Genomic DNA, 66,872 nt, shown 5'->3' on the forward strand with positions numbered 1-66,872 from the left:
TACAAATAGTAATAATTAATGAAAACAATAATACGGGTTAGTTTCAAAGATAATGATTAATTTATGTCATAATGCTCATTTCACAGCATGGCTTGCATCATCTTGTATACATATACGTTTCTGCAAATTTGTTGTCTTCGTGGTATTTGATACTAAATGGCAGTAGCAGGCCATCTGAATTGATGACAGCCCTGTCAATCTACAGACGTCTGTGCAGCAATGTAGAAAAACGTCTTTCTTTGAAATACAAAATACATTGAATGTATCGATTTCACATAAATCTGTTTGAGATATTAAAGTGCACTACATATATTTTGGGCGTTGGTTCATTTCAGTATTAAAGTACTGGTCAAGTTATGAGATTGGCAGATCAAATGCTTAAACTATATTATTTTCCGTGCCTTATCTTTTGAGGACAGTAATAAAATACAATTAAAAACTTATTTTTGATGTTATCCGTTTGATTTTGTCAAGAATACTTTTAACTTCAAGTTCTCCCACAATAACATTTTGTAATTTTAAGCAAATTTACGAACGGATAACTTTACAAAGGAGAAATATCTTAAACATGAAAGGACAAATGCAATTAGAATTTATTTTCTTTGTTGAAAATCAGACTTCAGTTATTTTTCCTTTTAACATTGATAAATGCATGCATGGGAATAGTATTTCTAGAATTTTATGAGGCCTGAATAAAAGAAAATACAATGTATTTATGAAAAAATTGATGAAAAAAATTGTCAGGTCTTATACCGGGCCCCAAGACCATAAACTGAGAAAAGACTAAAGTCAAAAATTTGAATTTTAATATCTTAAGTTTCATTCAATGTATTAGCTTAAAAATTTGCAATTGTGCAAAACATTTCAATTCAAACATATGATGAAAATTTTATTATATTATCAGAATTATTTCTAAAGTTATATCGATTTGAAATTTTGACTTAAGTCTGTTCTGTTTATGGTCTTGGGGTACTCATTATGATACAAGGGTAGCATTTGAACTAATATAGAACTGTTAGGTTATTACACTTTGATCACCTTGATTCGTAGACCTTCATCAGTTCTGGAAGGTTACTTTGTAGATTGGTAACCTTTATTTAAGCTTTTCCTACAGAAGAAGACGCGGCGGAGGCACTTCAAATAATCTTACCGTATCATGTCATGGACAGAAAACACCCTCACATTCATCCTCTTGTAAAATATTCAATATCATCATTCCGTGTAAAGGATTTATCACATATTTTAATTTTAACACAAAATTAAGGAAGTGTTGGATTATATTATAATTACAAAGTATAGGGGATGAAATATTTTTGTTATTCTGAGAGTTATCCTTTCTTGAAGTGTCGAGAGTTGAAATAGGTTGTGACATTTGCCTCGTTATTGCATTCAGCGATGTTACATAGGTTAATTCTCCAAAGCCATACAGTTAATTTTTAATTGTATATGATTTAGAGGAAAAACAAAAATGAGAGCAGCATTTTATTCTATCTTGACAATTTTATTTCATTGCATAGAACGACATAGTTTAAAATCAAAACTTGCACATGCGCAATATTTCATCAAATCAAGCAGATTATACTAAGTGATTCAGTCATCCTCGTGTAGAAAAATAAACAATACTTCGTATCATTATATTATAGAAAAACGAAAAATGAAAACAAGAAAAATCATGAATATCACAGTTGGGACATGGGATTTTATTACAAAAGGACATCTGAATGGCTAGCCATGTAATGAAAACCGATTGCTATGACACAGAAAAAAAATGGATCACGTTATTTCACGTACAACGACGCTATAGTTTAATTAAGGGAAGTTTAATTTAGAACATGCACACAGCATTTTTGCTAAACCATCAGATTGGCGTTTTTATCAGCCATGACAGTTAAGTAAATGTTAGAAAGGCTATGTGTTTTCCTTATGACTTAACATGTACATTATAAATCATAAAAATCATTTTAGATAAAGAATATAGCTAACAAAACTAGAACAAAACCATTCAGCACGGAGAAATTGGCCACAGTGGAAGAATTCTGTGGATCAGAACTCGGGGATTTCTGATTTATTCCATTAATGTTACTGGTATATATAATTCTGTGATTCAGAGGCTGGATTGGCCGGAAGTCGTCTGCTAAATCTTTATCCGGTTCCGTGGGATAGTTCTGTTTCACATCATGGCGGAAAATTTCAAGCTGCAATGTAAAGGTGTATTTTATTACTGTTTTACCTTTTTTTAATATTGCGTGAAATTATCACTTAATCAGGTCCCAGGCCTAAAATGCTGTTTTTATTTATATGAATATCAATCATATCAAACAATAGTATGAAAGCTTTTAAATAAGTAATTAGGCCTCTGGAACTTACATTTAATAATAATTTCCTTAAAATTTTCAATTATTTTTGCTAAATTAATCCACAACTGATTTTTGTAGTTTAATAATGTCTCTAATTCTAGGATAAACTTCAAAACCACGCTGATAATTTTCTTTCTATTACATATTCGGGGAGGAATGTTTTATTTAGATGTCGAGACCTTGGTGATTAAGTTTTGTCTAGATGATTCCACGCACCTGTCTCCTAGAGACTTTGATTGTCTCTTTAAACAATGTCCAGATGACGGTTTCATAACAGGGAGGAGTGGTCAGGCTGCCTAGATATCGGTAGTACGTACTGAGGTCAGAGGGGAGGAGGGAACGCAGGGGGATAGCAGATATCTCCACGTGGTCGTCTATAATATGGAATAATATAACATAAAAAAAAAATCAGTGATTGGTATTGAAGGACGGAACAGACTAATACATTACATTAAGTTCCTACAATAAGTATTTCTATCAAATTCATATCAATTGTTCACATAAAGGTAAAAGTTTTCCTTAATTTTTGTCTTAAATTCCTTAATTTTACTTAAGGTATCAAGTGCTTGATGGTAAAGATCCTACCTTTATGGGCAATCTCTTTGAAATGGGAAATGATCTTCTCAAACTGTGGATTCTCCTCTCCGATCTGTAAATTGTTCACATTTTTTAGGGTTAAATAGTTTAGCGCAGGTATCAAAGTATTTATAGCACGGAAAGAACTCAATGTATACAAAAACGTACCACTTTGCTGTGTTGATAGTAGAAAAGAAAAAGATTATGTAGTTAACATGTAAAAATTCAAATGTTAGAAGGATATAGGAAAGGTAAATATACCGAATAGTTATTTATTTCCTGTTTCGTAAAAAAATACAAATCATGAACAGAGCAAAAAAGCACGGACCCCTAGAAACACCAGAGATTGAATCAATTGCCTAGAAGGAGAAAGTATCCTTTGTTGACCGGACACACCCCCTTGAGCCCCCTGTATTGATCAAAGTTCTCCGTATTCAAAATTGGTATAAATACAATGGTCTACCCCTAGGTAGGAAACGTCATTCAAATTACAGTGTAAGTACGACCCAACGACAAGTTGTATTTGCAAACGCGTCATTTTTACGATCATACATTCTGCGAAAAACAAAATTGTTGAAAGACCTCTAACACTATTTTATTTGTCAGTAGCCTTCATTGGTAAAAAAAAAAATGGTCATACTCCGAACATGATCTAACATACCGAATTAATTGTAAGACGTGGAAATATACGTAAATATTGGAACTAACTGAGTCATCCCATTTATAATGAAAGAGTAATATGTTTTCTTTTGCTACAGAGTGTTGAAAATAAGCACCAAGTGCTCTAGTACTCTAATTTATGATAAATTGGTTTTGAAATTGCTATTTTTAAGTGTTATTTATTCAAATAATGTGGTGAATATTAACATTATGTGGTGGATGATTACAGCTTGTAGTATATTATAGATGCTGAAAAGGTAAGGTAAACTTTGTAAGTATGTGGATAAAGTTTGCCTTACCTTTTAATTATAATTAAGATACTAATAGATTTAATAGATAAAGACAAAATGATGCAGAAATTGCATTGTAAATGTGCTGCATTTTATGTGTAGAGGAGTTTCGTAGTCAGCTTTAAGGTAAATATAAAATATTTATAGGTTATGTTGGAAACTCATATAGTTGAGTACTGAGTAGTTGACATCATTAAAATGTAATAAATATTCAATTTGTTGAAATTTGGCAGGTTGTTGTAGCGAGAGGTAGAGATATATTCGGCTGAAGTTATAATTATTAAGACTGGGTGTTGGACATATATAGATATATACATACCTCAAAAAAGAATCCAAGAACTTTCAGTCCGTTGGCTTTGTCCATGGCCTGAGAAACATCGGTGTAGTGTGTAGAATGGTGGACAATATGCATCTAAAATGGCAGAAAAGATATAAGTATTATTGATTAATACTCAATGTAGGTGTAAAATTAGGACACGGGTAACAGAAAAGTTAAGTGTTGGAAGTGCTTTGTTCTGTACTGTACACGTACCTATTGTCACCGGCGAGGTACCTACCTTCGCCGCACATATTGTCCTCCATCGGTACACATTAAAACCGCTACAATATGTGCCGAGACAAGCCTTATTTCCACCGGCAGATTGAGGGGGGAGATGTGGGGGTACATGTACAATACGTGCCACAAACATTTGCCCATTTTTTTGCCAAAAATATGTTTCGAAAAATCATTTTACTGGGGTTCTATAGAGAGAGCGAGAGAAAGAGAGGGAGAGAGAATGTCCAATGAAGGTAGACATACCGAGAGGGACAGTTTGTGTAATTTAGTCTTTGGTGTCGATATGTGCCAATGGACATAATCCATAATCACAGTGAGGGTAGTTGCATTTGTCGCCGATGACAATATTTAGCTTTGTACTTTAGCAGTGTTTAAGTTAGAGTAATTTTCTAAGGGTTCAACTCGTGCCCTACATGTGTTCTCATGTGGGTTAAAGGGTTAAAAACGTGGGTTTTTTTTTAATTCTTTGAATCAGTCCGCTATGATGTGAGCTATTACCTCCATTGGATAGCGTCTGGTGTCCAGGGCGTGTTCTGATCCCCTATCGTCTGTAGCTCCCCAGTGGAAGTGGAACTGAGCCACCTTAAAATCCTCAGACAAACCGCCTCCTCTTAACAGGGGCTGGGCACCCAACAGGTCTACTTGGACTGAATTCAAACATAATTATGTTTAAAATAGATTAAAAATGTCAAGAAAAAAGTTAAATATATCATTATTACATTACAATTTCTCTTATAATTCGACAAATGTTGCCTGTTTATATTTTATTGAAAAAGGACATGTTTATGCAAGTTTTTCTTTGTCTGACATTTGATTATACGCTACTTCTGTGTGCTACTTAACTATAAGTATTACATGTATAGATTTGTATTTTACATGTGAAAGGAAACCTTTAATTTGACTGCGTATCTTACTTGTATGTCCGTTGTTTGTTAGACTCATGTTGACATTCTGGATTTGGTCGTACCCTTCCATCTCAAACTCTGTTAACTTCCGGTCCACAAACACTTTGTGAGTCTCTATATGGACGGGGGACTGATTGTCTCCCCCGCACGTGGGATACACCGCGTGCCAATGACTTGGGCCTGTAATGTATTCATAATTATGTTAATGTGACAAGAACTAATCAAAATTTACTCAAAGTTTAAAAGAACCCATCTGACATAATGATAATACATGCGTTAGCTTCTTTAAAAGTTTTGTAAAGCCATGTGACCAGACGTCAAACTTTGAAACAGACTTTCATGATAATTTATGTTCTCGTACCTCTAAGATTCATTCAGAAAATAATAAATACCACTACAAACAATAACGATCATTCATAGGAGGTATTTTTCATACTTTGATTAAAGTTAATTAAATTCCAACAATATTACAGGTATTATACACGTATGTAAGGTTACACATTTTTATGTCCTCGTATCGAGGATTCGGAGGTATATAGTTTTTGCCCTGTCCGTCCGTCTGTCTGGTTTTTTTGTTTGTTTGTTTGTTTGTTGGTTTTTTTGTTTTTCCGCAAAAACTTTAACATTGCCCATAACATCTGATTGGTTGGAGCTATAACTTTCATATTTTCACATGTGCATTCCTTGTGACAAGACCTTTCTTTGGGTATCATCATTATCTGACCTTTTGTCCTTGCCCTTGGAGTTTTACTCAGGTTTGCAAAATTTTACCGAACTTTAACCTTGGCCATAACTTTTGAACAATTAGTGCTAGGGCTTTCATACTTTACATGCGCAATCCTTCTGACAAAACCTTCCTGTAGATACCAACAACTTTACCCTTTGACCTTGACCTAGGAGTTTGACCTACTTTTGGAAAACTTTCACCCTGCCCATAACTTTTGAACAGGTGGTGTTAGGGCTTTCATATTTATCATGTCTATTTCTCGTGAGAAGCCCTTCCTTTGGATAACAACAATTGTAATCCATTGACCTTGACCTTGGAGTTTGACCTACTTTTGAAAAACTTAAACCTTGGCCATAACTTCTGAACAATTGGTGCTACCCCTAACAAAAAATACTATAGTTAACTATAGTTTACTATAGTTAACTATAGTTAACCATAGTGATAACTTTGACACTAAGAAAACTATAGTTAACTATAGTGATAACTTTGACATTTTGATTTACTATATAATAGTGATCACTATGACACTATAGTGATAACTTTGACACTTTGATTTACTATAGTGATCACTATGACACCATAGTGATCACTATGAAAACTTGGAAATACTATAGTGATCACTATGAAAACTTTGATTTACTATAGTGATAACTATGACACTATAGTGATCACTTTGAAAACTTTGATTTACTATAGTGATCACTTTGAGACTTTGATTTACTATAGTTAACTATAATAAACTATAGTTAACTATAGTAAACTATAGCTAACTATAGTAAACTACAGTTAACTATAGTATTTTTTTTTTGTTAGGGACGGCTTTCGTATTTCACATGTGTATTTCTTGTGAGAAGGCCTTTCCTTGGGCACCATTAATTTGGACTATTTTACCTTGACTTTGACGTTTGACTTTTGAAAAAGACTTTAACCTTTTCCATATCTATTCAATAGTTGCTGCTAGGGCTTTCATATTTCACAGGTATATTCCTCGGGACAAGACCTTACTTTGGGTACCAACATATTTGATTTGCATTTGAAAAATTTCATTTGCTATAAATTGCCATATGGGGACATCAGTGTTTCACAAACACATCTTGTTTTTTCTAATGAGAATCCTTAATAAAAACAATCTCTCTCTCTCTTTCTTTCTCTGCATACTTACCATGATCTCCTTCATAGCTCCACTCGTTCCCTGAAAGAAAGTAACAAAAACATTAATTTACATATACATATCATCATTTGAAACCTTTTTATAGCATTTCACACCGATACTAAATTATAGACATTTAAGTCACCCAGTCCAGTTCCTTGTGTCAATCACGACATGCATTCATGTAAAATCCTTGATTATATTTAGTAACCACAAAAATTGATTGATTTCGACTTGTCTGTCGGACTGAAATTTATCTCTCAAGATGGGGATTTGGAACATTTTAGCTCACATTCAAAACATCGATAGAAACCCTCTTTGTATAAAGTTAAATCTGCATGTATTTATATGCATTGCTTAACATGGCTTGACTACTACAATCTAAGTCTTGGGCAGCAATAATCGTCTTCCAATGTTTTTATTTTTTTGTTTTCATTTCATTTTATTTTATTTTTTATGAAGACACTATCCCTTTTCAACTCCAAAGATACAGGAATTGAACACTAAATAAAATAGTGCATTCTTCCCTTGCCAAAATGAGAATCAACAAAAATAAATAATAAATATACTGTACATATATTAATCCGCAGTGGAATAACAAACAAAAAGACTGGTACCGACTGACAGTGGTGTCCATTTCGTGTTAACCCTCGTATACAAAAGACTGCCAAAAACAACAAACCTACAGCAAATTCTAAACTGCGAATTCAGCGTAAAAAAAAATAGCGCAATAAATATTGTTTTGCAATCCTTTCAATCAAAAAAAAAATGAATAAATGAATGAATAAATAAATAAAAAAAATAAATTGAGATAGTCTTTGATAAAGGCTAGGATGAACATAACAGATGAATTTTCTTACCATGGTGATGATGATGAAGGTGATGACCAATGCTTATAACACTGCCCGCATTGGTGAGAACCACCCAACACGAAACCATAAAAACAAAGTCTAGACAATGGCGAAAATCAATGGACAATTGCATCCTGAGGTTGCAAATATTCCAAAAATAATCCACTGTTCCCTCCCCGAATAGCGAGATCACTAAGACAAATGTGAAATAAAGGGATTGTGATGTCACAGACAATACAGAGATCTGCATGTACTAAAGAATACCAATGAAAAAAATCTAAATGTCCCTAAATAGATGACAACTAGTCAGGGCATAACCTGTTCACACAGAGGCTGAGCAGGCTTAATAAAAGCTGAATCTTCAATTTGTTTGTTGGTATCATGATTATAAATTTTTATGGTTTGTGGGTTTGAATTAATAAAGAAATGCTAATAGAGTCACGTTCAATTTTGAATTAAAAATTCTACATAGAATGATCAAAAGCCTACAAATCAGATAAATTTAGGTAGCAAAACTAAAAACACTGCATATTTCTTTTCTTTAATTAGTTAAGGTTAATTAATAATTATTAAATGCACAATCATTAACTAAACCATGCACTTTTTTCAGTATCAGAAAATGCATCAAAAAATGATTCAACTTTTTAAAATGGAAGTTCTCAGCTTCGCCAAGATATGAAAATTAAGGAAAAATAAAGAATGAAATAATAATAATAAACGGTATAGATATCAAACAACAACAACTAAAGAAACACTGGAAGTATTCTGGCCAGAGGTGACCTTAGATTCCGCGTGAGGAATGTGTTACCTGAGCAGACAGGTGTTCTGACACCTTGTTCAACAGAAAAAGATGTAATAACAAATGATTGAAATCATCAACAAAGATTATCAGGCCTGATTAGTACATTTCAGTATGTCCTTGTAAACTGTTCCGATACCTGTGTGATGCTTATCAAAGGCAGGTTTTTATTTACTTTAAAAACCATGTGGCCTATTTGTGTAAACCGTATAAATTCATATTTCAAACGAAAATGAAAAACTGGAAAACGATTTCCAGACGAAAGGAAAGATAAGAAATCTATAGGCAATATTACAGTAACATCGATTGTTAAATCATTAAAATAAATCTACAATGCTTTCTGTCGTCATGTGGTATACCGACATAAAATGTCCTTGTTCAGGATTTCGGTGAACTATAGGATGGTTAAAACAATTAAAACGCGCCTTTGTATTGTTAAATTCCATAGAAGCTAATGTAGACTGCATGTACACAAGTAACATATTTTTTCTACCGTCAATAAACATTTAGATAAGGTCAACAAAACTTCATGCAATGAAACTATAACGATATTTTTTTCAGTTTCAGTGCGGATTTAGGGCGCTCTGAATATTAAGGAATTTTTGATAGAGTGTATGCTATTAAAATCACATTAATTTCAATTATTGCGAACCTCTGTTGTTATTTATAACTCCTCTAGGGAAAGGGCTAAAATATATACCGTCCCTGCTGTCAAACCCCATTCTCTTTTGAGAAGGAAATATTGTTGAGATAAATAACTTCTTTAAAGTTTGCCTCCACCCCAGCCCGGCCATCTCCACTAGAAATACTGGATCCTCCCCAGCAGTATATGTATTATGATACGTCGCCATTCTTGTTTAATTTATTCATTTCTGCTATAATTTTGTTATTCAATAACCTATATATACTAAACATACATGTGTATATAGTTCGGTACGGTTTTTGCTATAAATAAATTCAATGCTTAAATATTTTAGGAAGTAAATTAGCCCCTTAGTTCGCATAAGTAAAAATAATAAACAGCATGTGAAAGTAATTAATTAAATAATTCTATAAATATAGTGTATTTTGTATTTTCAGACCTCTACAATAATTCTGGTTTCATTTAAAAATGAGATGCCCTACATGTTAACGAGAGTGCAAAATAGCCTTGTGATAAGCAGCACTCCGGTATTTATGAGACAATATCTCCGCAGGCTAATTACTATTACAAACTTTAAGTTAATTGACTTTATTAACATACAAGTATGAACAGATGGCAAAATCTTTTAAATACTTTTTATGGAAAAGTAAAATTTATAAAATAAATAAATAAATAAAATAAAAATGTATAGAATTGTTTAAAGTAGAGAAGAAAGTGCTTAATTGCATTTTTTTAAAAAAATTTAAGCCTCCTTAAATTAATAATCAGGAAATCTAAAAGATTCAGATGAAGTGTAGTAATTCATATTTATTTCAGAGAGGACATTTATTTCAGTTAGCTAAATTTTGAAGAAAATGGCTTTTGATCTGAAGGATCCATATTTAACATTTTTATTTTGCATTCTAAAGTGATGAAACAGTAAAAGATACTAAAGACACAAAACACTTTCTTACCAGCTCCAGCGGCCGTGAGGTCAAAGTTCCAACCGAGACAATGTAAGAGAATCAATATCAGGTACATATCGACAGATTTAAGATCAAACGTACAAATTTTAGAAATCCAGACATCGCCCCTATATATATGGTGAAAGCAGATGGACACTTGACTCTGATCGCCATACCGATTGAAGTAGGGGTCATCGACGTCAGAATACCAAACATAATCAAACGCTAAATCCCTAGATCGGAAAACCGACAAGCGCAAAGAACAAAAAAGTCAAGGAAAGATTGTCAAATGATTGATTGTGGTAAGAAATGGGAAAAATAAACAAAGGCTGATGATGTAAGAGTGCACGTGTGCATATACAAGGATTTGTTGCAAAGATAATTATGACCTTAATGGAATGGCGTACTTGTACTCTTGTGCGCTGTTGATTTTATTAATAATGGACAGTTAAAACTAATATCCGACTTTCCCCCTCATCATTACATTTTATATTCTAGTATCTAAATAAGAGACAAAGTTGGAAAAAGATTTAAAACAATTTTTTTGAGAACATTTTTTTTTCATCTTTTATTTCACTTTATTCCACAAAATGTTTATAACAAATACTGTACATTATTAATAAAATAATATTATCGTGTTCTGCTTCTCCAAATAATTTACAATTGTGAAATAAAAGGAAGAAGGGAGAGGCGTTCAGTCTGAATCAGCATTGCACAGGATTTGAAAGAAGAAAGAATTATTAAAAAAAAAAAAAAAAAAAAAAAGATGGCAGGGGTATGGACAAGATATTTTTTAAGCTGTTGCATTTTTTGATATGTGGGAAAATGGAAATAACCTTAAGTTTATCCTTCATAAATGACAAAATATTTACATGAAAAAGAGTGAAGATAACGAACAGTGATATTGCATTCGTTGTACATGTACTGAGGTAAAATTTTATTTTTTCTCTCGGTTCATTATTATTATAGGGTGATTTCAAAGAACCATAATAAAGTTCGACCAAAGCATATATGACTGTCGTCATGAGAAAAGGGCCCTTATCTTTTGACGTCACAATGCGCAGAAAACGACGTCAAAGTCGCGGTAGTGTAAACACGGAAGTAGTTTCTGTCGACTACGTTTTGTGAACACGAAATAAAATTGGATTTCCAGGTGTTACAAGAAAATTATTAAATCATATGAAATGTAAAAATGAATGAATGAAATATGATGCGGAAAGTTTTAATAAATAAAATAATTACACACTAGTTCATGCATTTGTTAATTATTCTGTTTAAGCATATATCACATAATTAAGCTAAACGCGACATTGAACGCATTGTTAATTACGACGATTTATGGCGAACGCATTGTTAATTACGACGATTTATGGCGATGTGTATATATGATGCGTGGCTAAAGATACGGTATATGTGTTTTCTGAGCAATTTGCAAGTTTAAATTTGACTCATATTCAGTAGACTAAGTCTTAATATTAAATGGTATTCTACATACACGTATATTTTTTTCAGAGAGAGAGAGAGAGAGAGAGAGATCAATGCACATATACATAAAAAGAAATACCTTCGTGTAAAATGTACGAGGGCTGTTCCGAAATTATTGGGACGTTTACTTTTACTCCATAAAGGACAGAGATAAATTCATGAAAATTCGTCAACATTTCATAAAGAACGAATAAAACAAATGTGCAAAATTTCTTATTTATAGGATAATTAGACAAGTTCCCGTGAAATTATAAGCATGCATATGTCTATCTGGAGCTACGTCATTTTAACGTCGAGTCAGCCGGAAATGTTTTCGCATTTGTGAAACGATCGGGAAGCGTTTACTCTTCTTTCTCTGTTATCACATATAAAATTCTAAAAGTCAAATGTCTCTTTTCTTAAACGATTCTTTAACAACAAAAAAAATAAAATAAAATGTGTGCTCTTGCTACTCCAGTGTAAAATAAATTACATGACGTGTTATATACAGGTTGACTAGTGCATCGTGCAGTACCGATTTATGCAACGCGGATCAACGTTATTTAGTCCGTAATAATTGATGGTCATCCGAAGCTTTTGTTTTTACTCTGGTTGAATTATATGTAAGAAAAAAAATATATACCAATGAAAAAATAGAACCTTTAGACATGGTTTTTTTTTCTCATTGTTATTGTTTTAGCAGGTCGTTTAGTCTGGAAAAGAATTAGCGCTACACAAAATTTTATGCATGTCCGCTGCGCCGCCTTGACGTCAAAATCCATTTTGTCGTCGTTCTCAGATTTCTATGTCGCGCTTGAATTTATTTATGATCTCCGTATTTCTGAACGAAATTCTAATAAACTTGCACAAAATGAAGTCAAAATAAAATTGAAAAATTATATACATAAATTGAATTATTATCGCTCTTACTGTGTGTCCACCGGGAGTTTGAACGTTGGTGTTACATATTTTCAATAACTCATTTCGTGACTGCGCCGGGTACCCCTACCATTGATACATTAATATACATGTACCATTGAAAAGAAGAAATAAAATATTTGTTAAATATTTTTTGCTTTTATGAATTCTTAGTGTTTGTTAAACGTATATCAAATTTTCACTGAAAGACGTTCATTACAAAGAAGAATATACACAATGTCTCAATAATTTCCAAACAGCCCTCGTATTAAGTCATTTTAATTTTGATTCCTAGTTAATCATATCGATATGCGCAGTTAGACCACCTCAGGGAGAAGCGTCGATATCCAAATGTGTGTTTGGGGGAGAAGGGGGGGGGGGCAGAGATCATTGAAAAGCAAAGAAAAAAAAAGAAAAAATGAATGCGAATGAAAAAGCATGAATCGGTAAAAGTTCAATCTAAAAAAGAGAACCTATCTTTTTTTGGGGGGAGGGGGGGGGGGGGTATAGATACTGGTATCATGGGAGATTCGAACCTCCTACTAAAACAACGAATGAGAGAGGGGGGTCAAACGACCATTATATATATATAATTCTTTGCTAAATTAACATCAAGAGAATATGCTAAAGGGAAAAACGGAAGAGGGGGATGCCACGGAAATTTTGCAAAAAATAAATTGTGAAAAAAAAAAACATTTTGAAATGATCATATATAAATACATTTTTAAAAAGTAGTGTCTGATACAAAATGCTATCGTATGAATTTTCTTAAATTGTTCCGATAAAAGCTGACTTGAAATTTATTGCAATATGTTTAAGAAATAAATGCAGCTAATGTGGACTTTTTCCAAAAGCATTATGATCAATGCTGAAGAAAATAACAATTACATCGACGGTGATATTAGGATTAAAATATTTATGAAACAGAAGAAACAACAGATTAAACAATAGATTAGGCTGTCAAGAAATTACAAACGTCTGATAAATGTTGAAATGGCGACATCTTTTGAGAATAAATCACTGATAGATTAGTAACAAGTGTTTATGGGTGTCATATTCAAATGTTAAGAAAATGTTCAAAAATATCAACAACAAGTCGTAAGACAACAAAAACAATCAAGAAATCTTCATTTTGAGAAAGATGAAAAGAAATTAACACTGATGATGTTTCGAGCGAACTGCTGAATTCATGTACATTTGTATGTAATAAATTAGTCACATTTCGTGTGGAAATCTTGGACGTCGAGTCCCAGCTCTGATATCTCGATGCCCGGATATCTCAACATTTTTTTGAAAGTTCCGTTGATGTCGGGATACTGAAGGAAGAGGATTAAACAAGCACATACATCTTTCTGATTTTAAAGAAAAAAAATATTGTTATTTCAGTGGTGTGGTTACAGGCAAAAATAAGAGTCATGTTCTTTAATTTCGAGATTTTGACAAATTGTTATTTTTTGAAACAATAACTAGGAAGAAATGGTTTGTATAATTTATCTTTAGATTTCAAGACAAAATCAGATACTAAGTCGCCTATGAAGGTCAAGTTAGAGTGGTAGAGTTACAAACATTCAATGGGATATTACTAAACCGAATCGCCTCATATACAAAAAAGTATAAACATGTGTGTTGGACGTAATATTTAATTCTTGTTTAAGAATATAATTTTATGTACATTTCATCGCACCGAAATATATGAAAGCTAAGGTGTCAGGTTAGCTGATACCACAGAGGAAGATGATCAGAGGACCTTAATTATGTTAAAATACATATATTCAAGCAGGACCGTAGCTACAGTTTCAAAAGTTGGGGGGGGGGGGCTTCCTCCAAAAATATGACAAGCAAAAAAAAAAAATAAATACCTACACTGACTCAAGAGTGTGGTGTTGGGGGGGGGGACTTCTTAAAATAATCTGACAAGCAGAAAAAAAGGAAAACCTTATCTGTAAAAATCTTAGAATTTGCCAGTGCTCCACATTACAACAAAAATCAAAATTGGGGGGGGGGGGGGGCACCTATAAAAGGAAAATTTGCTATAGCAAATTACTATACTCAGAAAAAGTTGGGGCAGGCCCCCTCTGCCCCCCCCCCCCTTCATTCTAAGGGCTGTTAAGTCTCGCAAGATACTCGGTTTCAATTTCTAATAGATTTCATAAAAAATGTAATGCAACCGTATTTCATTTCGCTCAGAAAAGTCTGTTTAGTATGAGTATATATTTGAGCAGTACAAGCATCTCTTTGATCAAATTATACAATATATACGTAAACGATAATGTTTGATTGGTTGTGTTGGTTTAAATTAACGGCCCTTTTAAGAAATGATGAACGATAATTGATGTGTTCAAGTGATAAAGCAGTAGCGTCGAGGGCACAGCTGCCTCAAAATAAAACAAAAGTATAGAAATATTTATAACCGCTTTTGATTAAGTGTGATTTACTTAAAAAAGTAAGAAGTTGACAAAAAATTTAAACTTTCATGTACTGAATAAACGTTCCTAAAGCAATCCTTGACATCATTATGTGCCTCTGTGAAAATATATTTTTTTTTTTATATCGGGATCGATGTCCTCTTTTGCGAGGGGATGCCCCGCTTTAATTGAACGAGGTGCCCCTCTGGGAAATCTATATAGATTTTTTTAAATATATATCTTAATATTACAAGTACTTTATATCTTTTATAAAATGAGCTAGAGTATTAATTATAAAAAAAATACACTGTTGGGAATTCAACAAGAATTAATTTTTCGATTGAATAGAAACCGTTCCTAGATCCTGTCTAGACCCCCACTCCTCCCTTTACAAGACTACTAAATCTGCTCTAATACAGTATGAAAATAGTATGCGACTTCCCACATGAATAATCACATAATAGTTGTTTGGAAAAAAAAAATAAATTCTCAAGTTTATATGTGTCAAAACGATAAAGGTTATTTTAAAAAATGTAGTTTTAAAGAATGTTTGACGCATGCGACGTCATTACGTATTCAGTAAATAACGTCAACGTTGTTTTGAAACGGCCTCACTAAAATGCTCATAAAATACTAAAAACGTGAGATATTTTAAAAATTGATGTATATTGGTATTCAGAAAGAGTCAGGCTATCAAAATTTATCAAAAAGTCAATTTGTGAAATTTTGACCTTAAGGGCCCTTTTCTCATGACGGCAGTCATATCTGTACATAACTTTTAACTTATTAATCACAACCAACGTTTTACTTGAATTTGTTAAATAAACAAGTTATTATAAACTTTTTTGTGCGGAATGGATGCAATTCAATTTTTCCAATCAATATTCCTATTTGCTCATTTAGTAATAGAAAAGTACTTGACAGACAATTGAATTTTTCCTTCTTAAGAAGTGCTGATTTTTAACATTGTAAAACTCAAACCCCTATTTCATGAGAAAAAAAAGGGAAATCAAGTAAATTAAAGTTCAGTTAGTCTACCACGTTATAGCACTAGTACTACATGAAGAGAAATAATCGTGTAAAAAAGGATCCTTATATTTTCAGCAATGAAATATTGTAATTATACAATTAGACAATTTAAGGTTCGTTGAGCCTTTGATAAATGACTATCATTGCTTAATGAAATTGTCAAGTAAAAGGGCCATTTTTGTCAAAATTTTCCCAGCAAGGAATATTGAAATGGCGTGCATTTTTACTATAAAATACATGTATTTCTTTTGGATTATCATCAGGGTTAAAGCAATGTTTTTATAAGATTAAACAGAAGGATGGTGAACCTCAAGCGTCCAGAACATCAAGATGATGTCACGTGTGGACTATTCACTTTTTTTAAAACAAACCTGAACTATTTTCTTTATACATACATCACATTGTCCAAAATGTAAAAATCATGGACCATTTCATGTTAAGTACATTAAAATCAGCTACTAAAAGCTTGTTAAACTCTCTAAAGGACAAGGTACAGTGACAGCAAGATTTGGCCCCTCGTTTGATAGAAAATCAAAACACAGTTTAAATATTAATATTATAAATTTACATCTAGTGACATAAAATGTGGAATGTGTATATCAGATGAGATAGAGGACGAATTTCACTTTGTATTAAAATGTCCTCGATATAAAGAACTAAGAATTAAATATATCAAGAGTTATTATTTTAAAAAAAACCCATCAGTTTTTAAATTAGTACAGTTACTGAGTTCCACAAATACTAAAGAGCTATGTAACCTAGGTAAATATCTGTATTTTTCTTATCAATTAAGAAATGATGTTTTAAATGTCTACAATAAGAAATGATAATACATTAAATGCTATTGTTTATGTAATTGCCACATGTATATTGTATAGCATATACTACACTTATCCTGTGCAAATCTTATGTATAAATATTTATGTACATATTTTGTATACCTATGAGATGTAATGTCTCTGGTTCAAATAAAACATAAAACATAAAATGTTACTTGTTTTTAAAATAGCATTTATTTTAATATGAGGTGTTAAATGGCCATTAGAGAATAACAAATTAGATCTTTATGCCATACTATAAGTTTTGTTTAAAAAAAAATGCGTTTATTCATGAATGCGCTAATTAGTCTATGAGAAAGATGCGCTAAATTTTGAGTGCTCTAAGTTTACAGTATAACTGAATTCAGACAAACAAATACAGTAGTTTTATCAGATAACATTTAGATAGTGTTGCTTTCTATAATTTAATTTGTCAATCAAGAATAATAATTTTCCAGATGCATCATACAGTTTATACAGATTAACAACAGTAAACTTACAGAATGTTACTTTGAACTTTTTTAGTTTCTAGAGCGGTTAAAACATTGATTTTGAAAAAAGGAGAGAGAGAGAAACATTACGCTATTATTCTAAAAATCCTTCGGAAATACAGAGAAATAAGCAAGTGAAGTAAAAATGAAAGATGAATTTCATCATTTGAAGGATCGAAATAAAACAAATTCCTATAAAAGAAAAAAAATGATAATCAAACCTGCCGCTGCAGAATACGAGGCGAGACATAAGAGCGCTATGGCTACCAGAGTCCTGGCAAAAGACATATTTCTTGGTTCCCTAACGGTGCTACCAAAAATTCGGATCTGATGTGAGAAAACAGGTACCCGGCCCTATATATATAGATACATGCCGAGCTAAATTTAGAGCTTATATTTAAATTCATACTTTGCTGCTGGCAAAATTATCAATTTTGGAGAATCATTTGTATGCTTGTGGCTGACCTTTTACTCCAGTGACCTAAAGATGACATACCTGTATTTGGAAGATGTAGGGTATTCAGATAGTTATATGTACAATGTATAAATACAATGCATTTCAGTGGTATCAAAACTTATTTACTGTTAGTCAGAGAAGACACACCGAATCGTAAAACTTCAAAGAAGTCGCGACATATTCAAATATTCTATAATTCATCTATAGTTGTTTTCCCCGCCTGTCAGTAACAAAGCTTTCCCTTTTGTTTGAGAAGAACTTAACTTGTGACATATTATGTCATTTTTATTTTTTCAGAAGTTGGCCTGGTCGAACAACATTCTTCAGATTAATTTATTACTGTTAGAAATTGAAAACTTCTTCGAATGAACGATCGATATAATGTAAAACCCAAAAAGGAATTATTGTTATTTTCAAGAGTTTATTTCTCACTCTTGAAAACATAAGGGATGTGTTTTGTAATTTTTTTCCCCAAAACTGTGAACCTACCTAAACGAATCCGCAAAATAGCCAACTTTAACTTTTTTCTTTTCATTCTTGTATCAAATATTCGTATATCAAATATCAGTAGCGGATCCAGAAACTTCAAAACGGAATGGGTGCTGAGAAAGGATAGTTTTTCTTGAAAAACGAAAACAAAAACTCGAAATTACTTTTTCGGGAGGTATATGTAGGGGAGGCGGTTGGGGTGGGCTATGGGGGTTAGAGGAGGTTTAGGCAATTTTTTTTTTTTTTTTTTTTTTTTTTTGTATCAACACGTTACGTGTGAACTAAATTTAGAGTATATACAAGTTAAACAGCGTGTACAAGCAAAAAGGGAGAAAAAAGAGAAAAAAAACCTCAAAGGGAGGGAATATACTTTTAAGCGTGACTTAATGTCCGTTGTTTATGGTTTCTGTATTTGAAAAAGTCTACCAAATTATAACAGAAATTTGTTCATAACTCTCTTTGAAAGTTAAATTGTACTAACTCGAAAATATAATTTACAGTGTCTAAAAAATTAATCATTATAACTAATGACACAGCATATCGATAGAAATCAAATCTGCACAGCTCTAGACGTATGTACCATCCAGTAATTACAAAAGATAGTAGTGGGTGGGGTTATTTATTTCTTTTTAAAAAATAAACCACAAAGAATTCTCACATGCATTCAAAGCAGCTGATGCACATAAGTAACCGCAGATAAATGGCCCCGTGATGATCATACGTAAACAAGGGACAAAATTCTTACGTAAATCACTAATGTACTCTTAAGTTCTGCAGAATAATACACACAAATTCTTTTTACCCATTAAACAAAATGAACGTTTTGACAGAGGATAAGTACGGTTTTCGGGGACTAATTGCATTACCAAAAAAAAAAAAAGAAAAATAATAATAAACTAAAATTAATGTATATGTTAAGAACATGTAGCTGCTGACATTTTAGTTTTGGATCATCCAACCAAATTTCGATCATCTTTATTTTCCATCTGCAATGCCCATATTAAAAGATTGAAAAGTTCATGATTTGTACATATCATCATGCGCGGATCCATGGTATGGGGTTATCTGAAAGGTCCCGAATATTCTGGAGTTAGAAAATTTATACAGTAACATAACAGGAAAAAATGATTTTGGACCCAATTGAAAACACGGATTCCTAGTAAAATGAGAAATAAGGAGTCATGTATAAATGAAGGAAAGCGACCCCCCCCCCCACACACACACACACACACACGAGGTATACGATCTTGCAATTCAATTTTTGAACGTCAATAGTTATTTCTGCTTATAAATTCATTCAACAGCTAATAACAAGACTGAAGTAAAATGTTGTGAATGATCAGATTCTATCGCGGATATGACGGGTTAAATATCAACCCATGATCTCTGGGTTGACTGTCCATAATAATTTTGAGGTTACATTAATATACATTAAAAATTCATAGCTGAATGATTCATACATCAGGTGACGCTGTTTTCTTTTTTATCGTAGACAAATCAATAACCTAATGCCCTTGTTTAGTTCTTAAAACGCTGACCACTTGTAGGGAAAACGGAAACACGCCGTTATTATAGCTTTACCCCGGGGTACATTTAGTAATCTTAATGGAAACAACATTGTGTAAAGAAGTGATTGTCCCTTGATGTCAGACTGATGTGAATCTCTGTATTGTAAGACAAGATAATTTTTATCTGTTACATGTCATTTGGTTTAGAATTGCCCTTTTTGCACTTAAAAACGTTTGAAACATTGATTTAATTAAAGCGCTCCTCTTAATATTATATAACACTTCATAAAATTTCTTTTAAACAAAAATATTCATATAGGATTTTAATAAATTTTGTACCAAGCCTCTTTATTCCTCACAAAAATATTTACAGCAGTGGAGAAACTTCAACAGAACTTGTCAACAACATATTTTAGAACAGGTGTTAACAGAGTGCGGGAATGAAAAAAAAAAAACTCCAAAGAATTTTTTTAAAAAATTGAAATCGCAAAATTTTGCAGAAGTCAATAACATCAAAATGTATCAGTTTTTAACAATTAATACAATCATTCGCTACAATAAATTAAAGACCATGGTTTTTGACATAGACAACTTTTTCAATCAATTCAATGGCAAAAATGGAACTCGTAAAATTTCATATCTTGTGATTGGTCTACGAATACATTCTGATCCTGCACACAAATCTCTGAGGTTGATTTTAACAGATACTGGAGTTCCTCATTGACGATAGAAGGTCTTTTGTTATGGCCTTCAGCTCGACATTTAGATATATCGACGACGTTTAATCGATATCAATATTCTTTATCATTCATACGTTGATTCGATATACTCAACTTTATTACAAATAAAAGGCACAAAAGAGTTGTACATATCTATTTCATATGTGGATGTTTTACCACAGAAATACATAATTGACAAACTATCAACTAAACTTTATAAAGAACATGATTTAAACTTTTTTATCGTTATCGTCCCTTATTATAATCACCTGCAAATTGGGTTTATACCTCCCCGTTAATTCAATACACAAGACCATGTTCTACGCTCGAACATTTTCTAAAACAAGGCAGGCTACTGAGAGATAAGATAACGATTCAAAATTATTTACAATTGCGTTAAAATTTCTCAATTTCTATGATCGATACAATGACCTCGCTTACAAATACATGTACATCCGTCCTTCGATCGACTGTTTACTGAAGTCTTTCATAAAAATAAGCCATTACTGTTATACTGAATTGTCAACCGTTTCTCTGTTTACCCGAACATGGGAGGTGGCAATTTATTTTACATGCTTCATATATGCTTCAAAGTAAAATTCAAAATTTTCTGGGTCTTCTGAAACATATTATCCCAGAAAGACACATTAAGTGTAAGTTAATGCACGTATATGGCATAAATACGCATTGGGTTTATTTAATAGAGCTAAACATGAAAAGGAAGATCTGAACACTGTGTCAGTATGGACAAGGCTTGTAACAATATCGTCTTTTTGCAAGGCTCATTATCATAACTGTAACAAAGAAGAACTTGGTATTGATTCTACGTCTGGAAATTCAACCTATTCTCGCAGTTCACTTTCTTAAGATGAAATTCTTCAAAATCAAATTTCAGTATTTAAAACATCTAACATTGCAGTAAACCAAGATGAGTTCGATCTACTCTGCCTATACTGGATTCAGACATAGATACATTGCCGGATCCAGCAAATGCACTACCAAGCCCATATCTTCACTCGTTACAGAAATATCAATTTGTAAATGAAAAATTCAGACGTATTGTGCTTCAACATATTCTAGAAGGGATTTAAATCAGATGAGGATTCTCAGAAACTCCAAAGAACTTTTAGAAAATTTAGTTTTTTTTCAAAATTCAGCAACATCAAAACATACGACTTTTCCACACTTTATACAACCATTCCTCACGAAAATTAAAAACTGGCTTTTTGATATCATAAAATTTGTTAAAAATCACTATACACACAAGTTCTCTGAGGTTGTTATTAAAATGATGCTGGAGTTCCTCATTGACAACATTTATGTAGTCTTCGGAGACAAGGTCTTTCAACAAACTGTAGGAATTGCAATTGGCACCAATTGCGTCCCGATATTAGCAGACATATTTTTGTATTCATATGAAGCAGAATTTGTTCAAAATCTTATGCATGAGAAAAAAAAACTTTTGCTATGACCTTCATTTCAACATGTAGAAATATCGACGACGTATTATCAATTAACAATCGTTATTTCCATTCATATGTCGACACGATATATCCCAGTGAGCCTGAAATAAAAGATACCACAGAATCTGACACATCAGTTTCATATTTCGATATTTACCAGAAAAAGACGTTAATGGTAATCTAACAACAAAGCTTTATGATAAATGTGATGACTTTAACATTTCAGTCGTCAACTTCCCTTACTTTTGCAGCAATATATCCTTATCACCTGCATATGGGGTGTATCTCTCAGTTGATTCTATACGCAAGAGCATGCTCTACATATATATGAACAATTTCTAAAACGAGGTAAGTTATTGACAAACAAGTTGATGAAACAAGAATATCAACAGTCTCGTTTAAAGTCATCATTTCGTAAGTTCTATAATCGATACTATGACATTGTCAGCAATACAATCTATCATTAAGTCTGACTGACTTTTTCATACTAATTGTTAGGCCATTATTTACCCACTGAATTGTTGACGGATTTTGCGTTATTTCCCGATTATGACAAGGAGCACACAGCGGGTGTGACCGATTGGCAGAGGATGCTCACTTCTCCATGCCACCTGATCCCACCTCTGATGTTATAGATGTCCATGTTTGCTCTGCTTCTGATTTGTATTGTTTGAATGGACTTTTGAGTTTGAATACTGTTTGTTATCTCCATAAATTTCAATACTTCCATTGATATGTCGACTCGATATATCCCAGTGAGCTTGAACTAAAAGATATCACAGATTCCGACACATCTGTTTCATATTTGGATATTTTACAAGAAAAAGACAGTAATGGTTACCCTCATTCCATATATTTCAGTTGTAGGGAGAGAGAACATTTTCTTCAATGTTTTTAAAACATTTTCACGACCTACATTGTAATCTGAAAACATTAAAGTATTAAACTATAAGCAATATCAAGAATTTAGAATAATGTTGACAATGTTCCTCTAAAATGTTTAAGAAACGTAACGTACAATGTTTCAAATTTATAGATGATTGTTTTATTTCATATTTTTAACACATTTTCATAACATGATATAAAATAAGATCTGCAAACTAGACATACTTTTAAAATCATTTTTAGAACTTTTCAAAAACAATTTACAGAATGAAACATTGAGATAACAAACAGTATTAAAGTTCAAAAGTCCATTCAAAGAATACAAATCATGGGTAGAGAAAACACGGACCTCTAAAACATCAGAGGCGGGATCATGTGCCATGGAGGAGTGAGCATCCCCTGCTGACCGGTCAAAACCGCCATATGCTCGTTTTCATGATCGGAAAAAAAATGAAAAAATCCGTAGACAATTCAGTGTGTAAATAATGTCCTAGCAATTGGTATGAAAAACGTCAGTCAGCATTTGACTTAATGATAGGTTTATAAGCTGACAAGGTGTATCGACCATGGAATTTGCAAAATAATGACTTTAAACGAGACTGTTCATATCCTTGTATCATTAACGTATTTGTCAATAGTTTGCCTCTTTTAGAAATTGTTCGCACGTAGAGCATGCTTTTGCGTATCGAATCAAATAATTCCATAAACTTAAATTCCATTTGCAGGTGATAATGGTATATTGCTACATAAAAAAGGGATGTTGAAAAGTTGACGTCATCATGTTTATCATAGAGGTTTGTTGTAAGGTTATCTTTCATCTTTTGCTAGTAAAATATCCAAATATGAAACAGATGTGTCAGACTCTGTGATATTATTTATATCGAGTTCAAAGGGGTATATCGAACCATGGTAGGAATGATTGATTGATTGATTGATTGTATGTTGTTTTACGTTCCGTTCGAGAATTTTTCAATCATATAGAGACGTCACCATATACCGGTGAAGGGCTTCAAATTAAGATCTATACTCGGCACTCAGGGCCATTGAGCAGTGAGGGTTCTTTATCGTGCCAACGCCTATCAAGATATGGGGCCTCGGTTTTTAAGGTCTCACCCCAAGGACCCTCAACTTTCACTTCAAAGTGCCGAGCGCTTGGCGAAGGGACAGTTGCTACCTATTTTTTATCGACTTAGGTCAGTCGTAGCTGTGATTCGAACTCTACCGGCTGAGCTACCGTGACGGCAGGTAGGAATGAAAATATAGTATTAATTGATTAAACGTCGTCTATATATATATTAATCTTGAATTGAAGGCCACAACAAGACACACGTGAATAAAACATTTTTGAAAATGCTTTTGAACATTTTAAGAAAATGTTAGGATAACATTTGGTGAAATGTTTTGTTAAAATTTTTAAAATCCTTTTAAGATACGTACAAAATCATGTGATTATAACATTTGTAAAATTGCATTTTTTATACATTTAAAAATTGATTCCTACATAAATTTATGCTGGGAAAAGTCTATATGTTCCAATGTCTTATTGAGCGTAAGTAGAAGGTATAACAAAACTTTTATTAACTGTGTTCTGGGGCAACCCCGACCCGACCTATCAAACCAAACTGTCTGCCTTCGGCCTAATCGCTTCAGGCACAAAGTTTGGTTCTTGGGTCCAACAAAACGCATGGTGCACTCAAATCCAGACAACAAATATATATTGTAACATTTTAAGGAAGTGTTTAAATTGATTGATCGATTGAATTTTTTTTTACGTTCCATTCGAGAATGAAATGTTTTGATAAAATTTGCTAAATTATTTTGGTAAAATGTTTTAAATTCTTATTAAGAAAACATGCAATATCAACTAATTAAAACATTTTCGAAAATATTTTTCTAACATTTTAATTTATTTGTTTAAAATTTAAAAATGTTTTTTGCTAGATCTATAATACATAACTCTGTTCCGGCAGAAATAAGCCAGACACGTAATGTGCTTCGTATTTTTTCGCGTAAACATATCCACTTTTATAGTGCTTTATTCACTGTTTTTTGATGTTTTGAATTAGAAGGTATACATTATAACAATGACATTTTACAGGAAAGGTAGAATATGCACTATTTACTACCGTTTATGATCAGAAAACGATCAGAAAAAAAAACTATTTTTCTTGGGGTGAAAGGTAATGGAAATTTACCCCATAAATAATCGATTGTTCACGGCCCTGTATAATCTTTATTTAGGATAGCGGTACTAGGAGAACGGGGTAAATTCTCTAAAAAATCATGCGATGATCTTTTAAGATATAAATTCATGAACGATAAAGACGAATCTTAATGTATAAACGGAAATATTTGTTTTTTCGAACTTTTTGTGAAGTCTGAGGTGTCAACTTGAGACAAACACTGTACAAGCTTTTAAAAACAAACTTCACATGAATTGATTAGTTCATAGAGGGTGTAAAAAAGTTCGACAAATTTTTAAATTACTAAAGTAGTGTTTTCCTGATCATACTTTCCGGTTTTACAAAATCACTTGTGCTTTGAATTTAAAGCATTATTTATGAGCAGGATATCACAGGAAGGTTGTTTCCGATTTGAAAATATTTACCTCTTGAAAAATACAAATGACAGATTTGCTTGACATTAAGGTGCATATGCAGGATTGGTATTTTTTTTTTTAATTTCTCTACATCATATTTTGCTTATTACAAAACAGATAATTTTGGTAAAAATAAAGCACTGGTAGTTTTCAGAAGAATCGATTTGCCGACTGAAATCTTACTAGTATACATAAAAGTGAAAAATTCTGCATATGTAAAAAATAATATTGTCCGAGGATTTTAATTAAATGTTTGCTTTATGTCTAATTTTTCTGAGCAGAAGATACATCCTATGATTGAAAATCCGACTTCCCGTTTTTATGAAAAGATAAAGACAATAAACTGTAAAATACCTATAAAGAATACAAACAGAGCAGAACAGAGCAAAACACGCACCTCTGGAAATTTCAGAGGTGGGATCAGGTGCCTAGGAGGAGTAATCCCCCCATGTCCACCGGTTACACCCGCTGTAAGATCTATATGCATTAATCAAGTAGACAGAATAATCCGTAGTCAAATTTAGTGTAAAAACAATGACCTAACAATTGTAATGAAATATTTCAGTCAAAATAAAACCTAACGATAGGTCTTATTTGCAGATAAGGTCATTATAACGACCACAGAATTAACATCTTCCCTGTAACAAGCAGTTACAGTATCTGTTAGTAGTCTGCCTCGTGCCATTCACAAATGAAACTTTAAAAGTAGCAAGATTGGACTCTCTGAATATGAAATTTCAAAAAATATTAATTATTTTCCTATTGCTTTGTTTTCTGAAATTAAAGAAAAATGTGAAATGAACTTTTTTAACCCATTAGAAAATAATTTGACATTATGCAATCATGCAATTAATTCACCCTTTCTAAACTACGAAATATCAATCCTTGCACTTTCTGATCTTATAGATTAAGTGTCCCCAGCCCTTATCTTTTAAAGCTGTTATCTTGTGATAGTTGTCACATTGCTGTAGAAATTTTCATAGGTACTTTCACATCTAAATCACAGCAAAAAATTATGCATATGCAAAAGAAAACGGTAGAGCTTGCAACTCACCTTCATTTGCGTGAAATAATGTAAATTAAAATGAAAAATATACACGTATAATAAGTCATGGCATACATTATATAACCTTGATTACTTGATCTCAAATCGTCTTAAACCTTATGTGTGACCAAATCAGTTATCACCGATAGTTCGATCGGTCGACAAGGGAGCTTACTCCTCCAAGGCACTTCCTGGTGCTTTTATGAGATTTATCAAAGTTCGCTAGCTTCACCTGTATCGTTTCAGCTGACTTCAGCCTGATACAGGTGTTCTAATAAGCCTTTCATGGCGTTTTTTTTTATCTTAGCCATATGTCCAAGTTTTTTTTATCCAAATCATGACCGTAGGAACCGGGGGGGGGGGGCGTGCCCCAAATAAATTTGCCGACAAATAGAATACTATAGATACTGTAGAAAACATAGCTACTATATGCTTGTGCCCCCTCAATAATAACCTCTGATGACCTTTTTTTTTGCTTGTCAAGGAATTTTGAGAAATTTATAGTGCCCCCCAACTGAAAATATATGGTTGTGCCCCCTCCCCCCAAAGTGAAATTGCTTTCTACGGGCCTGCAGATTACGTGGCGTATTTCTGTTAATATGTATAGCTGTATGTTTGTCTGTCTTTCTTTATGTACACATGTTTGTCTGTAAACATGTGACCAGCATAAATCGTATCACATTTTACTTCTCCAGATCTAGAAATACTTAATTATTGTTTATTTACTTGGCTTGGTGATTGTATAATGAGATCAAGTGGTGCAATGACAATTATTTAACTAAATCAAAAGATATCCACATTGTATGAAATTTTTTTAATACTGTATCATTTCAACCATACTGGTTTATTAAACTTTATGATCACATTACATTCTTAAGTAATCTAACTTGAACATTAAATAATCCCTATACTTTTAATTTTATACAATTTATAATATAGTAAGCATACTTGTATCCCCAAAGTAAGCAAAACAACATTATTAAAATCTTGTTAATCATTGCTGAAATTAAAGTCAACAGGGTGCTTAAGTTAGTAATTTCTTCAACAGCTTAGTTTTCTATGGGCAGTACCGTTCGTTTGTTTAGTAATACGCAACAAAAAATGCAAACTTAAAACAAAGGTCATTCAGGGCATTCAGAATAAAAAGAAATATAAAACTGTATTGATTATGTAAACTTTTACCAATGTCTGAGATTCGTTAAGTAACAATTCAATGATGTTTATTGACAAATATTCTGTATTCTCATTATTGTAGCTTTTTGTATTCTATTTATCAAATGTCGTTGTCTGAGAGATCGTTGATATGAGTACCAAGCATCCTGTAGGTTCCCTGTCAGCTGTTGACAGATTCCAAGTATCTGCCAGGATATGTCTCTGAGATCTGAATATACAAACTGTCCCTGATCATAGTGAACTAGAGTCTGTAGATCATCTAGAGCTGTTTGTGCTCTTATTGTATCTATCTGTCTGTAACACAAGATCTCTAGCATGTGTAACAGCACAAAGAGTGGGACAGATAAGAAAAAAGTTGTGTCCTCTAGACCAGACTGTTGTTCTGGTATTAATTCACATATATAATAGATTAGGTTTTCAAGCTTGATGTCCTGTGCTACCGCTTGTTTCATCTTTGTAGACAAGGGCTGTCCTCCTACAGTCTCTATATACATCTCTGCATCTACATTAGAGTTATATATCACACATGGGTGTGCTAACTTAACCTTCACCACGTCTATAATAGATAAAGCTTTCTTGTATCTAAGTGTTTTGTAATAATACATAGCTATGTACAGCATGTCAGAGATACAACCAAACTTGGCGGCTAATTTCAGCATGTGACAGAGTATCTTGTCAGCTCTATACATCAGTTTGTTTTCAGATGCACAAGTCTTCATCTGTAATATAAAAGCAAGGTTCTGAAGGATAGAGGTTGTAAATCTCTGCAACATAATGATTTGATACTGTGTCATGGGATGTGCACTAATCACTTGTTCTATTGCCTGTAGGTCCCTTGTACAGTTCTGTAGAGGTGCTTTGAACATGAATATTATATCATTTTTTTGTATTTCTGTAAATAGCTCCATATCTAATTCCTTCTCAGATATCTGAGTGTGTTCTTCTGTACGGATAGAGTGTCTAGGGTTATAAAGGGCAGTAATAATGGAAGATCTAATAGAGGGACTGTGTAGCAGGAATACAAAACCCTTCTCATACAATCCATGTAATCTAATGAATAAATGTTTTTGTGCTGCACCATGAATATTACCCAGAAACATGTTATTAGCTGGAATAAAAAAGTTTGGACAGACTCCTTCATACACCCATTTAAGGATTAGCTTAAAACAGACCCAGAAACACTCGAGGAGATTTTGTGGACACCAATGAGGAATTGTATTTTGTTGAATCACCCAGAAAACTGCTGTCTTCATGTGATAGGAACACAATAATTTATTACCAGCACTTAATCCGTTGTTAATTATTTCCGTTAAAAACAATTTAAGTAAACCGTAGGTTAAGAACTGACAATGGTTCATGGCATACACAAGTTTGTTTTCTGCCAGAGAGAAAGAAATTCTCCATTCATTGCCTTCATTTCTTCCTAGTTTATGTCCTATTGCTACAAAGTGACATCCATTTTGTACAATATCATCAACAATATTAGGATGGGGCCATGAGTTACATCTGTCTTTCCAAGAAGAGGCAGATGGAGGCCAAAAGTCACTAACAAAACAATGGGCAATATCATATTCAAGTGGTCCAATAGATCCGCTGGCACATGGTCCGTGTGGAGAAAGGTACTCTGAAGTGGGTAGGGCACACACGATCTGTCTGTATTTGGAACTAGATATATAATGTCTATTATTCATTCTAACACAAGCATACTGGACTTTTCTGAGCATGCTTGGTGACAGTAAATATAGCAAAGTGAATCCTGGTGGACTATCAGAACAGTCACAGAGGATCAGTGTTTGTCTGTGTGTGTTGTAATATTGAGACTGAGATAATTCCCAGATCACACGATGATTAACTCGCCATAGCATCATGTCATAATCTGATTCTTTCAGTCTGAATCCTTCTCTTTGACTTCCACTCAACAGCGAACCCGTAGAACCACTTATTGCCGCTTTCTGATTCCTTACCATCTCAATGATTTCCATTATATCTCTCCTCATGGCCACCTGTTGTGCTGTTCCAAGTTTATGACACAGTCCCACGAACACTGACTCTGATATTCGCTGCATGGCTGTCTTCCTAATAATGATACTGGGTGAATTTAATGAATATTTCATACGTTATTGAATATTGACAATATTTAATATAGTTTTAAGTAACGTTTTTATACATAGTCCAGGGATATTAAAAAAATCAAATTATTCTCAAGTGAAGTACAAAAAATGTAACTCTTCTCAAGAATGTTTTCACTTATCATTTCAAGTTTTATTTGTTCTCAGTTTAACTGGAGAATATCAAGTATATTTACTGCCCCGTGTATTTAAAGTCATTTTTTTTTTTTTTTACAAAAAACTTACATATGGATAGTTCTAATGGTGTCCATTTTAACGGTCCAATTTGAAATGTTTCAGGATCTATACTTAGTAAAGAAAAAATTCCCATGACACCTACTTTCATTTTATATAAGCACCTTTTCTGTCATTTAAAACCTACACTAGATGGAAATACGCTCAGGCGTAGGTATCATTTTACGAAAGGACTACCTAGAGCTGTGTTTGCAAGATAATCGGAATTAACTGCTTAGGTTGAACTTGTTAACCTGCATGAAAAGCTGTGCTACCACCTTTTCTTTATTCTGTAAAAAAAATAATGAGGGCTTTGTGCACTTCTATCGTTATCAAAGATGTGTTTTCCTGAGAAGTGCAAGGTATGAAAACAAGAATGTGTTGTTTTTTTCACCGACGATGAACCTATAACTTGTATCATAAAATTTTGTTATCGAATTAACAAATCATTATGCGTTTAGTACCAATTCTAGTTGTTGCGTGCATGTTTAAGAATATTCATTTTAAAGCCCAAAACATTACAGGAAAAGTGACTGTCATTGTATATGTTATAGCTCAACAACTCTTCATTTCTTTGAATATTTTTCCTGGAGGTAAATGGCAGGTACCCTATGCTGAAAATTAAATAGATAGGCTCCATATTTACATCTTTATATTATATAATTTCCAGAAACATTTTTCATCGGTGATTAGAGGGCCCTTAAGGACAAATGCCCGTTCATGTACATGAACTCTACAAATTTGATTCAGAGGAGGTGTACAGCTTAGTCAGAGGTCATAAAACGCCACAAAGGTCCTACAATTATTGGAACTCGTCAATTATACAAGGAATAAATTAAAATACAAAACTACGTTGCGTAATTCTTAATTTACAGATGTATTGACATTTTTTATAGGTCTGGTCTCTATTTACATCAGTCATCACATCACATGACAAATACTTACATCTTTGCATGTTTACACCAGTGATATTTGTTATATCAAGTTCAATCGATGAAAAATTCTTTTTCAGTTTTTCCACACTGTACAACCCTGCGATTGTTTCAAATTTTAAATCAGGACTTTCTGGTATCACACTAGATCGTTTCCTATACTCAGTCACACGACTGACCTAATGTGGCTTAAATCCAAAATTAATGGAAAAATCCACATTCCAAAATTAAAAGAGCAGTTGTTACTCAGGAATGGGATTGAAAATGGTTAATATTGAACATTTCAATGCAAGTATAAAATATCATGAAATGCAAGACACAGTCAAATACTGTAGATTCCTTAATTTTCGCGAGTACTTATTATCGCGAAATGACTCTTTAACGCCAAATCGCGAGAACAATAATTCGCGAGTGGACCGTTAATCAAGTGATTTTACATTGATTTCAGCACCATAAAAATGAAAGCGAGTAATTTTATTTCGCGAGTGGTGCTTCTCGCGTAATTACGCGGTAATTAATTCCTCGCGTATATTTAGGAATCTACAGTAGCAGTCTGTTTTAGGGACACACACTGATATTTCTCAAACAATTAAATAGCTTTGCAAAAGAAAACATTGCCAAAGAAATGTGCAAAAATGTTTGTGGTTTAATGAAACTATAAAGGTGGATAAAAAGACTGTTTTCTTAAAATCATGGCATGAAAATAATGTTTATACTGTTAATTCATTGATTGATATGTGTAGCAATGTGAATGTGATGGGACTTTTTAACAGGACACAGAGACGTAAGCGTAGTCATGAACATCGGTCAAACAATAAACATATTATACACGACGGTAAGATTCACTACTATCTTATGTAAATAAAACGATAGGCCTTCATCACATTCGCACCAAACTTTATTCTGTCCCTTTGGAAGTTTTAAATAGCCTATTTGTAAAAGTCAAGGAAAGTCCATATTTGGATTCTTCGACACCAAAATATACGCTCGATCTGTGATTATGGATATTGCAAATCATATGCTCATTAAACCGCCACGTTTCACGGAAGGAAATACTATTCAGTCAAAAAACCCGTTTGTTCCTTAAACTTCAATATGCCAACAAAGGAATTGGTGCAGTTAATAAAAGTATTATTCTTAATCACAAAAGGGGCCAGTCTTGTAATCCACCATATTTCAAGTTGAGGTCTTGATACACCTTGTATTTCTTACAAATATACATCGACAATTGCTTCCACACCTTTTAATTACAATAAAAAAAACTTAACAGGGCCTAGATATCGAACATCTGAAACATAGTCCTTCTACGTGTTCATGTTCTTCTTCAACCTACAACTATAGTCCTGCTGGACAAGTCATATACTGGTGGCGTTAATAGTTAATAATGATGACCTTAAATCACTTATTATGAAAGGGCCAAAATTTAGGGAACCCCGATCTTTCAACTGGCGTCATATTTTTATAAATATTACGAATTCTATGGAAGATAACGCCAGACGATGGGCCAGTTATGAAAATGAAGAGCTTGAAACTTTGTCAGAATGGATTAAAAGTATCAGATGGATGTTGAAATCATTAAGCGATTGAGAGGCAAAATGAAAACCATCTGTCTTTCTTTCTCGCACAATGCAGAAGTGAAACAAGATTTAGAAAGATTACACGATCAGTATGTACTGGTCCCACCTGACAAAGCAGGTACAAAATTGTCTTTGTTTCTAAGGTTTATTATTTGAATTGTATTTTAGAGGAACTAGGAACTTGTTTTCATACCTTGCACTTCTCAGGAACTAATTAATTGTTCAGTAAAAATTAGACGCCTTTCAAATTTTTCAGTGTTTATATATCAAAATATTTTTTTCCTAGTATAAATTATCATCGGGCACGATGAATTTGGTTGTTGTGGAAGTCTCGCGCCTTATTAAGGTATCATAGCGGTAATTGACCAATGAAAATGAACTTAGTCAATTGTAGTTCCATACATATAAAATTATTATTTTTTCCTTTTGAATTTTTTTTAAATTTCCTTCCAGTCTATTTTTACAATTTTGGTACCTGTGTCTAGTGCATTTTACATATTTTGTAAATAAATAGAGGTTTTTGACAGGAACTATTTTTTTCAGGGCATAGGAGGCTACTTCCTGGGGTAGAAGTTTATTTTTCTTTGACTAAGAAAACGGAAAACTTAGGATCCACCCCCTCAAATCTGCTGCCGTTAATCGTCTCGCCAGCGTTAGGGGAATATGGGTGATTTGCATCAATTACACTTTTATTGACTCCATCGCTGTGGAAAAATGGACGGGGTTTCTTGGCATGTTCAAACAAAGATACATAGTGGGTTTCAGTAAATGTTCTACCAAGCCTCTTTCTTTACTCCTGATTAAGATATTTATAGCAGTGAAGGAGAAACTTCAGGAGTACTGTACAACAATATATCCAAAGGTAGTGTAAATCAGATGTGAATACAAAAAAAACTTCTAGAAAATTGGAAATGACATTTTTTTTCCAAAAATCAATAACATCAAAAAGTACGACTTTTCGACACTTTATACAACCAATCCCCACGATAATTTCTTTAGTACAAAACTATCCTATGCCATTATACATAAATCTGGTAATGCAGAAATTAACCCTGCGCGTAATGGACTTCATATTTATTCGCGTAAAATATCCTCGTTTACAGTAAATTATTGACTGTTTTTGATTTGTTTTCAATTTAATTAGAAGGTATACATTATACAATGACGTGTTACAGGAAAAATAGAACATTCCCAATTTGCAACCTTTTACAATCAGAAAACGGTTCTGTATTTTCCACCAGGTTAAAAGCTACCGGAAATTAAACTCATAAATAACTGATAGTTCAAGGTCCTGTAAAGTTTTATTTAGGATGGCGGTGCTAGGAGAATGGTGTAGTTCCCCTGAAGTCAACCCGATGATGTTTTAAGATAGATATCCATGACAAATTAAGATGAGTCTTAATGTAGAAAGGGAAATATTTCTTTTCTAACTTGTACATGTGTGAAATCAGATGTGTCAATCTGAGACAAACATGATTAGTTCATAAAGGGTGTAAAGAAAGCTCGTTCAACAATGAAATATTTCAAAGCAGTGTTTTTCTTGAAGCTATCAAATTTTCAACTTTGACGAAGTCACTTATGCTTTCAATTTATAGCATTTTTTTGAAGTGGAAAACAGATGATTTTGGGAAAATAAAGCATTCCAAAGACTACATAGATGTTGTCAATGAGGAACTTCAGCATCCTTTTAATATCCACTTCATACTATGTATTCACTACTTGTCTTTGATATATGTATAAAACTTAAAAGAAAAACAGACTGGACTGAGATATAAATATTTAAAAAAAAAAGAGACATATTTTATATGTCTCTAATTTCAATAAATTCTACTATAGGTGAATGGTTCATTTTTACAAGAAGAGAAGGCGCTAAGCCATTGGTCTGATAGAGTGAAGAGGTTTTTCCTTGTAGACACACTAGTGACCTAGTGGCCTTGTTAAGTTCTGGCGTTCGGTTTCACAAATCTACCTTGCGGGTACATTCGGGACTCTTAATAGCCAGCAATGATGGTCAAATAAGATGTTGAATGTTTGATGGTAATCTAAAAATAGTAAGACAGGACGCTCTCTGTCCTTCGTATTACATGTCGTTAAATGGTACGAATCATTTGGCTTAGATAAGGTCATTAAACTACTTCATCAAAAACATAATTCTAACCCCAACTACATAAACGCAAAATTTAAAGTCTGACATCTGATCTTGTAAAACCAGAATGCCTAATGTACTCTTACAATGAAATATATGGAGATAACGAACAGTATTCAAGCTCAAAAGTCCATTAATCAATACAAAATAGGAGCAGAGCAAACACGGACCTCCAAACATCAGAGGTGGGATCAGGTGCCATGGAGGAGTGAGCATCCCCTGCCGACCGGTCACACCCGCCGTGTGCTCCTTGTCATGATCGGGAAATAACGGAAAAATCCGTCGACAATTCAGTGTGTAAATAATGGCCTAACAATTAGTATGAAAAACGTCAGTCAGCATTTGACTCAATGATAAATTGTATTTGCTGACAAGGTACATTGTATCGACCATAGAACTTACGAAATGATGACTTTAAACGAGACAGCTGATATTCTTGTTTCATCAACTTATTTGTCAATAATTTACCTCGTTATAGAAATTGTACATACGTAGAGCATGCTCTTGCGTATCGAATCAACAAGCAGATACTTATCTCAACCACCACTCAGTGCAAAAGAATCCATATATCTCATTACATTGTTTTATAAAATATTTGAAGATAACGAACAGTAACCAAGCTCAAAAATTCAATTAAACATAACGAATGGAAAAAAGAGCATACACCGACCCATTAATACATCAGAGTTGGGATCTAATTCCATGGTGGAGTAGGCATCCCCTGTAAACCGACCACTCCTCCCTTGAACCCTTGTCTTGATTGGGTAAATGAGTGATCCCATCACAAATCAGTATGAAAATGATGGTCAAACAATAAAATGATAAAATTTTCCGTCAACAGTAATTATACACAAGGGCATTGTTACCAAGATACAAGAGAATACAAGATACAAGACAACTTATGGGATTAAACTTTAAATAATTACATTAATTGCAAGTTTTGCTGGCATTAGTTTGTGACCCCCCCCCTTTTTCAACCTCACCTGGAAGTCTTGGATCTACCCTCCTGATAAGTCCTTTCTACATATCATGATACTAATAATTAATTAATACTGAGGAAGGAGGTACAAGTGTACTATACCAGAATAACCTGACAATAGATTTAAAAAATTATTATTATTATTACATGTATTGTAAAAAAAAATTTACTTCGTTGGGTATAAAATAACCAGCTATAAACAACTTACGCCCATACGTTTCAAAGAATATATTCTTGGTTTATTGTTTTGAGTTTTAAAAACATTTTAAGGAATCTCTCTCTCTCCTCTCTCTCTCTCTCTCTCTCTCTCTTTCTCTCTCTCTCTCTCTCTCTGAGATTTCATGGTGCTGAATTCTTAGATAAAACAAAACTGCATACTTACAGTCGCAATGAAGAAATGGTGGCAGATAAAAAAAAAACTTAAGAGTAATTTATATGTAGTGTACTTTATTTTATTTATTTTTATTCTTTATTTTGTCTAATTAGATTTAAAACCATTACCCCCAACTATCTGACGATCAGAAGGATAAATTACTTATATTGTGATAGTAACAATAAAATATTTGGAGCACAGTAAAAGATCCATAAACATTTTATACTGGATTTCTATGAAATTGATATTTTTTATGCATTTTTACTCACTGGGGTGTAACTGAATTATGTTTCACAAATGATGACAAAATCAGTTATGTGTTGTATGTACACATGCATAATCAATATCCTCACTTCGAATTTATTAAATGCATCTATACTTATAAATTAATAAATTTTGCAAATAAACTCCGAAACGGGTGCATCAGAGTTCTTACTTACTCCTCTAACAATACACTAGATACAAGATGATGTCCGTAAACTATATTTAGATTTCACTCGCATAGTAAGTGTCGTACATTAAATTAAAAGTCAACTTTTATTTTCTATAAACAGCCATGAAATAGCAAAAACGTGAGTACGGTGGCGTTTCCGGTTGGCGGATCTAAGTTATTGGCAGTTTTCAATGAAACTGACAACAAGCAATCGTTTATTTATTTCATAAAACGTCATCACTTTATTATTCAATCGAAACTTGATTTAAAAGATATAAAAGAAAAAAGTTGTGATAACCGATTAAAAAGGGAACTGTGCAAATTATTTTCGTCATTCGCCGATCTTAATATTGACGGAAGCTTCTAGAACATCAGATAGCATCGAGCCCGAAGTGAAAAAGAAAACAAGGCGATTATAGCTGCATGAAAATAAAAAAGAGCTTTTTGTGTGAATGGTCATTGAAATAATGGTAAATCATTGATAACACTATAAGTTGTGAATATATTTATATATCGAAAGACTATTACATATATGTAGTAGGTTTTTCTAATAAATTTATCGGTAAAATTTGTAACTTTATCGGTAAAATTTTCCTTACTGAGAGCATCGTGGCAACGAACACGAAGTACAATTTGTACTTCGTAATAAACTTGCTTACATGAAAAGAGGAAATTAATGAATAAGATATTGTTCAAATACAATTAAAGCTGTAAAATTTTGTGCTTTAATCAATACATTTTAGTTTTTTTCTGAATACAGTCTTTTGTATCAACACTCGGCCTATTCATAGGGCGTTAAGCAGCAGGTACTTGGGTCTTGGTATATAAATATGTATACATGTACCGGCAGGGACCTATATACTAACAACAGATTTCACAATAAACGTCAATTAAATGAAATTGTTATTTTTCAAGTTTTTACAAAAAGGGGGTGAGGGGGTGGGTGGGTGTGGAGACTTACATTTACTTCCTGTGTGATTTTGAACAAAGTATTTTTTCCTTCTATAAGCCTGTAGGCTGTCAGTAGAATCTACAATATATTTTCTGTCGGTAGTGTTATAAATTCAATTCCCCGCGCTTGCGCGGGATTTCATCTAGTACATATTGAATAATATATATGCTTTTGAAGCAGGATGGAAATTCACCCTTTTGTGTTCATGCATAAGAATCATCTCAGAGGATTTTTTAAAATACATTCATTATATCGATAGCTTATATATTCTGGTACAAAAGAATATAGTTATTAATAGTATACGTGTATGTGTGTATCGATATCGGGTTTAGTCAAAACACTTGCACTTGATGAACCCGCGCCCGTGACCTAGATTCTGTTTAGCCGAAATGTAGATGATTTTTAAGGTCTTTCGTCACAACGGAAGACCTTCTACTGATTCTGATGGTTAAGATTATTATTAGGGTCTTCCGAACTTCCTTCGGAAGACCCTACTGTTATTCTACTGTTTCTTATTAGGGTCTTCCGTCTTCAGCGGAAGACCCTTCTATTATTGTATTGTTTCTTTTTCTTATTATTAGGGTCTTCCGTCTTCAGCGGAAGACCCTTCTATTATTCTTAGGTTTCTTTTTTACCTTTATTATTATTAGGGTCTTCCGTCTTCAGCGGAAGACCCTTCTATTATTCTATTGTTTCTTTTTCACTTTTCTTATTATTATTCTTCCTTTTTTTTTTCTTTACAAATTTTGTGCAGAAGATTTCTCGGAGATGGTTCGATCGATTTGGTTCAAATTTTCAGCATTAACACCTTTTTATCTGAAGTTAATTCCGGCAATTCCGTTTTTAGAAAATAACTTCCGGTCGGAAGTTATCCCCCTTTTATCGAAATTCAGAGGACCTCCTTGTCTGCGATGGAACTCAAAAACGGCTTAAGCTAGAGCGCTGAAATTTTCAACGATGATAGAGGACATATTGCCATTTTGCACCTGGGTTTTGATATTTTCCGGAAGTGCCAAGTATGGAAGCTCGGTAGAGGTCGAAATTTAGGACACGAATCATGAGTGAATTTTAGAGACATTTCTTACGATAACTTTTTAACTATGAGTATTTTGTTAAAACATATTGAACAGAAATTGTGTAAAATTACAAGATCTTTTATATGATATCAAAGAAAAAGGGCTGACTCATCACATTAGGGGCCGAGATGGGCCGAAATTCTTTAATCAATAAATCTTTAACGATCAATATTTTGTAATGCATTACTGAAGCAAAAATGTTAATCTCAACAATTTACAACTATATATTATGATATTCACATCATATGTTACATAATTAGGGGCCATAAGGGGCCAGAATGCTAAATCTTTGACGCTTTATATCTCAAAAGTGGGAAATATTTTGATAAGCAATATTGAACAAAAGATGTTCAAAATAATGTTCTAAACAATATGAAACCTTTCATTTTTTGCTAAACGTCCCTTCTAAGGAGTTGAAGGGCCGGCCCCTAAATACTTCTTTTGCAAATATCTCAGAAACGAAAAAGAATTTTTGACTAGTTGTTGAACAAAAAGTGTTCACAATCATGAGAGCTTTAAGGTGATATGAAGGAAAAGGGGCTGGCCCCTCAAAATAGGGGCTGAGAGGGGTCGAAAGTCTTTGAACAATAACTCTTTAACGATCAATATTTTGTAATGCATTACTGAAACAAAAATGTTTATCTCAACAATTTACAACTATATATTATGATATTCACATCATATGTTACATAATTAGGGGCCATAAAGGGCCAGAATGCTAAATTTTTGACGCTTTATATCTCAAAAGAGGGAAATATTTTGATAAGCAATATTGAACAAAAGATGTTCAAAATAATCTACTGAACAATATGCAACCTTTTATTTTTTGCTAAACGTCCCCATTAAGGAGTTGAAGGGCTGGCCCCTAAATATATCTTTTGCATATAGCTCGGAAACGAAAAAGAATTTCTGAATAGTTGTTGAACAAAAAGTGTTCAAAACCATAAGAGCTTTAAAGTGGTATGAAGAAAATGGGGCTGGTCCCTCAAAATAGGGGCCGAGAGGGGTCGGAAGTCTTAAATCAATAACTATTTAATGATCAATATTTTGTAATATATTACTGAAGCGAAATAGTTCATCTTCACACTCTTTAACTATATAACATGGTGTTTACGTCATATCTAATGCAATAAGGGATAATTAGGGGTCAGATTGTATAATCTTTGGCGCAATAAATCTTGAACAGGAAGAATATTTTGATAACAAATATTTTAACAAAAGACGTTCAAAATAATATTCTTAATAAGATGCAATCATTCAATTTTTGCTAGACGTCCCCGTTTAGGACTTAAAGGGCCGGCCCTTAATATTTCTTTTGCATATATCTCGGAAACGAAAAAGAATTTCTGAATAGTTGTTGAACAAAAAGTGTTCAAAATCATGAGAGCTTTAAGATGATATCAAGAAAAAGGGGCTGATTTTCATGTAAGGGGCCAAGACGGGCCGGAAGTGTTTAATCTATAACTTTTTATTGATCAATATTTTGTTACACATTACTGAAGGGAAATTGTTTGTCTTAACAATTTATTTATATAACTATTCTTTAACGAAAATCTCAGTAAAATTATTATCTCAACTTATCGAAAATTGGACGGAAGACCCACTCGTTGCTCGCAACGAGATCTCATCTAGTTATTAGGGTCTTCCGTCTTCAGCGGAAGACCCTTCTATTATTCTTATGTTTCTTTTTCACTTTTATTATTATTCTTCTTTTTTTTTCTCCTTACCGATTTTGTGCAGAAGATTTCTCGGAGATGAATTGATCGATTTACTTCAAATTTTCAGAGTTTATGTCTTATCATCTGAAGTTTGTACCGGCATTTTAAAATTTGATAAATCACTTCCGGTCGAAAGTTATCGCCCTTTTATCAAAATTCAGAGGACCTCCTTGTCTGCGATGGAACTCAAAAACGGCTTAAGCTAGAGTGCTGAAATTTTCAGTGATGATAGAGGACATGTTGCCATTTTGCACCTGGGTTTGGATATTTTCCGGAAATGCCTAGTATGGAAGCTCGGTAGGGGTCGAAATTTAGGACACGAATCATGAGCGAATTTTTGAGACATTTTGTATCATATCTTTTAAAGTATAATTATTTTGTTAAAACATATTGAACAATTTTTTTGCAAAATGACAAGATCTTTGACATGATATCAAGAAAAAAGGGCTGACTCATCATATGAGGGGCTCAGAGGGGCCAAAAGTCTTTAATCAATAACTCTTAAACAAGCAATATTTTTGTATACATTATTGAAGCAAAAATGTTCATCCTCACAATCTGCAACCATATATTTTAAAATTTTCATTAAATATTACGTAATTAGGGGCCATAAGGGGTCAGAATGCTTAATCTTTGACGATTTATATCTCCAAAAGGGGAAACATTTTGAAAAGCATTATTGAACAAAAGTTGTTTAAAATGATGTTCTCAACAATGTGCATCCTTTTGATTTTTCCTAAACAGCCCCTATAAGGACTTAAAGGGACGGCCCCTAAAATTTTCAAGTCTACATATCTCGAAAACGAAACGAAACTTCTGAACAATTGTTGAACTAAAAGTCTTCAGAATTACAAGACCTTTCATGTGATGTCAAGAAAAAGGGGCTGACCTCTCAAATTAGGGGCTCAGAGGGGCCAAAAGTCTTTCATCTATAACTCTTTAACGTTAAATATTTTGATATTAATTATTGAAGCAAAAATGTTCATCTTCACAATCTGCAACTATATATCTTAAAATTTTCATCAGATATTACGTTATTAGGGGCCAGAAGGGGCCAGAATGTTAAATTTTTGATGCATTATATCTCCAAAAGGGGAAACATTTTGAAAAGCAATATTGAACAAAAGTTGTTTAGAATGATGTTTTAAATAATGTACATCCTTTGAGCTTTTCCTAAACTGCCCCTATAAGGACTTAAAGGGACGGCCCCTAAATATTTCAAGTCTACATATCTCGAAAACGAAACAAAACTTCTGAGTACTTGTTGAACAAAAAGTCTTCAGAATTACAAGACCTTTCATGTGATATCAAGAAAAATGGGCTGACCCCTCGAATTAGGGGCTCGGAGGGGCCAAAAACCTTTCATCTATAACCCTTTTACAGTAATGTTCATCTTCACGATCTGCTACTATTAATATTTTAAAATCTTCATCAAATGTGGCGTTTTTAGGTGCCATAATGATCAAAAACATAACTGAAGGAAAATGTTCGTTTTCACTATTTATATATTTATGAAGGAAAATCTCAGTCAAATTCGCATCTCATCTTATCAAAAATCGGACGGAAGACCCACTCGTTGCTCGCAACGAGATCGCATCTAGTTAGGGTCTTCCGTCTCCAACGGAAGACCCTTCTATTATTCTATTGTTTCTTTTTCACTATTATTATTATTATTTTTTTCTGTCCAAATTTTGTGCAGACGATTTCTCAGAGATGGTTGGATGGATTCACTTGAAATTTTCAGAGATGCTGTATCATGATGTAAACCTTATACGTTTTCTTTAATTTTTGGAAATTCACTTTCGGTCGGAAGTTATCGCCCTTTAATCGAATTTTTAGTGACCATTTTGTCTACACAAAAACTCAAAAATGACAAAAACTAAAGCGCTGAAATTTTCAGTGATAATAGAGGACATGTTCTAGTTGTGCACCTCAGTTTTCAAATTTTCTGGAAGTGCCTAGTATGGAAGCTCGGTAGGGGTCAAAATTTAGGACGTGATTTATGAGTGAATTTTAGAGACATTTCTTACAATAACATTTTAAATAGAAGTATTTTGTTAAAACATGTTGAACAAAAAAACTTTAAAATCACAAGACCTTTCATTTGATATCAAGAAAAAGGGGCTGACCCCTCAAATTAGGGGCTCAGAAGGGCCAAAAATCTTTCATCTATAACTTTTTAGTGAACAATATTTTGATATATATTACTGAAGCAAAAATGTTTATCTTAACATTCTGCAACTTTATATTATAAAATTTTGATCGTATGTTACGTAATAAGGGGCCAGAAGGGGCCAGAATGCTAAATCTTTGACACTTTATATCTCGAAAAGGGGAAATATTTTGATAAGCAATATTGAACAAAAGATGTTCAGAATAATGTTCTCAACAATATACACCCTTTTAATTTTTGCAAGACATCCCCATTAAGGACTCGGAGGGCTGGCCCCTAAATATTGTTATTCTATATATCTCTTAAACGAAAGGAAATTTCTGAATAGTTGTTGAACAAAACATCTTCAAAATCACAAGACCTTTCATTTGATATCAAGAAAAAGGGGCTGGCCCCTCAAATTAGGGGCTCAGAAGGGCCAAAAGTCTTTCATTTATAACTTTTTAATGATCAATATTTTGTTATATATTACTGAAGCAAAAATGTTCATCTTAACATTCTGCAACTTTATATTATAAAATTTTGATCGTATGTTACGTAATAAGGGGCCAGAAGGGGCCAGAATGCTAAATCTTTGACACTTTATATCTCGAAAAGGGGAAATATTTTGATAAGCAATATTGAACAAAAGGTGTTCAGAATAATGTTCTCAACAATATACACCCTTTTAATTTTTGCAAGACATCCCCATTAAGGACTCGGAGGGCTGGCCCCTAAATATTGTTATTCTATATATCTCTTAAACGAAAGGAAATTTCTGAATAGTTGTTGAACAAAAAATCTTCAAAATCACAAGACCTTTTATTTGATATCAAGAAAAAGGGGCTGGCCCCTCAAATTAGGGGCTCAGAAGGGCCAAAAGTCTTTCATTTATAACTTTTTAATGATCAATATTTTGTTATATATTACTGAAGCAAAAATGTTCATCTTAAAATTCTGCAACTATATATTATAAAATTTTGATCGTATGTTACGTAATAAGGGGCCAGAAGGGGCCAGAATGCTAAATCTTTGACACTTTATATCTCGAAAAGGGGAAATATTTTGATAAGCAATATTGAACAAAAGATGTTCAGAATAATGTTCTCAACAATATACACCCTTTTAATTTTTGCAAGACAGCCCCATTAAGGACTCGGAGGGCTGGCCCCTAAATATTGTTATTCAATCTATATATCTCTTATACGAAACGAAATTTCTGAATAGTTGTTGAACAAAAAATCTTCAAAATCACAAGACCTTTCATTTGATATCAAGAAAAAGGGGCTGACCCCTCAAATTAGGGGCTCAGAAGGGACAAAAGTCTTTCATCTATAACTTTTTAATGATCAATATTTTGTTATAAATTACTGAAGCAAAAATGTTTATCTTAACATTCTGCAACTATATATTATAAAATTTTGATCATATGCTACATAATAAGGGGCCATAAGGGGCCAGAATGCCAAATCTTTGACACCTCAAACAAGGGGAAATATTTTGATAAGCAATATTGAACAAAAGATGTTCAGAATAACGTTTAAAACAATATGCATCCTTTTACTTTTTATAGATGAATATCTCAGTCAAGATCTTGACTAATTTTATCCAAAATCAGACGGAAGACCCACTCGTTGCTCGCAACGAGAACCTTCTAGTTATTATTATTATTATTCTTTTTTTTTCTTACCGATTTTGTGCACGCGAGTTCTCGGAAACGACTCGATCGATTTTCATGAAACTTTCAGATCTGATAGATATTGATCTGAACCTTATTGGAAATTTTTTATATTGATGACGTCACTTCCGGTCGTGAGATATAGACAATTATCTGATTTTCAGAGGGTCGGCTTGTCCTGGTAATCACTCCAAAACGAATAAAGATATTGAGTTGAGGTTCTCAGTGAAGGTAGAGGAGGGATTGTAGATGTGCTTTTTTGCGTCCATATCTTTCCAGCGCAAAAGGCGCCAAAGCTCGCCTGGGCTCGAAAAGTAGGCTCACAAGCATCTCGCAAAATTTGACAAGTTTTCTATCATATCTTTATACCTGTAAATATTTTGTTAAAACATATATAACAAAAGTTGTGGAGAATGATAAGTGCTTTCATTTGATATCAAGAAAAAGGGGCTGACCCCTCAAGTTAGGGGCTCAGAGGGGCCAAAAGTCTTTTATCGTTAACTCTTTAACGATTAATATTTTGTTACACATTATTGAAGCAAAAATGTTTATCTTAACAATTTACAACAATATATGATAAGATTCTGATCATATGTTACGTAATAAGGGGTCACAAGGGGCCAGAATGCTAAATCTTTGACGCTTTATATCTCGAAAAGGGGGAATATTTTGATAAGCAATACTGAACAAAAGATAGTCAGAATAATGTTCTAAACAATATATACCCTTTCAATTTTTGTCAAACGGCCCCATTAAGGACTTGGAGGGTGGCCCCTAAATATTTCCATTCAGCATATCTCCACAACGAAAAGAAATCTCTGAATAGTTGTTGAACAAAAAATGTTCAAAATCACAAGACTTTTCATTTGATGTCAAGAAAAAGGGGCTAACCCTTCAAATTAGGGGCTTAGAGGGGCTAAAAGTCTTTCATCTATAACTCTTTAACGAACAATTATCTGTAGCACATTACTGAAGCAATGATGTTTATCTTAACGATTTACAACAATATGTGATAAGATTCTGATCATACGTTACGTAATAAGGGGTCACAAGGGGCCAGAATGCTAAATCTTTGAGGTTTTATATCTCGAAAAGGGGGAATATTTTGATATGCAATACTGAACAAAAGATGGTCAGAATAATGTTCTAAACAATATGCACCCTTTCAGTATTTGTCAAACGGCCCCATTAAGGACTTTGAGGGTGGCCCCTAAATATTTCCATTCGGCATATCTCCACAATGAAAGGAAATCTCTGAATATTTTTTGAACAAAATATTTCAAAATCACAAGACCTTTCAACTGATATCAAGAAAAAGGGGCTGACCCCTCAAACTAGGGGCTCAGAGGGGCCAAAAGCATGTCATCTATAGCTCTTTGATAATGTTATCTAAATCAAAAGAATGAAATCTAATTAGGGAAGTCTATATATTATTAACTTTTAACAAAGATCATAGTCAAAATCATGTCTCATCTTATCGAAAAATCGGACGGAAGACCTACTCGTTGCTCGCAACGAGATCTCATCTAGTTAGGGTCTCTCGTCTTCAACGGAAGACCCTTCTATTATTCTATTGTTTCTTTTTCACTTTTATTATTATTATTATTATTTTTTTCTGTCCAAATTTTGTGCAGACGATTTCTCAGAGATGGTTGGATGGATTCACTTGAAATTTTCAGAGATGATGTATCATGATCTAAACCTTGTTCATTTTTTTTATTTTTTGGGAATTCACTTCCGGTCGGAAGTTATCGCCCTTTAATCGAATTTTTAGTGACCATTTTGTCTACACAAAAACTCAAAAACGACAAAAGATAGAGTGCTGAGATTTTCAGTGATAACAGAGGACATGTTCTAGTTGTGCACCTCAGTTTTCAAACTTTCTGGAAGTGCCTAGTATGGAAGCTCGGTAGGGGTCAAAATTTAGGACATGAATCAGGAGTGAATTTTCGAGACATTTTTTATCATATCTTCAAAACTATGAATATTTTCTTAAAACACGTTGAACAGAAATTGTGCAGAATTACTAGATCTTTTATATGATATCAAGAAAAAAGGGCTGACTCATCACATTAGGGGCCAAAAGGGGCAGAAAGTTTTAAATCCATAACTCTTTAACGATCAATATTTTGTTATACATTACTGAAACAAAAATGTTTATCTGAACAATCTACAACTATATATTATAATAAAAATCTCATATGTTACATAATTAGGGGCCATAAGGGGCCAGAATGCTAAATCTTTGACGCTTTATATCTCGAAAGTGGGAAATATTTTGATAAGCGATATTGAACAAAAGATGTTCAAAATAATGTTCTAAACAATATGCAACCTTTCAATATTTGCTAAACGTCCCCATTAAGGAGTTGAAGGGCCGGCCCCTAAATTTTTCTTTTGCATATATCTCAGTAACGAAAAAGAATTTCTGAATAGTTGTTGAACAAAATGTGTTCAAAATCATAAGAGCTTTAAGGTGAAATCAAGAAAAAGGGGCTGGCCCCTCAAAATAGGGGCCGAGAGGGGCCGAAAGTGTTTCATCAATAACTCTTTAACGATCAATATTTTGTTATACATTACTGAAGCAAAAATGTTTATCTGAACAATCTACAACTACATATTATAATAAAAATCTCATATGTTACATAATTAGGGGCCATAAGGGGCCAGAATGCTAAATCTTTGACGCTTTATATCTCGAAAGTGGGAAATATTTTGATAAGCAATGTTGAACAAAAGATGTTCAAAACCATGTTCTAAATAATATGCAACCTTTCAATATTTGTTAAACATCCCCATTAAGGAGTTGAAGGGCCGGCCCCTAAATATTTCTTTTGCATATATCTCAGTAATGAAAAAGAATTTCTGAATAGTTGTTGAACAAAATGTGTTCAAAATCATAAGAGCTTTAAGGTGAAATCAAGAAAAAGGGGCTAACCCCTCAAAATCGGGGCCGACAGGGGCCGAAAGTCTTTCATCAATAACTCTTTAACGATCAATATTTTGTAAAATATTACTGCAGCAAAAATGTTTATCTGAGCAAACTACAACTATATATTATGTTATTCAAATCACATGTTACATAATTAGGGGTCATGAGGGGCAGAAATACTAAATCTTTGACGCTTTATATCTCGAAAGTGGGAAATATTTTGCTAAGCAATATTGAATAAAAGATGTTCACAATAATGTTCTAAACAATATGTAACCTTTCAATTTTTGCTAAACGTCTCCATTAAGGAGTTGAAGGGCCGGCCCCTAAATATTTCTTTTGCATATATCTCGGAAACGAAAAAGAATTTCTGAATAGTTGTTGAACAAAAAGTGTTCAAAATCATAAGAGCTTTAAGGTGATATCAAGAAAAAGGGACTTGCCCCTCAAAATAAGGGCTGATAGGGGCCGAAAGTCTTTCGTCAATAACTCTTAAACGATCAATATTTTGTAATACATTACTAAGGCAGAATAGATCAACTTCACACTCCTTAACTATATAACGTTGTTGGCATCATATGTTACGTTATAAGGGGACAATAGGGGCCAGAATGCTAAATCTTTGACGCTTTATATCTCGAAAGTGGGAAATATCTTGATAAGCAATATTGAATAAAAGATGTTCACAATAACGTTCTGAACAATATGTTACCTTTCTATTTTTGCTAAACGTTCCCATTAAGGAGTTGAAGGGCCGGCCCCTATTATTTCTTTTGCAGATATTTCGGAAACGAAAAAAAATGTAGAATAGTTGTTGAACAAAAAATGTTCAAAATCATGAGAGCTGTAAGAAGATATCAAGAAAATAGGGCTGGCCCCTCAAAATAGGGACCAAGACGGGCCGAAAGTCTTTAATCTATAATCTTTAATGATCAACATTTTGTTATAGATTACTGAAGCAAAATTGATCGTCTTAACAATTTATTTATATCATTATATTTGAACGAAAGTCTCAGTCAAATTCTTATCTCATCTTATCAAAAATCGGACGGAAGACCCACTCGTTGCTCGCAACGAGATCGCATCTAGTTATTATTATTATTCTTTTTTCTCCTTACAAAATTTGTGCAGACGATTTCTCGGAGATGGCTCGTTCGATTTTATTCAAATTTTCAAGGTAGATGCGTTGACATCTGAAGTTAATTCCGGCAAGTTCGTTAAGGGATATTTACTTCCGGTCGCGAGTTATCGCCCTTTTATTAAAATTCAGAGGACCTCCTTGTCTGCCATGGAACTCAAAAACGGCTTAAGCTAGAGCGCTGAAATTTTCAGTGATGATAGAGGACATGTTGCCATTATGCACCTGGGTTTAGATATTTTCCGGAAGTGCCTAGTATGGAGGCTCGGTAGGGGTCGAAATTTAGGACACGAATCATGAGTGAATTTTTTAGACATTTTGTATCATATCTTTTAAAGTATAATTATTTTGTAAAAACATACTGAAGAATATTTGTGCAGAATGACAAGATCTTTAATATGATGTCAAGAAAAAAGGGCTGCCTCATCATATGAGGGGTCGAGAGGGGCCAAAAGTCTTTAATCAATAACTCTTAAACAAGCAATATTTTTGTATACATTATTGAAGCAAAAATGTTCATCTTTACAATCTGCAACCATATATTTTAAAATTTTTATCAAATATTACGTAATTAGGGGCCATAAGGGGCCAGAATGCTTAATCTTTGACGATTTATATCTCGAAAAGGGGAAACATTTTAAAAAGTATTATTGAAGAAAAGTTGTTTAAAATGATGTTCTCAACAATGTGCATCCTTTGAATTTTTCCTAAACAACCCCTATAAGGACTTAAAGGGGCGGCCCCTTAATATTACAAGTCTACATATCTCGATAACGAAACGAAACTTCTGAATAGTTGTTGAACAAAAAGTCTTTAGATTTACAAGACCTTTCATGTGATATCAAGAAAAAGGGGCTGACCCCTCAAATTAAGGGCTCAGAGGGGCCAAAAGTCTTTTACCTTTAACACTTTAACGTTACATAATTCGATATTAATTATTGAAGCAAAAACGTTCATCTTCACAATCTGCAACCATATATTTTAAAATTTCATCAAATATTACGTAATTAGGGGCCATAAGGGGCCAGAATGCTTAATCTTTGACGATTTATAACTCCAAAAGGGGAAACATTTTGAAAAGCATTATTGAACAAAAGTTGTTTAAAATGATGTTCTCAACAATGTGCATCCTTTGAATTTTTCCTAAACAGCCCCTATAAGGACATAAAGGGACGGCCCCTAAAATTTTCAAGTCTACATATCTTGAAAACGAAACGAAACTTCTGAACAGTTGTTGAAGAAAAAGTCTTCAGAATTACAAGACCTTTCATCTGATATCAAGAAAAAGGGGCTGACCCCTCAAATTAAGGGCTCAGAGGGGCCAAAAGTCTTTCACTTATAACTTTTCAACGTTAAATACTTTGATATTAATTATTGAAGCAAAAATGTTCATCTTCTCAATTTGCAACTATATATCTTAAAATTTTCTTCAAATATTACGTAATTAGGGGCCATAAGGGGCCAGAATGCTTAATCTTTGACGCATTATATCTCCAAAAGGGGAAACATTTTGAAAAGCAATATTGAGCAAAAGTTGTTTAGAATGATAGTCTCAACAATGTGCATCCTTTTAATTTTTCCTAAACAGCCCCTATAAGGTCTTAAAGGGACGGCCCCTAAATATTTCAAGTCTACATATCTCGAAAACGAAACGAAACTTCTGAATAGTTGTTGAACAGAAAGTCTTCAGAATTACAAGACCTTTCATGTGATATCAAGAAAAAGGGGCTGACCCCTCAAATTAGGGGCTCAGAGGGGCCAAAAGTTTTTCACTTATAACTTTTTAACGTTAAATATTTTGATATTAATTATTGAAGCAAAAATGTTCATCTTTACAATCTGCAACCATATATTTTAAAATTTTCATCAAATATTACGTTATTAGGGGCCATAAGCGATTTATATCTCGAAAAGGGGAAACATTTTGAAAAGCAATATTGAACAAAAGTTGTTTAGAATGATGCTCTAGGGGCTCAGAGGTGCCAAAAGTCTTTTATCTGCAACTCTTTAACAGTAATGTTCATCTTCACGATCTGCTACTATATATATTTTCAAATCTTCATCAAGTATTACGTTACGTTTTAGGTGCTACAAGAGGGGACAAAAACCTTTTATTTATTACTCTTTAATGATTAAAATTTTGCTAAACATAACTGAAGCAAATTGTACGTTTTGACTTTTTATATATTTATGAACGAAAATCTTAGTTAAATTCGTATCTCATCTTATCAAAAATTGGACGGAAGACCCACTCGTTGCTCGCAACGAGATCGCATCTAGTTAGGGTCTTCCGTCTTCAGCGGAAGACCCTTCTATTATTCTTAGGTTTCTTTTTCAAGCTTCTTATTATTATTATTATTATTCTTTTTTTCTGCACAAATTTTGTGCAGACGATTTCTCGGATATGGATCGATGGATTTGCTTCAGATTTTCAGGATTGTTGCTAAGTTATCTGAAGTTAATTCCGGCTAAACAATTTTTAGAAATTCACTTCCGGTCCGGAGTTATCGCCCTTTTATCCAAATTTAGAGGACCTCCTTGTCTGCGATGGAACTCAAAAACGGCTTAAGCTAGAGCGCTGAAATTTTCAGTGATGATAGAGGACATGTTGCCATTTTGCACCTGGGTTTGGATATTTTCCGGAAGTGCCTAGTATGGAAGCTCGGTAGGGGTCAAAATTTAGGACACGAATCATGAGTGAATTTTTGAGACATTTTGTATCATATCTTTTAAAATATAATTATTTTGTAAAAACATACTGAACAATATTTGTGCAGAATGACAAGATCTTCAATATGATATCAAGAAAAAAGGGCTGCCTTGTCATGTTAGGGGCCGAGAGGTGCCAAACGTATTAAATCAATAACTCTTTAACGATCAATATTTTGGTATACATTACTGAAGCAAAAATGTTTATCTTAACAATTTACAACTATATATTATGATATATACATCATATGTTACATAATTAAGGTCCATAAGGGGCCAGAATGCGAAATCTTTGGCACTCTATATCTCGAAAGTGGGAAATATTTTGATAAGCAATATTGAATAAAAGATGTTCAAAATAATGTTCTTAACAATATTTAATCTTTTGATTTTTGCTAAACGTCCCCATTAAGGAGTTGAAGGGCTGGCCCCTAAATATATCTTTTGCATATACATCGGAAACGAAAAAGAATTTCTGAATAGTTGTTGAACAGAAAGTGTTCAAAATCATGAGAGCTTGAAAGTGATATGAAGAAAAAGGGGCTAGCAACTCAAAAAAGGGGCTGAGAGGGGCCGAAAGTCTTTGAACAATAACTCTTTAACGATCAATATTTTGTAATGCATTACTGAAGCAAAAATGTTCATCTTAACAATTTACAACTATATATTATGATATTCACATCATATGTTACATAATTAGGGGCCATAAGGGGCCAGAATGCGAAATCTTTGTAACTCTATATCTCGAAAGTGGGAAATATTTTGATAAGCAATATTGAATAAAAGATGTTCAAAATAATGTTCTAAACAATATGCAATCTTTCATTTTTTGCTAAACGTCCCCATTAAGGAGTTGAAGGGCCGGCCCCTAAATACTTCCTTTGCAAATATCTCAGAAACGAAAAAGAATTTCTGAATACTTGTTGAACAAAAAGTGTTCAAAATCATGAGAGCTTTAAAGTGATATGAAGAAAAAGGGGCTGGCAACTCAAAAAAGGGGCTGAGAGGGGCCGAAAGTCTTTGAACAATAACTCTTTAACGATCAATATTTTGTAATGCATTACTGAAGCAGAAATGTTCATCACAACAATTTACAACTATATATTATGATATTCACATCATATGTTTCATAATTAGGGGCCATAAGGGGCCAGAATGCTAAATCTTTGACGCTTTATATCACAAAAGTGGGAAATATTTTGATAAGCAATATTGAACAAAGGATGTTCAAAATAATGTTCTTAACAATATGCAACCTTTCATTTTTTGCTAAAAGTCCCCATTAAGGAGTTGAAGGGCCGGCCCCTAAATACTTCCTTTGCAAATATCTCAGAAACGAAAAAGAATTTCTGAGTAGTTGTTGAACAAAAAGTGTTCAAAATCACGAAAGCTGTAAAGTGATATGAAGAAAAAGGGGCTGGCAACTCAAAAAAGGGGCTGAGAGGGGCCGAAAGTCTTTGAACAATAACTCTTTAACGATCAATATTTTGTAATGCATTACTGAAGCAGAAATGTTCATCTCAACAATTTACAACTATATATTATGATATTCACATCATATGTTTCATAATTAGGGGCCATAAGGGGCCAGAATGCTAAATCTTTGACGCTTTATATCTCAAAAGTGGGAAATATTTTGATAAGCAATATTGAACAAAAGATGTTCAAAATAATGTTCTAAACAATATGCAACCTTTCATTTTTTGCTAAAAGTCCCCATTAAGGAGTTGAAGGGCCGGCCCCTAAATACTTCCTTTGCAAATATCTCAGAAACGAAAAAGAATTTCTGAGTAGTTGTTGAACAAAAAGTGTTCAAAATCACGAAAGCTGTAAAGTGATATGAAGAAAAAGCGGCTGGCAACTCAAAATAGGGGCTGAGAGGGGCCGAAAGTCTTTGAACAATAACTCTTTAACGATCAATATTTTGTAATGCATTACTGAAGCAAAAATGTTTATCTCAACAATTCACAACTATATATTATGATATTCACATCATATGTTACATAATTAGGGGCCATAAGGGGCCAGAATGCTAAATCTTTGACGACTTAGATCTCAAAATATTTCGATAAGCAATATTGAATAAAAGATGTTCAAAATAATGTTCTAAACAATATTTAACCTTTTGATTTTTGCTAAACGTCCCCATTAAGGAGTTGAAGGACTGGCCCCTAAATATATCTTTTGCATATACCTCGGAAACGAAAAAGAATTTCTGAATAGTTGTTAAACAGAAAGTGTTCAAAATCATGAGAGCTTTAAGGTGATATCAAGGAAAAGGGTCTGACCCATTAAATAAGGGGCTGAGAGGGGCCGAAAGTATACAATCAATAACTCTTTAATGATCAATATTTTGTAATATATTACTGAAGTGAAATAGTACATCTTCACACACTTTATCTAAATAACATGATCTGGATATTATAAATTACGCAGTAAGGGGTCTTTAGGGGGCCAGATTGCATAATCTTTGGCACAATATATCTCGAAAAGGAAGAATAATTTGATAAACAGTATTGAACAAAAGACGATCAAAATAATATTCTGAACAATATGCACTCTTTCAATTTTTGCTAAACGTCTCCATTTAGGACTTGAAGGGCCGGACCTTAATATTTCTTTTGCATATATCTCGAAAACAAAAAAGAATTTCTGACTAGTTGTTGAACAAAAAGTGTTCAAAATCATGAGAGCAAAGAAGGGGCTGACCTCTCACATTAGGGGCCAAGAAGGGCCGAAAGTCTTTAATCTATAACCCTTTAATGATCAATATTTTGTTAAACATTATTAAAGCAAAATTGTTCGTCTTAACAATTTATTTATATCATTATATTTGAACGAAAATCTCAGTCAAATTTTTATCTCATCTTATCAAAAATCGGACGGAAGACCCACTCGTTGCTCGCAACGAGATCTCATCTAGTTATTATTATTTTTTTTCCTACACCGGTATCTCAGTAACGGTTTGATGGATTTTTATGAAACTTTCGGAGATGATAAGGAACGATGTTCCCTCGGGACGTTTTTTTCATTTTTGATGATTTCACTTCCGGTCGCGAAATATGACGTATTTTTGACGTTTTTCTGCAATTCCGGTCTGTCCTACTCCGAAGAAACTGCGCAAAATAGAAATTTGAAATTTTCAGGAATGATAGAATTGTGACCTTGACATGTGCACCTGACTTTTGAAATTTTAAGAAGATGTTTAAATTTTTCAAATTTTAAAGTTAAATTTTTCAAAAAAAAATTTTTAATCGAATTTTGAAATTTTTTATATTGTCAAATAGATCTTGGCGAGAACTTTCCAAAAATGTATTTGTTTTGCATGTGAGTACATTAATAAACAATATATAAGCTCAGGTGTGTTAGGTCACTTAAGTACAAGTGTACTTTAAGAACTTTTCTTTAAAAAATCATTACTCTTTTATTTCTTGACCGATTTTAAAACTTTTTACACCGTCAAATAGATCTTTACGAGACCTTTCCAACAGTATATTTGGTTTTATTGTAAGTGCACTAATAAAGAAAATATGAGCTCAGGTAAGTTAGCCTTTTGTTTTGACAGGACATGTCAAAATCATTGTCAAGGACACTTGCGTATGACCGTACTCTTTGATCTTTGGCAGATATCCTTTGATTTCTTTTAAAAAGCATTACTCTTTTATTTCTTGACCGATTTTAGAACTTTATACACCATCAAATAGATCTTTACGAGACCTTTCCAACAATGTATTTCTTTTGTTTGTAAATGCACTAATAAAGAAAATATGAGCTCAGGTATGTTAGCTTTTTTTTGACAGGACATGTCAAACTCATTATCAAGGACACTTGTGGATGACCGTACTCTTTCATCTTTGGCGGATATCCTTTTCTTTTTTTTTAAAAAAAAAATCTTTACTCTTTTATTTCTTGACCGATTTTAAACTTTTTTACACCGTCTGATAGGTCTTCCTGTGACCTTTCTTACAGTATATTTGTTTGGATTTTAGGTGAAATTTTAAAGAAAATATGAGCTCAGGTGTGTTAGAGAATTTTGACAGCCCATGTATAAGTTATCGATTTTCTTCAGCGACGTTAAATACACAGTGACCTAGAAGAAAGCAAGGACATTCAATTAAGTCTGAAATAGTGATTTCATAATGTACCTGTGATTATGAAAATTTGTGTATTCAATTTAAATCATTGAAAGTTTTGAATACTGTAATTTCAAATTTTAAAACCTTTAAAATAGTAAGATTTTGATATATCCTCTAATGTTGAAAGCGGTAGGCTCCTACTTGATGAATTTTTATTACAGCATTTAAAACTTCAAAAATTTTCAAATTTGGAATAATTTAAAAGCCTTAAAATATGAAATCAAGGACATCTAAAATAATGGGAACATGAATGAGAGTGATTTGGAGTCTATTGGAGGTCAAAAAGAGTGAAATTTAAACGATTTAATTTTTTTTACAAAATTCAAAACTGCTTCCAAAGATGGAGAACATCATACAATGAGGTGAAATCTCTCAAAGGTCAAAGAAAGTAAAATTTTATTGATTTAATTTTTTTCAAAAAATTTAAACTGAATCCAAATGTTAAAACAAGGACTGTCTCTGTATTTTGAAAGATGTAGAACATCAAACAGTGTGTTTTGAATCTCAAAAAGGTCAAATAAAGTGAATTTTAAACGATTTAAATTTTTCAAAAAATTTAAATTGAATTCAAATGTTAAGACAAGGACTATTTCTATATCTTGAAAAATGGAGAACATCATATAATGTGTTTTGAAATCTCTCAAAGGTCAAATAGAGTGAAATTTAAACGATTTAAATTTTTCAAAAAATTTAAATTGAATCCAAACGTTAAAACAAGAACTATCTCTGTATTTTGAAAGATGGAAAACATCATACAATGTGTTTTGAAATCTCTCAAAGGTCAAATAGAGTGAAACTTAAACGATTTAAATTTTTCAAAAAATTTAAATTGAATCCAAACGTTAAAACAAGGACCATCTCTGTATTTTGAAAGATGGAGAACATCATACAATGTGTTTTGAAATCTCTCAAAGGTCAAATAGACTGAGATTTAAACGATTTAAATTTTTCAAAAAAATTAAATTGAATCCAAACGTTAAAACAAGGACTATCCCTGTATTTTGAAAGATGGAGAACATCATACAATGTGTTTTAAAATCTCTCAAAGGTCAAATAGGGTGAAATTTAAACGATTTAAATTTTTCAAAAAATTTGAATTGCTTCCACAAACATAAAAAACGCAACAAATGATTTTCTCTTCCTTCAAAATATGTAAGTTGACTTTTGTTTAATATTTCAGTGCAATTTAAATTTTTGAAAAAATTAAATCGTTTAAATTTCACTCTAATTGACCTTTGAGAAGTTTTAAAACACATTGTATGATGTTCTCCATCTTTCAAAATACAGAGATAGTCCTTGTTTTAACATTTGGATTTAATTTAAATTTTTTAAAAAATTTAAATCGTTTAAATCTCACTCTATTTGACCTTTGAGTGATTTCAAAACACATTGTATGATGTTCTCCGTCTTTCAAAATACAGAGATAGTCCTTGTTTTCACATTTGGAAACAAATTGAATTTTTTGAAAATTTTAAATTGTTTGAATCTCACTCTATTTGAACTTTGAAAGATTTTAAAACACATTGTATGATATTCTCCGTCTTTCAAAATACAGAAATAGTCCTTGTTTTAACATTTGAAAGCAATTTAAATTTTTTGAAAAATTTAAATCCTTTAAGTCTCACTCTATTTAACCTTTGAGTAGTTTCAAAACACATTTTATGATGTTCTCCATCTTTCAAAATACAGAGATAGTCCTTGTTTTAATGGTTGGTTTCAATTTAAATTTTTTGAAAAATTTAAATCGTTTAAATTTCACTCTATTTGACCTTTGAAAGATTTCAAAACAAATTATATGATGTTCTCCATCTTTCAAAATACAGAAAAAGTCCTTGTTTTAACATTTGGAAGCAATTTAAATTTTTTGAAAATTTTAAATCGTTTAAATCTCACTCTATTTGACCTTTGAGAGATTTCAAAACACATTGTATGATGTTCTTCATCTTCCAAAATACAGAGATAGTCCTTGTTTTAACATTTGGATTTAATTTAAACTTTTAGAAAAATTTAAATCGTTTAAATTTCACTCTATTTAACCTTTGAGAGGTTTCAAAACACATTGTATGATGTTCTCCATCTTTCAAAATACAGAGGTAGTCCTTGTTTTAACATTTGGATTTAATTTAAATTTTTTAAAAAATTTAAATCGTTTAAATCTCACTCTATTTGACCTTTGAGTGATTTCAAAACACATTGTATGATGTTCTCCATCTTCCAAAATACAGAGATAGTCCTTGTTTTAACATTTGGATTTAATTTAAATTTTTTGAAAAATTTAAATCGTTTAAATTTCACTCTATTTAACCTTTGAGAGGTTTCAAAACACATTGTATGATGTTTTCCATCTTTCAAAATACAGATATAGTCCTTGTTTTAACATTTGGATTTAATTTAAACTTTGTGAAAAATTTAAATCGTTTAAATTTCACACTATTTAACCTTTGAGAGGTTTCAAAACACATTGTATGATGTTCTCCGTCTTTCAAAATACAGAGATAGTCCTTGTTTTAATGGTTGGATTTAATTTAAATTTTTTGAAAATTTTGAATCGTTTAAATTTCACTCTATTTGACCTTTGAAAGATTTCAAAACACATTGTATGATGTTCTCCATCTTCCAAAATACAGAGATAGTCCTTGTATTAACATTTGGATTTAATTTAAATTTTTTGAAAAATTTAAATCGTTTAAATCTCACTCTATTTAACCTTTGAGTGATTTCAAAACACATTGTATGATGTTCTCCATCTTCCAAAATACAGATATAGTCCTTGTTTTAACATTTGGATTTAATTTAAACTTTTTGAAAAATTTAAATCGTTTCAATTTCACTCCATTTAACCTTTGAGAGATTTCAAAACACATTGTATGATGTTCTCCATCTTTCAAAATACAGAGATAGTCCTTGTTTTAACATTTGGATTTAATTTAATTTTTTTAAAAAAAATTAAATCGTTTAAATCCCACTCTATTTGACCTTTGAGTGATTTCAAAACACATTGTATGATGTTTTCCGTCTTTCAAAATACAGAGATAGTCCTTGTTTTTACATTTGGAAACAAATTGAATTTTTTGAAAATTTTAAATTGTTTGAATCTCACTCTTTTTGAACTTTGAAAGATTTCAAAACACATTGTATGATATTCTCCATCTTTCAAAATACAGAAATAGTCCTTGTTTTAACATTTGGAAGCAATTTAAATTTTTTGAAAAATTTAAATCCTTTAAATCTTACTTTATTTGACCTTTGAGATATTTCAAAACATATTGTATGATGTTCTTCACCTTTCAAAATACAGAGATAGTCCTTGTTTTAATGGTTGGTTTCAATTTAATTTTTTTGAAAAATTTAAATCGTTTAAATCTCACTCTATTTGACCTTTGAAAGATTTCAAAACAAATTATATGATGTTCTCCATCTTCCAAAATACAGAGATAGTCCTTGTTTTAACATTTGGATTTAATTTAATTTTTTTGAAAAATTTAAATCGTTTAAATCTCACTCTATTTGACCTTTGAGTGATTTCAAAACACATTGTATGATGTTCTCCATCTTTCAAAATACAGAGATAGTCCTTGTTAAATGGTTAGTTTCAATTTAAATTTTTTGAAAAATTTAAATCGTTTAAATTTCACTTTATTTGACCTTTGAAAGATTTCAAAACAAATTATATGATGTTCTCCATCTTCCAAAATACAGAGATAGTTCTTGTTTTAACATTTGGATTTAAATTAAATTTTTTGAAAAATTTAAATCGTTTAAATCTCACTCTATTTAACCTTTGAGTGATTTCAAAACACATTGTATGATGTTCTCCATCTTCCAAAATACAGAGATAGTCCTTGTTTTAACATTTGGATTTAATTTAAACTTTTTGAAAAATTTAAATCGTTTAAATTTCACTCTATTTAACCTTTGAGTGATTTCAAAACACATTGTATGATGTTCTCCGTCTTTCAAAATACAGAGATAGTCCTTGTTTCAATCAAAATGACACCTCATCGAAATCGGACGGAAGACCCACTCGTTGCTCGCAACGAGATCGCATCTAGTTAGGGTCTTCCGAGCTTCCTTCGGAAGACCCTACTGTTATTCTACTGTTTCTTATTAGGGTCTTCCGAGCTTCCTTCGGAAGACCCTACTGTTATTCTACTGTTTCTTATTATTATTTTATATTTTTTTTCCCGCCGATTTTCAGCAGGCGATTTCTCGGAGACCTTTTGTCCGATTGCTATGAAACTTTCAGGGTAGATACAATGTGTTATTGCCTAAAAACGGTTTTTTCAAATTTTTGATATATACCCCCGTTCATGAGTTATTGCCCTTTAATCGATATTTGGAGGGTCTCTTGTCCAGTAGAATTCTCAATAACGACACATGATATTTGCATGAAAACTGGAGAACTTGTAACTAATACACTGCAGATGCGCAGAACATTAAAATTGTAGGCTAATTTTTTTAAGTTCGGAAGCTATGTGACGGCAAGTTTTAAGAATTATTTTTCCATGAAATTTTGCTGCTTTTTGTTTAATAACTTTTAAACTGATAAAAATTTGGTAAGACATATAGAATAAAAGTTGTGTGTAATTACGAGAGCTTTCAGATAACATCAAGAAAAAGGGGCTGGCCCCTATATTCAGGGGACAGCAGGTCATAAAAGTATTTTTTGGATAGCTAAAAATATGAAAATATTATGAAAAAGTTTGAATGACATAATTTTTAACATATTAAATCTTGTCATGTGGTATAAAGAGAAACAAGCTCCGTGCTATATTTTATTCTATTTTATATAATAATTATTCGAGAATCGTACAGGAACAAGTTGTCTACAAACCAGCCACGCCTTTTAGGGCATCGTAACACATGCTTGTACGGTTTTAGATAGTTGTTGTGTTTTAAACAAATTGTTTTGATTCGATTTCTCTGTTTTCTGTTATATAAATCGTTTATAAATGCAAGTTATTTACACAAGTAAAGGTAAATCAACATTTACAAATGCATCCGTATAGAAAGAGTCTTAACCGGGGCCTCTTGTTTGTAACCTGGATGTAAACAATCACGAGCGGCATTGTGGGAAGAAGACACTAAAGACCCGATATACGAAAGACGTGATATGATCTGATGCTTTGTTGGCAAATATTTAAAAAAAAAGTGTAGTTTAGTATAGCATAATGCTTCATAATCAATAATTTTTAAAAATAAATCATGTATAACACTCAATCTGATTATTTTATTTTTTGAAAAATCATCAGGTCGAATATCAGGTTCTTTAGTATATCAAGTCTTTAGTACGTCCCCGGAAGTAGCCATGCAAGTCGGAATTACAGACAGAAAATGAGAAGAAAATATGTGACAGTTGTACATTTTCTTAACGTACGAGCCGTATGTAGACATGCACGTTTAATCCACATCTACGAAGCACATAAAATCCTTGGTTGCGTACAGGGAGCATTAGTTTTAAAGAGATATATATATTCTTGCGCAAATTGTTTACGAGGAAATTCTGACGATCACATTAACAGCGATGAACAGTCTTGTGTCGGAGTTTTCTGTGATAAATGTAGCGAGTGATGAAAGAGTTCACGGTGACATTTTAATATATGATTGGCGTGGACCATGGAAATGAAGGTTAGAATTTTTCTTATCTAAAATTTAACAGCTGCTTACAGCACTGATGTTTATACATGTATATGCCAGCAAATGTATAAATGTACGCACAAACACTGATGTATGTTATCTATTTTATGGTTCAGTCTGTCTGTTAGCCCTGACATGACATTAATTGTCAAATCCCCATTGCTTTACCTTATATTTAAATGCATGAGAGCATGTAATTTCACCAAGACTTATTTTTTTTATTGAAACAAAAAAAATGCAAAAATTCAACAATACACTATCTAACATACTACATGTATAAAAATGATAATTATTGTTATATATTCTTCAACAAGTGTGAATAGCTGTTATAACTAGGGCCTTAATTAATATTATAATTTGTTATACCTTTAAAAATTTGTTCTTATATAAATCTATACCAGTGTACACTCAAAATGTCTAACATTTCCAAGGTTTTATGAGCAATCATAAAAAATCTATGTTGAACCGCAAAGTGAGATATTGAACCTGTCGATGAGATCATTGGACTGCTTACATATTACAGTATGCGCGGGATTAGTTAAATCTCATTTGCATTCGTTGGTGTTCGAAAGTTACGGAATTGACAGAGTTTTACCTCAGTGCTGGTAAAGGAAATTTACATCACGGAAGCCACTACAAAATACATGTATGTCAAACAAAAAAAGAAAGTAAAAGATATAACAAAACATTTATTGACCATGTTCTCGCGGTAAAATGCAATTTGCTGACCCCTTGAACCAAACTGTTTCCCTTCGGCCTAATGGCCTCAGGCAAACAGTTTGGTTCTTGGGTCCAACAAAACACATGTTGCCCTCGAACCCAGTTAGTAAATGTGTATTATTATTGGAAAATCTCAAAAATGTCACTCAGTTAAATTGCAAAAGAAATTTGGAAATATATTTATACATAAAAGTTTGAATTATTTCTGTGATAAGACTGCAGGATTGATTTGTGTTTTGTTTATTGCCCCTTCAAATTTTTTTTAGTCATATTATTATGCCACCACTTGCTGGTGGAGGCCTGCAAATATAGACCTGTACTTGACACTTACGGCCTTTGGGAAGTGAGGGATCTTTTTCGTGCCAGCACCTTCTGTGACACGGAACCTCGGTTCATACGGTTTCATCCGAGGAACCTATCTCCACATCCAGCTGTGGGATTCAAACCTGCGACGTAAGGATCAGCTTCTTACTGACACTTTGATTGATTGTATGTTGTTTTACATCTTACTTGAGAATTTTTCTCTCGTATAGAGACATTACCACATACTGGTGAAGGGCTTCAGACATAAACCTTAATACTTGGCACTAAGGCCCATTGAGCAGTGAGGGTTCTTTATTGTCCCAACATCTACTGCGAGGTTTTTAAGGTCTCATCTGAAAAACCTTTGACTTTCATTCTAATGCTTGGCACTTGGTGAAGGAACCTTCATTACCTGTATGTTTATGTCTTAGGTTTGACACAGCAAATGAGAATCAAGCCCAGGCCTCCTGATTACAAAATGAATGCCCTACAACTAGGCTACCATTACAGATAATGAACTAGATTAATTACCATGTAAAACATTGTTTAGTAAAAAATTAGTTCTTGAAATTAGAAAATAGAATTTTTTATGATTGGGGTATGTAAACTTAGAGTGGTATTTGGGTTATACAGTAAAACACGCTTACTGCGAACAGACTTAAATAAGGAATTGAAGCGTATAGTGAAGTGATTTTCATTCCCTGTGGTTTTAAAACATACTGAAAACTAAACTGAAAAATGAATACATTTATAATGAATCAAAATTATTTGTCCCTGGCACTTATAAGCATGTTTTACTGTAATGACAAAATAATGGGGATTTGTTTTCACAGTGGCTGTATATTGTGAATAATTTAATAAGGCCAAATAAAAAAATATGTGTGGTTCCGGTTACCCGACTGTCCCTATTTTATACCCCCGACCCTAAACTTTTTTTGACAATTTTCAAATTTCCGGAATTTTCCCCAATTTCCCTCATTGGCTCCAGTATTAGTTTTAGTTTCAGCAATGGTGGCCTTCTTTGACAACATCGTTTCAACACACAGTACAAGTGTTTTGTCAGTTACAAATATCACCACTTGAAAGAACGCAATAGTATTATCTCACCAATATCACCAATAGTTAATTCAAGAACATTCAATGATATTTTTGACGTTAAAAAAACTACCTACCTACCCTAATTTGTTTGGAGATGTAACCGGAACCACACATATTTTTTTATTTGGCCTAAGTTGATAGCAACTTTTCAGTTTTAAACTAATCTCGTTCAAGCAGATGCTTGTCTGTCTCCATAAACTCCAACGAGCAGGAGTTTATGGAGACAGTCAAGCATCTGCTTGAATGAGACTAGTTTTACACATGCTATCTACATGATCTAAGTGGTAATTTTTTTAAAAAAAATATGTATACTGGTATATTATTGAAAAAGTACATATATAAAAAATACCGACTAACCGGTTATGAAAATCATAACCCGTCATCCCATACTAAACCGGTTACTATATTTCTGACTGATTAGATGGTTACCCAGTTGACCATTGCCATCCCTAATAAATTTTTTACATGTATAAGTTATGTGCATTTCCTTTGTGAAATCATGAAAAAAAAACTCCTAATTAATCCCTATTTTTATATTATATTTTGTAATTACATCCTCAAAATTGACTGCATGTAAACATCTATTTAATAGAGTACTTTTTACAAATAATACACGGAAAATGTGACAGTATCTTTGAACTCTGTTTGTGGTTTCATTAGGGGTGTCAATGAATATTTGAGTACTCGACTATCATTCAATCATATTGACTATCGACTAAAATTTGTTAAGTTGGTTGTTCGTTTAAAATTTGCTACTCTTAAATTCAATGTAAAAAAAAATTGGATCTGCTCAGTTCATTTATTAACGTATCAGTGTTCAAACTCAGGGAAAGGCTTAACCAGTCTTTGTTAATTGTTCAAAGGAATTTTGTTGTTCAACAAACATGCATTGGCATACTTTAAAAGATGTCGGATCCAAATTGTAAAGTTTCAACCTGCAATTTCGTAAGATCTCAGATCTCATATAATGCAACTACCAATTAATGAAGAATAATAAAACTTTATAAATACATGTAAATTGGGGAATGGTTATGAGCATAATTCAAAGGTGTTTCTTTCTGATATTAATATCAATCATTTTTAAATTGTATTGATTGAATGCAAAAAATCTCATAATTAAAATTTTGTTTTTATAAGAGTTACACTTTAATTGTTTAACAATCACGGGTCACTGATAAGACGCATTCAAATGGCTTCAGGTAAGAAATCAATAATGGGTACATGTACTAGCAGCAGGAAAAGAAAGGATAAATACGAGCATTTGATGTTCTGTATATAGATAAAATGTGCAGTCAGTGATTTTTTTTAGGGCCGACTTGGGGCTGAAATTTGGCCCGAGTCCCAATTGAAAATATGCCTGTATTTTCCCAAAATGTAAAGTTTTCCCAAAGAAAAACTTACAAAATATGTGATCAAATTTAGTTTGTTTATTGCATGTTTTTCAAGCAGGTTTTGTTGTTCAGGTGGCAGGGGATAGTTTCGTACTAAAGACCCGGTCAAATTTCTTAAAGAATTGAGATATCCCCTGTTTGATGTGATATTTTATGTAGAAAAATGATTAGAATAATTATGAGACACATTTGCAGTGTAGCAAAGTGCTTGCTGAAATAAATGATGTGCAACATGTAGGTGTCACTATGACGCTTATATACAGAGTTGTAAATGCGAACCTAAGACACATGGTCAGTTGCAGAGGAAATTCACTGAAAAGCAGTAGGCCTTAGAAGAAGGTGTGTATCTCAGAGTGAAGGTGAATGGCCCCATATCAATTGGTGAATTTTCATTAGGGCATGCATTGATTTACAGACTACTGGGTGTTTTATCCTGCTCGCTCGGGCCTGGGGGTGGGTTGTATGGGTGCGACTGAGGCCCAAATTTTGGAAAAACAAGCCAAAATTTGGGGAGACCCCAGGTGTATTTTTGGTACATGTGCACTCTACTAGGCAAATTACATGTAATTTGTTGACGTAATTTGTGAGCCATGGGCATATGAAGTGTAATTAATTAGCCCCTGGAAAACTGTCCCCATGTACATGTTTTTATGGATCGCATGTATATGTGTACCCCCTCGGCACATGTTCGGCATTTAAAAAAACTATCCTCTGCCACCTTCAAGAAAACACCAATTTTCAGAAATATGTAATTTAGTCTAATTCTTCTCTAAATAAGTTTATTGGTGTATGCCATTTTCAAAACTCACCATATTTCTTTTATTTGACTCTTATTCATTTAGGTAGAGAGACCTAAACACAAGGGGGGTAAACCTTTCCCAGTACACATTTTCAAAGAGTTTGAAGCATCTGCATAACAAATCTTAACAGAGTAAGGCAATTTTTGTCTGAGAAAAATTTATTTGTTTGAAAATAATAGTTTGGGCACTGTCACATATATTTTATCAAATTTTGATGCAATCACTTAGTATTAATTAAAATTAAAGGGGCTCAGTTATCAGTCATGGGCATGATGGAATCAAGTTATTTTTTAAAATAACTGTTTTAGGTTACTTCACTTATTTATTACTAAACAAAGAAATAACTCATTTGAGTTAATTCTTGAAACGTAGAATGCCTATCAATTTTACCAAAAAACATCAATATTTTGAGTTTGCTGCTGATTTAAGATGATGTAAGGCTGAGAAAGTTGTAAAAATATGTACATGTACTTCTTTTTTAAAATAGACTCAACAGACTTCATATCTCCTGAGCAGATATGATGATATTTATCAAAATATCATGATATTTTTCAGGGAAAAATAATTCCATTTCATGAACATTTCAGAGGTCAATTACACAACTTCCGCCAATTTTCCCGACAGTGAGACTAATTTTCCTAAAATCCTTGGATATTACTGTACAATCTCTATGTCTTACATTTTTTGTGCAAAGCTGTAGATTTTTGTGCAAGAGTTCTAAAGTGAGGTCGGTTAAGGTTGAAATAACAGAAATAAGTTATGATTTGTTGAATTTCAACTTGTTAAATCTTAAAGATAGGTTACTTTTACTGTCATGAACCTTTTCCATCTACTTAATAACCCAAGTACAGCATAAATAAAGCTTTTCAGATACCAGTAGGTTTAAAATAATGAATAGTAAAGTATCAATAACTGGAATAAGTTACTGAAGAGAAGCATAATCAGGGAAAGATAACCCAAATAATGATATTTGATAACTTAAACAAATTATTTTAAAAATAACTTGTTTCCATGATGCCCTTGACTGGTTATTGCGATATCACTGAAATTACAAATTATAAACTTATTCTTTTTTACATGTATTTTCACTAAATATCATTATTTTGAGAAAAGAATGAATCAGTATGCAAAAATATCAGTTCACAGAACCACATTTATTCAAAGAATTGCTGTGCTTTAATTTTTTTTTCAAATTAGACCCATCTTACTATTGATAATTACATAAAAAAATACCCCCCTCCCCTTCATTTTCCCCCTCATTTGTCTTATATAATGTGATAGAACTTAAACTTTTCATTATTTTCATATAGATTATATATTTTTCTTTAAATTATAACAAAACAGATGGTCTTTTTGCATATTTAATGAACAAAATATCAGAAATATGTACATTTTCATGTAATTATTGGATTCTACTAAACACCTGAAATTTACTCACAAATGCCAAGTAAGGACAGGATGATCACTTTAATTATTCAAGGGAATCAAATGCATGTATTTGATCACTCAGATACATTGAAATTGAATGGAAATTTACTCAGAAAAAGGACAGTCAGTAAAATCAGATTTCCACAGTATATTTTCTATAGAATCAGGTAATGGTTGGAGGGGTAGGGTAGATAACTGCAATTTTCAGGACACTTCTTCTTGAACCTTTGATGCAAGAGGGGTTTTTGTATATTACAATAAATATCCTGAAAAATAGATTAGGTTTTCTTTTTGCAAACAA

The 66,872-nt window shown here is 32.7% G+C and overlaps 2 protein-coding genes across 2 annotated transcripts; both read right to left on the bottom strand.

Annotated features, from left to right (window-relative positions):
- Positions 1-1,605: 1,605 nt before the first annotated feature.
- On the bottom strand, positions 1,606-9,722 carry LOC133191739 (carbonic anhydrase 2-like). Its single transcript, XM_061327475.1, has 8 exons — positions 9,572-9,722; positions 7,234-7,263; positions 5,354-5,524; positions 4,938-5,086; positions 4,203-4,295; positions 2,943-3,006; positions 2,574-2,731; positions 1,606-2,195 (listed from the first exon to the last, which is right to left on the bottom strand). The coding sequence occupies exons 1-8, from the start codon at positions 9,720-9,722 to the stop codon at positions 1,962-1,964; spliced, it is 1,050 nt and encodes a 349-aa protein (XP_061183459.1). The 3' UTR covers positions 1,606-1,961.
- Positions 9,723-27,772: 18,050 nt separating this feature from the next.
- Positions 27,773-30,005, bottom strand: LOC133191806 (uncharacterized). The gene has a single exon (XM_061327539.1). The coding sequence runs from the start codon at positions 29,985-29,987 to the stop codon at positions 27,969-27,971; it is 2,019 nt and encodes a 672-aa protein (XP_061183523.1). The 5' UTR covers positions 29,988-30,005; the 3' UTR covers positions 27,773-27,968.
- Positions 30,006-66,872: the final 36,867 nt, after the last annotated feature.

Source organism: Saccostrea echinata, unplaced genomic scaffold (genome assembly GCF_033153115.1).
Source record: "Saccostrea echinata isolate AGI-Se365-2 ecotype Australia unplaced genomic scaffold, CSIRO_AGI_Sech_v1 ptg000024l, whole genome shotgun sequence".
NCBI lineage: Eukaryota > Metazoa > Mollusca > Bivalvia > Ostreida > Ostreidae > Saccostrea > Saccostrea echinata.

Coding starts and splice junctions, on each gene's coding strand:
- LOC133191739 (XM_061327475.1), bottom strand. CDS start 9,722: ATGGCGACGTATCATAATACATATACTGCTGGGGAGGATCCAGTATTT. Junction 5,525..7,233: donor GAGCTATGAAGGAGATCATG/GTAAGTATGCAG, acceptor AATACATTACAG/GCCCAAGTCATTGGCACGCG. Junction 4,296..4,937: donor CCAGACGCTATCCAATGGAG/GTAATAGCTCAC, acceptor CTGCCATTTTAG/ATGCATATTGTCCACCATTC.
- LOC133191806 (XM_061327539.1), bottom strand. CDS start 29,987: ATGCAGCGAATATCAGAGTCAGTGTTCGTGGGACTGTGTCATAAACTT.